Here is a 60,948-nt window from a genome sequence, read left to right on the forward strand (position 1 = left end):
AGGCAAAACTGCACAATTACGAGGAAAGCTGGAGTCAACAAAGGCTGCGGAAAAAGAAAAAAAATTACGACCGTCATCCTTCGAAAAATAGTGTTACCTTGACGCAAACAACAACAAACAAAAAAAAAAAAAACTGATTTTAAGAGTCCAGTATAGTACATCCCTTCTCGAGGTGACTGGTTTCTTGCCGTTGAGAGCTACGTGGCATGTGCTTATTGGGTCAACTGAGTCCCGTTATATTTGAGCCTAATTGGCTTGATGCCATTAATCCATGGGTTGACCCCGTACTTGGTCGATCCCTGCTCAGGCTTCAGAGAATATAGGCCTATAGTGTGGCACAAATTATCCTTAGGTCCAACAAAGGTCCTTGCTAGCTTGTGAGACAATATCGTCCTCAACTAATCAACGCGTGATTAGGTGTGGATTCCTTTCCGGCGTTCGTGCAAGGATATTTTCATCTGATTGCTTCAAATTGTGTCACATTATTGGCCGGAAAAATCTTTCTCCAACGTTATTGGATTAATTAAAAATGCTTTTTTTAAATTGTAAGAATAAATATTGGGTTTTAAATATTCGTTCAAATAGTTCACATACTAATTCGCCTATTCGAACTTTCCCAACAATCTGAGCTAATCGAAGCCACTTATCAAAATGGGTTTTCTGTACTTCTTTAATTTCTGAAAAAATAGAGTGTTATTGATAAAGTCAGAAGCAATTGAATGAATACCCTTTGTTATATATATGGACACGCAGCAGTATGTAATTCCCAATTTGGTGTTTTTTATTTTTATGATTGGATCAGCTGAAGTAAGGGAGTAGTAAGGCAATCAAAGTTACCTTTTATTGGCAATATTGGCCTGTGTGGTCCGGTTGAAGAGTGAGCTAACACAATCTCAAGCTCAAGCAATAGGATTATAAACAGTGCAGATGCTGCTATAGAAAGGAGCTTTGCCATTACTAATGAAAAGGCTTAAGTTATGCATTGGATGACTTCCAGGCATCCTTTATATATCCAGAGGAAGTAAATCTTGACTAGCAAAACTGCAAAGTTTTACAAGGAAAGTAAGAAAAAGGAGGTTGAGTCAAAGAATTAATAACTCCAAAAAACAAACAAGTTAAAATTCTTTTGCACAAATTATTCAAACATTAAGAAGAAACTAGCTTTCGTTGAGGTGGCCAGAAAGAGAGGAGTTCGCTCTTTTCTTTCCCCCCTTTTTCTCTGGACAAGAAACGAGGACTTTTTTAATTCACAAAATAACAAAAAAAATACCCTTGACTTAGAAATAGACACAAATAACAAGTTATTACTTTTATGACGACTACTAATGTCTTTTTATCTTCTATTTTTCTTTTAGGAATCAAATCACTTGCAAAGAGGATTATTCACTCTCCACGAGAGACCTTTTCTTCACACCCAAAATGCCCGGACGCAAAGCCATATTAAAGGGTGAGGATTATTCACTCACGCCTCTTTCTTGACTGAACAAAAAAAAAATTTGTTTTTTGATGTTCCGTGTAATATAAGGCTCTATTTGGATAGAGGGATTTCAAATTTATGAATTTAGATGATATTATAAAGTAAAACTATTTGTTTAGACTATTATAATCCATATACTCCAAGATTTTGACAAATAAGAAAGAGTGTTGTCATTTCCACCCATGTCATATTTTCCCATTCATCTTATTTTCAAAATTTTATAGACAAATTTATCCCTTTGTAAAATGACTTTTAAGGACTTAGGGAAAAAACTAGCGACCAACTAATCACGTCCATTGGATTGATCCAAGGGTTAATAACTTATTATCATTCATACCCATATAAGAAGAAAAAAAAACCCGAAAACCCGTATTAGTTCCATTCCACGTCTAAGAGAACTCCACTATCTTCCCGAACTACCCCTAAATACACACCCAGTAGAAATAAATAAATAAATAAAACTCATCAACCCCACACCCCGCCAGTGGCGGATCCAAAATTTTTTCACGGTAGGTGCAATATTCAGAAGGCTAAAAATTCGCAAAGGACATAGGCAAGATCCTGCATTCAAGTCCTAACATCTATATAGTGTGTTAAAATTTCAAAAAATAATTTAGACAACCAAATGCCCTTAGAATTTAAACAATACTAATGTCATTTATAATTAAAACAAATAAGAGTTTTATGTCTATAACTAATTGATTATCGTCTATATGGAATATCAATTAATATGAACAAAATTCAGTTGAGTTACACAATTAGTTTACCAAAATTCATATCAAATATGAAGAAAATTCATGTCAATTACATAATTAATCTAACAAAAGTCAATACCAATTAATCTAACCAAAAGCACATGTGATTTGGAGGTCACAAGATAAAAGTACACGTGAGTAAAATTTCAGGATAATTTTTGGCACACATATGAGTTTTTAATGAATTCATAAGTTAAGCCGATTAGAAAATGACATGTGTCGGCTTGCTATTGGACTATTTAAAAACGAATCAAAATAAGAAGCGTTGGATTGACGCTGCATCCTTCTTCTTCCTCGAACTGCCTCTACAACTCAACTTAATCAATTCTAAAAAAAACTTTGAAAATTCATAATTTTGGTTGTGGAGCTCTGATTGATGAACCATTTTCTCCTACACGCTCATGAGATCAAGTACAACAATCTAAGTTAAATATTTAAGGCCTTACACAGCAACAAACAAAACAACGTCTTTGAGGCATTTAGTCAACTAAGTTATTTCTTGAACTTGGCCTTGATATTTGGTCAACTTTGGGGCCTTGATATTTTGAATATGGGAAACTTGGGTTAAAATCTTGAAGGTTTTATTTATTTGTTGGTCAAATATCTTATTTATTGTAGTCTACATGGTTGAAGAAGAAATTAAGTGTAGGCTGCTGCCCACACTAGACTCTATGTAGGTCGTCCGCTAATGCATACTCCATGTCACCTAGTTCTCCAATTAAGTTGTTCACGTGCTAGGCTTGAAATTTCTCCACACGTGAGTGGGTGTGTGAGGGTGTGAAGAGTTGTCCCACATCGGAAATTAAGGACTTTGCATGGGCTTATAAGGAGTTGGGCCACTCCCCATTGTCAATTTATTTTTGGTTATCTCAACTTAAAGAGATCAACAAAAGCACATCATTCATCATAAAAGGGGAATGCTAGCAACCTTTTCTCTAACATTCTCTTTTGGACCTTCTCCCTTTTTCCCATGCCATGTGTCACTTTCTTTACACTTAAAACAATATCATTAATGCATATCTTTTGTTTTCCAAAGTTACCCTTAGTGAATGTATTAACTTTCTTTTGAATTACTATTAAAATAAATAAATGTTATTTAAAATAATAATAAAAAATATCTAATTATTTAATACACAAAATTTTGACAATATGAATTTCCGAATCATTAGTGGATAACCCTTTTGTAGTTTGGCAGCATATCAAATTTTGAATGAGGATAAAATACCACAAAGTTCAATTTTAAAAAATCAGTTTTAGGATATTAATAATTAAAACATTGAAAAGGAAATATGAAAACTTTGAAAAAACAACCCAGCCACAAGGGGAGGGAGGAAGATGTTACGTAGTGGTGGCTGGCTGGCAAGAGAAGCAACATATTTTGAGAATGGAGATGGGGCGTATGGCTGGGGCTGGTGGGTAAAACAAAATATTATTTTATTAATACTAGTCCCTTGGCACATGCTCACGTATGTGCCAATTGGTTTTATTTTTTATTTTTTATTTTATTTTTAGAATGAAGAAAAGATAATATGAGTTGTTATGTTCAATTAGCCTCCCTGCACGCGCTTCCGTATTTTTCTAGACGTCCATCTTAACAGTTTCTTTTTGTTCTTTTATAGCGTGTAAACTGCTAAAATAGAGGTCTAGAAAAATACGGGAGATAAAGGAAAACTCTTAAGACGACGATTTATCAGACGCGCGCGATTAAAATATGAAACTGTTGAAACAGACATCTATATAAATATATAATTGTGAAAAAATATTTGTGAAACTATATAAGTCGCGCGTAGCGCGCATGATTAAAAAAAAAAGCATCTTGCACGTGTGAAAGCACGTACAAGAAGGCTAGTCTAATGAACTTTAGGAGCTAAGGGGATTCTTCTATATATATATATATATATAAAGCAAAAGGCAGAGAATGGTGAAACATTCTAAAACTCCAAATATGCCATTTGTTAAACAAAAAATTAAAACAACACCATTTTAATTAAATCAGGGTATAATTGTAAAAGAACAATTACACATAACTTTTAAAAAAATTAAAAATAAAATAAAAAAAGGTACAGACCCTCAAATCAGTTGCTCTTCTTATCAGTTTCTTCATCGTGTTCTAGGAACAGTTCAGTAGCAGTTCCTTTCAGTTTGTCCCCTACTTCCAACCACAACGCTCCTTGCCAGCTTCACCAATTTCCCAGGTTTTCCCTGCTTAATTTGATGCCTTATTTTTTCCCCTTTTTACTGTTGTTTTGGTTTCCTCAGAAAATTTCTCATTTAATTGGGTTCCTTCCCAGCATCTCCAGGAACACAGAATCTCGAAGAATTAAACACCTATGATTTCAACTGAAAGTTTAGAAGGGGGTAAGCCTAACAGATCTTTCTTTCTTATTTGTATTATATTCTTTCTTTGATTGGGTTTTGTGACCTTTCACGTTCATAGAAGGTTTTAGAGGAAAAGGTGTTTGTTGATGATTTTCCATATTTCTCTATCGTGTATGTTGAACGGTTCTCATGGCTTTTGTGTTCATATCAGACCCATGTCCAAATCAAACGGTAAATTACAGCGGGTAAGAGATTTTTGAGAAACTTACTCCTTTTGCTGCATGCTCACCATTTATCGGATTGATTTTTATTTGCTATATGAAATGGTAGGTATGAAATTTAAGATATGAATGAAAGTTTGGTTATTCAACTTATATTTGGATTCTCGATTATTCAAGAACAGTTGCTGACTCTCCAAGAATAGCGTAGGTGTTTACTTGCATGATTAACTCGCAGGGTAGGTGTTTGATAAAATGTATTTGGTTTTGTTCTACATATTCGAATGACATGGTGGAGTTTTTTTTTCGTCACTCTTTTGTAGAGAATACTTTGAAGAGAAAACAGAGAGATGTTGCAACAAGTCTCATATTTGTTTCTTTGGTCGTTCATTTTATGAAATGGTGGGTTTTGTTATTCTTTCATCACGAATTTTGTGTATTTGTTATTATGTTATATTTCTTTACTGTGCGTTGTTTGGTTCTCTTCTCAAGTTATATAAAGAAGCAATCTGTTTATGTTTGCTGCAATGATTGCATTTTTGTAAGAATGAAAAATAGTTTAATCCATATACATTACTGCATTCAGGAAATGCAATCTTCTTTTTGTGTATTGTTGGCTCTTCATATATAATTTAAACTTGCCATAACTTATAGATTGTGTTAAACTGATGACAATGATTACTATTGCTATATTTCTACTATTATTATATATATACATATAAACCCCTGCTCACTTGGTTATGTGGAGCAGTTGGTAGGTGAGAACATCTCTTTTGGCCATGATTGTGATATGAAACCCAACCCAAGTCAGGAAGGTGATCGGGGTGAAAGGGTTCTAAGACGAGGAGGACCGCATGTATACATATGCTATGATTTTTTTCCTTCTATTTTTTTTTTTCCTCCTGGGATTCCTTTGGTAGAGGAAAGCAAAATGAGGATGATAGAGATGAAGGGAGTTCAAGGAGAGGAAAACTACTAAAGGACTTACTGGTCGTGGCTGTGTTTTTTCTCTTTTTAGAGGTTTGTTTGTTTTTATGCTGATATTTGTTTATTTAATAGTTAAATTGGTGACAAAGAAGACAGCAGCTGGAGGCTTTGATGTATAAGCAGAAGTATGCAATTAGACCATGATGTATTGAGATTGGTTTTAAATAAAGACATACGCAATTAGTTTTTGCGTCTGTTTCAAATTTCGTTCAAATGGCTATTTTCAATTACTTTCGTTCCTTAATGTGAATTGTTAACATTGTAGGTTTTCAAGAGGGGTTCAACTTCCCAAAGTGCAGGAGGCTTGCAGAGGAATTGGTGAGCTGCTTTCAACAAAACCGATTACATTAAATAATTGTTTATTCTATGTTTTCATTACACCAATAAAGTGATATATCATCTGTTCGGATGCTTAATCGGGCTTTAGTTAGTTAGTTAGTTTTTTTTTTTGTTTCATGGTTTTATTCCTTCTGAATACAGAATCATATGTTTGGGTTTGGGTTACAAGATATACTTCAAGTTTTCTTTTGCTACTGGCTTCATGAATTATATCGAACCCACGATAATTGTAGTGCAGGAGTTATTGTTCTCTCATCTCATCGTTGCTGTAGGTAGATCGGCTGCACGTGTGGGTCTTCAACTTCTCGAGGTTTATCAGCCTTGAAATTTAGTTATATTCATAAAAAATTATGTGTTGTATTAAATATTTGTTTCCTAACAACAATGAGATCAAAGAATTTGATTGACTATAACAGTTGAAATGATCATTTGTTCTTCTTTGCTGAGAAACAAAAGGAGCCAAATGAAAAAAATAATAAAAGAAAAGAAAGGAGAAATTTTGTTAGCACGGTAAATTTGGTATATTTCCAAATCCAGAGGTTTAACCACCAATACAACACGTAGGCTTCAAATAAGTTCCACGTCAGAGTAATTGCGAATGCCACGACATGGGCCCACACTTGCATAGGAGGAATTCCTGGAGAAATTCAACTTAATCATTATCAAGTCTTCAAATAAATTTTATTGATGAATAAAAAGCACACTATCGCATAAGAGCAATTGCGAATGCCACTACGACAGGCGATGAAAGAAAAAATAGTAATGCCAAGCTTATAACATTCACAATGTGGTATGAAAAATGTGGTAAGCCTAGCATTTTCAAGAAAAAAAACAAACTGTTGAGATGCGCATCTAGAAATTATTTTATTATTAAATTTGGCTTCTTATATAGAAACGAAAGGATTTTTCTTTTGTCTCTTTTGAAAATGACATTATTTTTTGTATAGTTTTCTTCTGATAATTAGAGTAGGCATGTAGCAAAATATAAATTATCAAAATTGAAGGTGAGTATACGTGTTCCTAAATTATGCTAAAATTTGTCAATTACAAATTTAAAAGTATATGTTTAAACATGGTCTCATCTCATGTTATTTATGTATAAATTGACAATGAAAAAGTGAAAGATCAATTAGAGAGGAATGGGTAGCACAAGTGGTCTTGATCGTTGCATGTCTTCCTCCTATGTGCATATTATGTAAATATTTATGTCAAGAATCTAAAACTACGATGTTGTGTAGAATGAAAATATTATGTTACTTGAGATTTTCCTATTAATGTTGGATTTGCTTTGGGTAATATTAACATGTGAGTAATTAATTGAATAAGAATCCCCTTAAAGGAAAAATCCAATTCAAAGTTAATTAAAGTTAGAAACTAAAAGGAAAATGCAATGCACCAATGTTACAAACTCAAGTGTTGGTGGTGGTGAGTAGATTTGAAGGACCCCGTTGTGTTGTTTGAGCACCAATGCTATCTACAAATAAAACAACATAAGTTTAGTACATTTTATTATAAGAAGAAGCATAAATAACATAAGCATAAATAAACTAATTACTTACAAGATAAGTGGTCTTGTTATACAACGGCTACGATTAAACAATAAAATGCAATTTTTATTTTTAAAAAAATAGAGTCGCAGTTTGCGGTAACTGCAAGTTGTGAAAATCAAATACCTCAATTGCAATCGCAAATGCGGTTCGGTTTCCCCTGATTGCGGTTAAATGTCGGTTGGTTTTTGTGATTTTTTAGTTTTTCGGTCTAAAATGTCACCCCTAATATTGGATATCAATTTCTTCTTATTAGTGAATCAACGTCATATATATTAAAATTAGCTTAATAAATTGATAGCTTAAAATTAGCTTATCAATTTCTTCTTGACTATGTTCTATATAGTAAATTGATAGCTTAATAATGTAGGTTCCCAATGCACTCCCATACGTTAGCTTAGCATGGTACGTACAAACAAAACACTAAATATTTATAAACTTAATGTGGTAGATAAACGCACAAACAAAACATATTCAAATAATTAGTGTAGTGTGAAAAGAAGGACAATATATATATATATGAGAAAGAGGGGAAAATATATATTTGAAAAAATGTCTAATCCCAACCATTAAATGTCATGTATAATATATATTTCATTTACATATATATATATATATGAGAAAGAGGGGAAAATATATATTTGAAAAAATGTCTAATCCCAACCATTAAATGTCATGTATAATATGAAATATATATATATATATATATATATATGAGAAAGAGGGGAAAATATATATTTGAAAAAATGTCTAATCCCAACCATTAAATGTCATGTATAATATATATTTAATTTACATATGTATATATATATGAGAAAGAGGGAAAAATATATATTTGAAAAAATGTCTAATCCCAACCATTAAATGTCATGTATAATATATATTTAATTTACATATGTATATATATATATATGAGAAAGAGGGGAAAATATATATTTGAAAAAATGTTTAATCCCAACCATTAAATGTCATGTATGTTGTAAATGCATGAGTTGGTGGATGACCATCATACCTCTTAATATTCCACCGTTGGATTTTATGTAACCTATGCACTAAGTATTTGTAATTAATGCTTGTAACCTATAGGTATATTGTAAATGATGGTATTCAATCTCCTATCTTGTAAGCCTATAAATAGGTAGTTCTACCAAAGATTTAGTAAAGAATAAACAGGGTGAAGCTTTATCTTTAGCATATCACTTCTCTCTACATTTTCTCCCTCTAGTTTTATAACACGTTATCAGCACGACATTGCTCTTGGTATGTTTTCGTTCTCTGAATTTTCTTTCTTCTTATATGAGCTAGAGTCATCACATGGTATAGAGTTTCTTTGTACTCACCATCAGACTTCATCATGCTTGTTTAAGAAAAAAATTCTTATTCTTATTACACATGAATATAATGCCATGTTTTTGTTTTTATTTGTTTGTTTATTTAATTTTAAGTATGATCTTAATTATTATGATGAGTTTGAATTATACAAAAGATCAGGGGCCCGAAGTTCCGTGATCCTCATCATATAACTAGATTAGGATATAGAGTCCTTTTGATTGAATCAGAACCTGAAGTTCTTTGATTCCAAATAATTGAGGGCGTGAAGTTCCGCGAATTTAAAGAGCACATAAGGACATAAAACTCCTCGATTTTGTAATTATCAAAATCAGAATTCTATGAGGCCTACATATGTCAAGAACTTGAACCAGAAGTTTCGAGTGCATATACATCGATTTGAGTATGAAGTTCAAAGCACAACTATTAATTCAATTTATTTAGATCTACATATTCGAACCCGAAGTTTCGAATATAGATTGATATGAACCTGAAGTTCATAGTTTTTCATGGATCTTAATACTATATATGAACTTGAAGTTCATTACTTATTTGTGCCTATATGAACCTGAATTGGTTGGAAATCCAATTCTTAAACTTGTAGTTTTATCTACAATTGAATCCACATTAATATTGGATTATCTTGGAATTTCATAATCTTTAATTGATTTATTTTATTCCTTGTTTATACCACTTTACTTATTTTATTATATTTTATTTTATTTATGTTAGGTTATTAATTAATTTCGTTTTACAATGGTAATGTTTTGTATTACCGCCCCAATATTGATAGCCAGAGGCGTCTATTGGAGAAACTTCCTACTTTCTTTTGTGGGTAGGAAGTTTATGATGTTATGAACCAAAAGTTCTTGAGGCCCCAATATTACACAACTATTATAGTTGAAGATTATGATGTCATGAACTAGAAGTTCATTGACCGAATAACTTTTATGTTGTGACATGCCTATCTTGGCAATCCATGTCCCACAATGATGCATAAGATTTTTATAAATTTGTAAGGACATCGTTTAAAGACTCAAATTATTGTCTTATCCAACAATATCATTACAAAGAACGCTCACAAATAAAAGCTGTCATAAGATCATCTCAGTCAAAAATTGACTTTGAGCCATCTTTCCAGAAATAATTCAAGGGGATATTTGTGAGCCTATACAACATCTAATTATGGATCACTTCACCAGTTTTACTGAATGTGCCTACTAAAATGGTCACATATTTGATAACGACTGTGAGTTTATTTTCCTACATTTTGAGACAATTTTCTCGCCGTTAGGGGGAGAAATGACAATTCCTAAAGAACGTCGTGAAATAGTGTTGAATCAATCCGCTTTTGTCTCATCAAGATAATGCATATATAAGTTGTACATATACTAACATGGATTGATATTCTCGTATCACAATCCATTAACATGGTGACTATATATATAATGCATGCCTGAAGCATGTCAGGAATATAGGTTCTAAAGACTTAACTCCTCAGAAATGGAGATTATTTGAAAAATTCAAGCCCTATAAAAAATAACGCTCTATAGGAGGTTATGATCCACATATTCTAAATAATTCCGGGGCGTGACATGTTTGTCCTATAAGTGACAACATAAGCCCCTGAAGAGGCATTGGTACCCCAAAGCAATGAGATGATTATAAATTATGCATGTGCATGCACATAAGAATTGTGGGATCACAAATTGATGATACATTTGGTTTATTAGTAGCTACTACAATCATCAAGGGCTATGATTATATTAAATCATGTTTCATGAATGTCGACAAGTTAAGTGATTGGCCAAAAATGAAAATAGGCAATTCCATTTATCACTAAATAAGAAGAGTTGGATATGGAACCTATAACTCAAACACCAAATTACAAATGTTCAGTATGAAGGTTACGAATTGGTGTTTGTGAAGTGAAATAAGATCACTAATATGACATAAGGTTTCCTGGGAGAGACATGTGGTTTTAGTCTCCAATCTCATCGTAAATGCATCCACATTTCTATAAGTGCGGTTGTTACTTTAACGCAAAACTTATAGTATGTGTTAAATGCATATTTATTAAGACTATATGGTACATGGAAATCCTCAAAGCTCATGAAATATTTGAGATATATCGGATGAAGCAACCTCTTGAAAGATATAAAGTACCACAATATTCTTAATTAAGAGTTAACACTAAGAGTTTGAGTATTTTGAATTCAAATTTGATATTGTTGTAACATATTCTAACTACTAAATTAGTTGTTGATACTCCTAAAGATTTCAATCATTTGAAAAGTGAAAAGCAGGTTGAATAGTGTGATAGATGATCATGTATGAAGACAATGTTGCTTGTATTGCTCAAATCAGAGAAGGAGAGATATTAATCAGGGGGAGATATCAATAAGGGGGAGCATCCCAATTCTACTACATTCAAGGCAGATGCGCGTTGTACTCTTTTTCCCTTCGACTAGGTTTTTGTCCCACTGGATTTTTCCTAGCAAGGTTTTAACGAGGTAATATAAGCTCATCCATCACCATATCAATGATTCAAAAGAAAGTTTCACTCTTTTTCCCTTCGCTTTGGTTTTGTCCCACTGGGTTTTCCAAGCAAGGTTTTTAATGAGGAAACAATGTCATTGTATGGTGGACATCCAAGAGGGAGTGTTGTAAATGCATGAGTTGGTGGATGACCACCATACCTCTTAATATTCCACCGTTTGATTTTATGTAACCTATGCACTAAGTATTTGTAATTAATGCTTGTAACCTATAGGTATATTGTAAATGATGGTATTCAATCTCCTATCTTGTAAGCCTATAAATAGGTAGTTCTACCAAAGATTTAGTAAAGAATAAACATGGTGAAGCTTTATCTTTAGCATATCACTTCTCTCTACATTTTCTCCCTCTAGTTTTATAACAATGTATAATATATATTTAATTTACTAAGAGCATTTCCAGCAGACTCTCTATCCTCTCATCCTTAGCTATTTTGATTTTTAAAAAAGGGAAAATCCTCCTTTCAGCAGACTCCCTACTTGGCTCTCTATTTTGGAGAACCAACTTTTGGCTCTACATCTAGCAAGGAGGAGAGAGAAATGGAAGCTTGCCAAATTGAAGAGAAAAAGAAAGAGAGAGAAAAAGGGTGAGAGAGAGAGAGAGAGGGAGAGATAGAGACATTTGGGACATTGGTGGGGTTGGGTTTTTACTTTTCTTTTTAATATATTTGAGTTGTAAGAGAAAGCGGGAGAAAGAGAAAGATAAAATAATAATAAAATATTTCAGATTAGTCAAAATAGAGAATATTGCTAGAAGAAACACATTTTAAGTGGTTTGCTATAATAGCTTTCTAGCTATTTTAGCTAAAATTTGATTAAAATTTAGATACTCTCCTGGATGCTCTAACACATACATTTAATGAATTGCTCATCGTAATAGTCCTTAAAACACATGTCCTTATTGGAGATGTAGTCTTTTTGAAGCATTGACTGATAAAGAAAGACTGACAGATGAAGTAGTAGCTAGCTACGAAACACGCTACTCTTATTGAAGCATTGACTAATAAAGAAAGACTTCAAACAATAATTTAAGCATTGATTTCATGATTTCCCTTCTATAAACACTGATGATTAACCACTTACCAGTACTCATCGTCTACCTAAAACTTGCGGTACCTGTAGCTGTAAATCTCTCCTTGTAATTGTGTTTGAGCCTAAATATATTCCATCAAACATAGTGAGTATTCATGGTGGGTTTCTGTCGTGGAAGTAGAAAAACATGAGGCTGGTTGGGTTATTGGTGACTTAACTGAAGGCCATTGGACATAGTCCTTGGAAAAGCCATGAAGAAAAGGAAAAGGCCAAGATGGCCTATTTGGTATTGCATATTGCATGCTAGCTAAAAGCCATATGGATGTATGTTATTATAATAATATTATTCTAAGCTATATCAGTGGAATGGTGTGATTGAAGAGATGATACCTCCAAGCTTCCAAGTTAGGTTGGAAGCCAAGTTCGAGTTCAGATGGAAACCAACCCCACGTCGGGACTTAAATCCCAAATCCAAGTCAGAGTTTACACTCAGAGTCGGGATGAAAACCAAAGTCCAAGTAGTGGTGGTGGCACAACTCCAAGTCCGGATGGAGAGCGAATTACAAATGGCTTTGCAGACTTGTGTTATACACATTAAATTGTAATTAAGTGAAAGTTACGGCCATAAGAGACATGATTCAGTGTGGGCAAGAGCACAAACATCTCGTGCAAATGCATATTCAATAGCCAATATTAAAGGCGAGCTGACGTCATCGATGACATCAACTAGCTGTTAAGATATTTTTTTCTAAATAGCCTTTTAAAATGTTATCAACATATACGTGTCATATATGGAATATTATCTCTAAATAGTAGTTTAATTCAATTAAAAAATATATAGTTGTGAAATATATGAGTGTTGTATCATAGTTTTTCTCAAAATAATAAAATATGAAGGACTTTAAAATATAGCACTGCATGGCTAAAGATAGAAAAATTTAACTCTACACTATTCTTTAAAAAATTAATATTTTGGAGGACTAAATTTATAGCCTATTTAGCCCTATCACTGGAGATTGCCTTATGTCACTCTAACATTGATGGGATTCTCAACCAAGTCAAAAGCACTACTTCCCACTTTTTTGATGTAGTTGCTCCGCTCTTTCTTTCTCAATATTCTGTTAGTGCTCAATCTACTGACCATTGGTAGAAGAAAGAAAAAGTTAGCGGGGTGCTTTCTCTCCTCCCTCCCGGTATCCCCATTAGTTGATATAAGGAATTGGAAATGAATTCCAGATCATTCAGATTGAAGGCGGGATATGGATGGAATTGAGAGGGAAGAAAAAGTTGAAACCAACTGGGATCGGATCTCTCACCAGAAGTTGGATCATACACTTAGAAGTCCAAACCCAACACAAAAAGCTAAGTTCAGAAGTTCCAGCAAAAGTCTCCTTGCAAGTGGTGGAATTCAAAGATGGGAAGACTCGTAGTCAACCTACCAGGACATATTGCATCACAGCTCAAGAGAAGAGTTTCACAATCCCGAATTCCATTTTATTGACCAACCATATGGGTTGGTGGTGGTTGGGAAGTTCTCATTAGATGCTTAGAGCTCCAAAAGACATTAATATTGGAAGGAGTTTCAAGGAAGAGTTAGTTCTAGCCATTTAATGACCAAACCCGTTAGCGGAAGAAAGTTCTAGAAATAGGTCATTAGAAGAAGAAAAGAGGACCTCCAACTCAACACACAAAACCTATCTTTTTATCCTATACCTTTCAATTCCTAGTCTAGGATTTTATCTTTCAAGCACTTTAGATTATCCAAGTTCTTCATTTTCCTAGTGTAAGCTTATTTTCTTGCAATTTACTTTCAGTCGTCATTAAATTTAAGTTTAATTCAAGTCTTTATCATTTTAATCTATTTTATCGCATTTACATTACTGTCATTTCATTCTTGCATTTACATTCATTGCACTTATCACGAAAATCATAAAAATAGTCATACAAAACTCAATCATCATTGACCACGAGGAAGTGAAAGAAACTAGGCTAAGAGGAGATTCCTTACTTGGCCGATCAATCGTTTAATTAGAAGTCAGAAGTGCAAACACGCTCACACCATCTTTCCATCCAAACCATCAAATGGCTTAGTAGTGGCACGCTTACGCATCTCAATAGAAGGACCCAAAAAAATCATCCCTTCGGCATACTTGGCGAAAAAGAGGGAAAGTCTTCATTAATGGTTTTATATTAAGGATCGGTTAAAAATGTCTAATCTCAGCCAAATAATTATTGTAGTGTGAAAAGAAGGACAACCTACGATGTGGAAAAAATTATTTTATTAATATATATGAGAAAGAGGGAAAAATATATATATATATATGTGAAAAAATGTCTAATCGCTACCATTAAATGTCATGTACAGTATATATTTGAAAAAATATATATTTAATTCACTAACACATATATCTAATGAATTGCTCATCTTAATAGCCCTTAAAAGTCAAAACACACGTCTTTATCGGAGAGGGATTATTTTTGCTCATCATTTTAACATCTTATCGTTCCGGAGAAAGAATTATTAAATAATTAAGTGAGTTTGCACGAGGGTGGAAGTCATGTTCCCACAGTAAGTCGTTAATTAGCCCTAACTATGGTGGTGGACTAGGTCTAAACCCCGGTTGCAACTTATAATTCATTATTCATTACAAGGATCAAGACCATAATTTAAATTTTAAAGTCAGTAGTTGTACGATGCTTGATTTTTCTAGTTCACGTGAACATAGAAAATTAAAAGCAGGTGACTTGGGTTGGGTTGGGTTGAAAAGACTGACAGATGAAATAGTGGCTAGCTATACGAAACACGCTACTCTTATTGAAGCATTGACTTATAAAGAAAGACTTCAATTAATAATTTAAGCATTGATTTCATGATTTCCCTTCTATAAACACTGACGATTAACTTACCAGTACTCATCGTCTACCTAAAACTTGCAGTACCTGTAGCTGTAAATCTCTCCTTGTAATTGCTTCTTCATCCAGATACAAATGGGAAAGGGCAGCCTTTTTACCAGCAGCTGGTTTCTTTTGCAGAAGATAACCTGCAGAGTGAGCAGAGCAAGAGGTTTCCATGGAGTATGCGATGGCTCATCATCAAATGGGAGGAAAGCTTCGCTGTCACTGATAGAAGAACTGGAGATGGGCAATAATGTTCCGAAAGAGCGAGATATCTGCATTTACAAGGTTCCGAACGCCATGCGCCAGATGAAGAGAAAGGCGTACGAGCCCAACATTGTCTCCATTGGTCCTTATCACCATGGAGTAGCAAGCTTGCAAGAAATGGAAAAGGTTAAACGAATATATTTTCGGCGCCTCTTTAAACCAAACACCGATGATGATAGCATGCTTTCGGTGAAGGAGACGGCGGATCCGGAGATGATGCAATTACTAGATGATGCGAAGAAGGCAATGCAGGAATTGGAGGAGAAAGCGCGGAGATGCTACTCAGAAGAATCCGAGCTGAGTAGCGAGGAATTTGTGAAGATGATGCTAATTGATGGCTGTTTCATCATAGGGTTTCTAAGAGATGCATCGGAGCAGGGCTTTGAGCATACACCTTCCACCGTTGAAAGGTGGATGTTGCCAATCATCCGACAGGATTTGATCAAACTTGAAAATCAGCTCCCGCTGTTTGTTCTTCGCAGATTATACGATAAGCTGATCATCACAAAAACCTCTAGTAGTGCTTCAGATCATCAGAAACCCAAATCTTCAGACTTGGAAGCGCTTTCGATTCGCTTCTTCAAGCCGCTACTACAAGGAAGTGTAGATCCTGACAAACCTTTACAACATTTTGCACCAAAACATGAGGGACAAGGCAAGCACTTTCTTGATCTTTTCCACCATAATATTTGTCCTGAACATAATGAAAAAGAAGTCGATACTCTCCCACGCAAAGATATGAAACACAATCTAAAGCCACAAGAGAAGCAAACCTTTTGGCACAAAGATCTGAAGCCACAAGGGAAGCAGACCCAGCTAATCCTCTCCATACGGGAGCTGAAAGAAGCTGGAGTTAAGTTCAAGAGGAACAAGAAACCTTGTCGGCCACTAGATATCAGTTTCAGCCGTGGAACCTTCGACATCAGGAGGAAGGTACTTACAATCCCTGCAATACATATTAATGATCATAGAGCCACTTTGTTCCGCAACATGCTTGCATTTGAGAAATGCCACCGGTATTGCCAGCACCAAGATGTTACAACATATTTGTTTTTTCTTGACGGCCTCATCAACTCCGCCAAGGATGTCGGGCTTCTGCACTACCACGGCATCCTCTTCCACTCTCTGGGCAGCAACAGAAGAGTGGCTAAACTTGTCAACAACCTTTGCAAGGAAGTCGTTTCGGACATGTCCCAGTCCTACTTATACGAGGTGGTTCGCGATGTCGATGCTTACTATAATAGTAGATATGCAAAAGTAAGAGCCTTCCTGGTGCACCACCATTTTAGTAGCTGGCTAGTTGGCATCTCAACCCTTGGTGCATGCTTAGCTCTTTACCTCGCCGTCGTCCAGACCGTCTGTACAGTTGCCACTGCGAAAGAACAATTGGGAAGCGACTTCAGTTTAGGATCCTTTCTCATAGATTCTTTACTTCCTAAACATGTATCTGGGGGAACAGATTCTAAGCCTTCTTAGGTTAGATTATTTTACAAGTGACATTTTTTTAATTAATTAATTACGAGAGAATTCGAGATTGAGATGTCTACTAGCATTGAAAAGACAAATACTAGGAATTTCAGCCCACAATCTATTCTCCTCCAGAATGGGAGAGGGCAGCAGGTACAGAATAATAACAAGTCTCAACCCTTATTTATGTTCAATGATGCCAGTACTGATGACATCTTAAATATGTAGATTGAAACGGTTACACATGATCCTTGATTGATGATACTAGGGACGTGGCCCATAAGGTGCTCCATGAGTAGACGGAGTTCCTCTTGGATCATCCTCATCCCGACCGGCACTCAAAATTCGGGAAGATCGCTGCTTATCCCAATGGCACTTGATTTTCCTACACCCATATTCACTGGTAACTGCTACATTCGCTTCCTTGCTTTCTGCACACATTCAAAATCACTGATGAGAAACAATTGACTTCATACTTACCATTGCACATTTTAATATCGAGAGTCCCAAGTTTCATTTTTTACTTGTTGAATAAAATATATAATATGTACGGGTATAATTTTAGAGCATCTCCAACAGCCTCTTCAATAGTATTGAAATTCTAAAATAGGTGAGCCACATCAAAAAAAGTCGCTCCAACAGCGTCTTCAACCTCAGTCATCAAAGCTGCAACCTCTTTCTCTCTCTTCAGGACTGGTAAGTTGACTTTGGCTCTTCAAATATTTAATTTTACTTTGGAAAAACAAAACCTACCTTGAAAATGTTAAAAACATGCATTTTTTTCTTTTCATATAATAAATACAAAGACATTTTTCACATGTTTTCATATTTTTCATTCTTTTCTATGATATTGCATTAATTGAATTGAAAAGTAAGTTGAAGCAAAAATTATTGACGTAGCAAATAAGACTTTTCAAATTGCTACGTAGGTGAACAAACTTCAATTTAAATAGTTTTATTTGCTACTACGGTTGGAGATGCTCTTAGAGCATCACCAATGGGGGGGGTGTAAATTCGGGGGTGTAAAGCCACTTTTACATCCCATTTACACCTCCTGGGGGTGTAAATATGTTTTTTGCTCCACTGGGAAAAGATGTAAATCTAAGATGTATAATTGTTTTGTTTGTCTTAATTCGTTTTTGTGTGAAATTTGTATTTTGTGTTTACTTTATAAAATTAATTTTTTTTTGTATTAGGTTAATTTTAATTTTTCAAATAAATAGACCTAAAAATATTTAAATTCGGAGAAGATATAATTTCATCCAAAAACATTGGAGGGAGCATGAAAACCGCAAATGAGTAAACAACATGCGATTTTTTTTTCTAGAAATTACTGTAGCCGTGGGTCCCACTTTTTATGTTGACTTTTCTTCATTTTTTCTCTCTTTTTCCCAACTGGGTCCCAACTGCAAGAGATGTAAAAATAGATGTACAATTGCATCGATATTTACATCTCATGGTGGTGATGTAATTATACATCCATTTACACACACAACCCCTTCTCCCCCCCCCCCCCCCAAATGTGGGGGAATCCCAACACAAAATGGGTTTATTTAATAAACATCCCCTTATACCCCCCCCCCCCCCCCCCCCCCCAATTGGTGATGCTCTTAGTATATTGGTACTATATATACATTGTTAATGAAGAGTCCCAAGTTAAATTTGGAAGGGCTCACTGTCCTAATCAACTGGCTTAATTAACCCACGTCTGCGAGTCCCAAATAAATTTAAAAGTACTTGTTCCCGCAAAAGTAGTAGCTAATGTGATTATGGTAGTGGTGAAGAAGAGAAGGGTTCTAAAAATGTGTTTAACTTTAATTAGCCCAAATAATGATAAACCGACACTATTGGAAACCGAATTGTCAAAAGACACCACAAAATTAAAGCTACCGAAAATTTACAAAAGCTGAAAAGTACAAATATTGCTCAAAACTACCAAAACTTTTTGTTTGATTTGGTTAGGTACCAATTTAAACTGGCCGAATGGGAAACCTAACCCGACACGTCGAGGCATTGCGTCCATGGTATGATGCATCAATAATTTATATATCATTTTCTTTTCTGATGACTTTCACAGAAATACCACGCAAAACAAACCTCAATCCCCCACGATAAAAAAAGGCGATGCTGATTCAACAAGGTTGCAACAATATTAGTTAAGCAAAGGATACCTGTTCTTAGGGCGTGTGTTTCTGCCTGAGAGTAAGCCAAGCCAAGCACTAGGATGACAAACAGTAATGCAGAGACTGCAACACCAAAGAGCTTTGCCATTGATAATGTAAAAGAAAAAAGAAAAAGCTACGGTTTGTGCATGGGATGGGTTCCTGGCACATTATATAGAGGAAGAGGACCTCTCTCTCTCTCTCCCCCTCTCAACTAACCAGGAAGAGTCTAGGTTGACCATCAATTCCATTAAATAGACTAAATCAAAGGAATAGATTTATTTTGCCGCCAATATAGATTATGATTATTACTTGAATATTTCAACTCTTTATGCAAGAGAGAGAGAGAGAGAGAGAGAGAGGTAGAAAAAGGAAATCGAGTTTTTGGTCAAGCTGCCAGATGCATTATCAAATATATGCATTAATTACAGGTCAACTTTCGGGAAATTTCATTGCGCCTTCGACTTTGACTTTTATGCATTTTTGTTATGATATGTTAATTTGTTAGCAACAGGTTTTTCTCAATGAAAAAGAATCTTAATTGGCAAACTAGTTTAGAATTCATTATTGAACTTGACTGATCTAGCTCGACTCTAAAAGTTCGAGTTTGAACTGGGTTCGGGTTAGGTTGTTAGGGCCTACGCATTTTATGGGCAATCCTTTAGTAAAAGACTGATTACTCTAATAAGTAAATCTTATATCTATGTTGAGAAGTAAGACATCATCTTCGCTTGCCAACAATGAAAAAAAATAAGATATCTGCAAGAAAACACTCTAATTGGTTGTTAGCAAATCAACCCTTAAAATTAGCTAGTCCACCTCTTTAACAATTTATTTCTCCGCTCTTGGATCCATTTACATTTTTCTCTCCTTTCATTTTTATTTCTTATTTTTTGGCGCTGATCCTTTCTCCATTAATTGTTCCTGGAAGGTAAGAAATGCAAATATAAAAAATGCATGTGTAAATATGACTCTGCATGGCCTATATTTGACCACGAATTCAAAGAAATACAAAATGCATGTGTAAATATGACTCTGTAACTAAACACATGGGCACGACCAGAATATTAATCAACTCTGATATCATGCAATCCGCATGTGCCCCATTCGTTTGGCGACTTAGGGTTGTCAAGTTAGTCATTTGTTCTCAAATATAAGTCATCTTATTCTCATTTGTTGATGTAGAACAGATGGCAGATTTTATCGCGGTTGAGCTAGAAAAAGGACGTAGCGGGAATATGCAGTTTTGTCGTCCAAGCTCCGATTAGGACGCAAAATACCTTTTCGGAAAGGGAACGAAGCCACGAGTGTAACTCACTGCTTTGCTGTGACATAAGGTGGATTTTGGCATTCTGAGGTCGTTTGGCCTTCCAAAACTGCAGTTAAAGTTTGGTAGTTAATTTTTCAATAAATTCTGTTTTGGACAGTTTAGGAGTTACGTTATTAAGACTCCAAATTAATCCTGTTTTTTCAGTTTTATGTAATAACTCCCCTAGTAGTTGAAGGGTTGAGGGTTGTTGAGAAATGTGTATTTAGACAGGTTTGTCTAATGTATCTGGAACTCAACTTTTAATCATATTATTCCAAGAGAGCTTCTCTTAATTTTCTGGTGGAATCCAGTTTTATTGTTACTCACGGTTTCGCTTGAAACCTTTGTTGCTTGTGCTGCGTCATTTGTATAAGTCATTTTATTCTTATTTTGTAGGGTGTGCCGTCTGCATTTGGTAAGAGAGAAAACTTCCTCTTTTCTTTGGGTGGAGGTCAACCATTTGAGAGAGCCACCCATAAGCATCTCAGGTGAAGGAAGTACTGTTGGAAATTTTATATTATTTAATAATATTTAATTTCTATAGTGAATGAGGGAAAAAAAAAAAAAAGTGTCGTGTGTCCTAGTATTTGTTTTGCACTTGGTTAATTGTCCTTTAAAGTGCAGTTATTAATAATTATACGATGGGATTCAAATGATGAAGTGGTCTCGTTTGCATAGAGTTGTGTCTGTAACCTGTAACTTTTCAAATGAAAAGCTACTTATGTTTCAACAAGAGGTGTAATGAGTTTTATATACACCAAACACCTTCACCGACTTTAAAAAATAAAAAATAAAAAAAAGAGTTCATACCCGTGAAAAACAAAGAGTATTCCCCAGTACTCTATTGTTAAATTCTTCCTAATTTTGTCTTGAGAGTACAAATATATAATTGGTTTGTCAAAGTCTTAAAATGAAGTATTTCAATTTAGGATTTTCGATTAATGAATAATGAGAGATGGACGCCTATAGAACTGTAAGCACAAGGATAGGAGCGGAATCTATCTTTAGGACATTGCAATTCTTGCATGCCTCAATCGCTAAAGTTGTAAGTATATCTCTATTTGTATTTGTTGATTTACATTAATTTGCATAGGCTAATTCACCTGAATTGGGAGACTGCTTCACGACTAGGAACCTTTGGGATTAGGACAATTTGTGTGGAGTTCAGTGGTTTAGGGATGGCTTGGCCGGTGAAGAAATCAGCATTGAATTCCTGAATATCATTGTGAATAATTCCCCAGTACTTGTGATAAAAGGTCCCATGGAAACCATCTGGTCATGGAGCCTTAGTGGCCCCCATTTAAAAAGCAGCTTCTTTAATCTCTTAGGCAGTAATGGGCCTGATCAGTTCTCTGTTTATCTCTTCAGTCACCACTGGGTCAACCCAATCCAGGATGGAATTCCACTCTCTGCTCCCATTCGATGTTGTAAGCGCTAAAACTAAATAGGTAGTGATAAGACCAACGTACAGGTGATGTCGACGGTCGAGGGACCGGATGTGCCTTCAGTAAGCACGTTCCTCTTCGGTTGGTGATGCAGGATTTGGGCCAAGGAGAGAAAACAACATATGAGACCTAGGGCACCGGTGTGGTACTAGACGAAGGCCCTCCGATGCTAAAGTTAGCTTAAAGGGAGGAGAGCAAACTATCGACAATGCAAGGGCATAAGAGTCAAGCAGAAAGTCTTACCCTGTATCTAGGGTGAGGAACTCTATTTATAGGGAGTTCTAGGTGTTCACTTGGTAATTAGTTTCAATGTGAGACTTGTGGGAGTGCCTTCTGAGGCTGACACTCGTCCCATCAAATATTCTAGCGGGGAACCCAAGAACGTCCTGCAAGATGCCTTCTAAGGCGTGGAACTGGCAAGGCATGCCGAACGCACTTGCTGGCTGTGGGCCGGTCAATGAACAATCGGCGGATGGAGTTGGAGGCGCCTGCAGTTTGTGGGACTAGACCTGCCAGCATGGGTTACAGGGCCATGTTGGGTGTAGAATAGGTCGTGGGTGCCGAAGAGACCTACCTATTTGTACCACCAGGCTTGCCAGCACGGGCCATGGGGCCTTTCTTAGTGTCATACCCCTTCCACGTGTCATGGCATGAAAGGCGGGTAAAATATGGTACAAACAAATGTAAATAGCTTTTTGAAATACGCCTCAAAAACCCTACGAACTCCCTTCTGCTCATGCTCCCAATTGCCAGTCTCACCTTTTATTCTAGTGATCTTGTTTTTACTCCTTCTTTGGATAGTCGCCTTGTGAAAGAAAGAGGTGTGGAGTCCCGATTGTCCAACCATTTGACTCGGGATTGCTGCGACCAGTAGCACCCTTCTTTTCTCCAGAGGTCATTCAACTTGGTCTTGATACGAGAGATATTCTCGCCATTCTCCTCCCAGCGCTATTGCATGAGGTTTAGTTAATCCACTAGGCTATCAATTTTGATCTTGTTACTTTGGAATTTCCTTTTACTTGATTTAGTAAGTTGGGTTCGGCAAGTATGCATATTCTTCAACCATTTCGACACCCATGGACCGTTGAGGCTACTACTCCAGCACCTCTCAATGACTTCTTGTGAAAACCCCTATTTTAAACGGATAAAATAAGATATTTATCTTTTGGATAAACTTAGATGATATTATCTTTTAAAGATATTTATATTTTAGATAAACTTGGATGATTTATCTTGTTAGGATATTTATCTTTTGGATAAACTTGGATGCTCTTATCCTTTTAATATTGAAGTTTATCTTATCCCTATAACCACTATAAATAGGAGCATAACCTTATAGTTTCAAAACATGAGAAATTAGAAAGAAATTTAGAGAGAATAATAATTGCTAAGAAAAAAAGTGAGAGAGTGAGTTTGTGGATGTAGTGGAAAATTGGGAAAACACCTTACATTTCTTGCAAAAGCTTTGGTGTCAAGGTGAGGGTTTCTTGGGGGCCTTTATAGAGATTGATCTAATTAAATTTCATGAGCTCTATATTATGCATGATATTATTATTTGCTTATTATTGATATTGGGTGTTTAAGTGTTGTTAATTATCATTATATTATTTTATTAATATTGATATGATCATATGTTATCGGTGATGGCTGGAATTCTTAGGTTGATAAAGAAAGTATGGAAAAGAGGGTAATGAGAAGGATCTTTTGTGTAGTTGAGTCTAACTCTTTACAGGTACCAGGTCTTAGGGATTCCACAGTGCACATGGTTTGTATTGGGTGATTCATGAGTGGCGACAGGGAGTTAGACAAGATGACTAACAAAAGGGGAATTATGGGATGAGTGTTAGTTCATATAAATGACATTCGGGACCAAGTGGTATAAGCATGGTATGGGACGTGCAGGTTTAGTTGTCCAGTTATATGAATTAACAGGAGCAGATGAAGAGCATTCTTTCATGCATTATTAATAATAATGTGATATTTGGCTGTATGATTGCATGTCACTTAAATTAGTTATATCAATTTACTGTGGTAAGGTCTCATGTCCCTACTGAGCTGTGGTTGCTCATCCATCACAATATTTAATTTTTCAGATGAATTAGTGGGCAAGACAATGACTAAACCAGTTGAGGCTGAATTAGATAAGAGTAATAGAGCTTTATATTTAAGATGTTGGAGCTATTTTTATAAGAAAAGTTTATTTTATGTTTCGACTTTCTTTTTATTTTATTTTATTTTTTATTTTCTCATGCACCGAGCACAGGGTTTCCACCGACCTCCAGGTCCGGGGCGTGACGCTTCTCTACATTCTGGATCATCCACCCATGATGGTTCGAACTTAAATTGCCTTTTAACATATTTACCTTTTTGTGTTGTTGAAATAAAAATAGGGCAATGATCCGAACCAATTACTAGACAATGTAGAACCATGGTGTCTAGCCAACGAGCTTGCCAAGTTGTATTCACCAGTCCCTGGTCGATTCTTTCTTACACAAAGTGGGTGTTCCTCGTGCCTCGTCATGTAAAGCTCGGTCCACTAAACCCCAAATCAATCAGCTCGGACTTCGTAGCAAACTCAAGAAGATATCGGGGTCTTGAGTGGGAAATAGCAGCCCCCCCAGTTTTTTCAAAACACAGGGAGTCGGCACTTTTCTCGCTTGTTTAGTAAAGTCAAATTTTTGCCCTTATCTTGCATGGGACGACGAAGTCGAGTTGGTGGCAGAGACTGCAAAAAGTGGTACTTCCCTTAAAGAAATCATTGAAAACCTTGAGACCAGCCCAATGCGAAACCTATTAAATCAGGCAATAAGGTTAGAGGTTCCACTGCTTTCTCTTTTCTGTAGATTGAACCGACTAGCTTCGCTCGGACAGCCTACTCGTTCGACTTGCTTGTCTTTCCTTCTTATGAAGTATCGTTCGACTCCTTTCAAGGGGAGTCTCACTCTCTTTTAGGTTCTTTATCAAGCAAGGGGAGCAAGGATCCCTCAGTGGCAGCAAGATAAGGGGGAATTCTAAAACTAGTGTCCATAGGGGGTATGTAGCTGGTGTTTTTTTTCTTTAGTTGATGAATTTACCCTTGTGACTTGAATTTTTGCATAACAGTCAAATAATATGCATGATGTGAGTGTGACAAAGGGGACGTTTGTGGATCTCTCCTGCTCTAGGATAGTTAGAGGAAGTAGCGAGATTCAGATTCCTTCGTAGGTAAACAGGTTTAGTTGAGGCAGAAACTCTGGTTTCTTTGAGCTCCCTCATTGGGATCAAACCGACCAGCAGAGAGCAAACATCCTACTTTACGTAGTTGTATTGCTGGTCACTTGTAGCACGAATTGCTCTCTATAGGGCATGCCATAAATCCATGACGCTCTGAAGCAAGAACCATCACTTAGAATTTGCATCTTTGTATCAATCAAGTTTTTGGAACTAAAGACAACGTCAACATTTACCGACTCATCCCATCAAAGGCTTAGCCCACCTGCTAATCCATTCGATAACATTGTAACCATTTTGGAAGCCCATTTTGTGCCTAACACGATCAATTCTGCTGCTTTGCATTTTTTTTTTTCCTTTCAAAACACAGCAGAGGGTTTGTACTCTTTTATAAACCCATGAAGGGCTCGAACTGTCTAGTCAGATCCTTGGCCTTGACAATTCCAAATGAGGTAAATCATGGCTCCCATGCAGCTGTTTCAGGCCAATCGCCACCTCCCTAGGAGTCTCCTCTCACTTCATCAGTTGCTTGTTGTCTTACCTTCCTACAGTCTTCAGTTTTCGTCACCTTTACCTCCTGCAGACTATCCTCCGAAAAGAGATTTCTTCTCAAGGCTTGACCCCTCCTATGATTTGGACTTCCATAAGACTTGACTTTCCTTTCTTTTGACGACCCCGAGTATTCTTCACGTTGGGAACACTTTGCCTTCTTATCAGGAGATTTGAAGTTGCGAACCTCTTCTATCTCAGCACTTCTTTTGAGTCTCATGCTAGTAAACATTCTGTTTATCTAGCCCACCAATATGGGGGAGTTATGCTTCGGCCGAGGTCCAAATGGATTTTCGAACTAAGGCTCCAACTAGAGATCTCGTCCAATAGGCCCATCATCAATTCTGTCTTTTCTGTGGCGTGGGCCTGGTCTGGTCCAGACAGTTATAAAATAGGCTCCTTTTGTTATTTGGGCCTTCAGCAGTTCCATTCTCTCTTCTTCTGAAATGGGCACAGTTCTGCCTGCAGGCCAAACAAATTTGGAAGGCAAATTAATTTCCTCTAGGATTATCCTGTTGTCCCAAGATCTAGTTTGTTTCTCCTTGATTCTGGACTGCCATTAGTGCTTGGCTCGAGGCATTTACTAAGTTGCTCGAAACTAGCTATTGTGTCGTGTCTCCTTTGAACTAAAGTTACATCGTCAGTCTCATCTGCTAGCAACGGCTAGATTCTTGGGTCGCATGCCATGAGAGGAGTGTTCATCTCGTTGGTTTGACCTCTTTTTTCAGATACGATCTCCTCATTTGGCTCACGCATTTGGTGCAAGCGTCGTCTACTTCCATTGGTTCTTCTCTGGTTTCGCGTTGTCGCTACCCTTCTCCCACCTTGTGGCGCCAATATTGGTTTGGGTTGTTCATACAGCTCTCTAATAACCCTGGCTCTCGTCCAGGTACCATATGCCGCAGCTCCTTCCTCCGCTTTCTCATGTGGGCACTCGTTGTTGCTGTGTCCAAGTCTTCCACAATTATAACAGAGATCAAAGAGACGTTCGTACTACAGTTCTGCCAAGTTTTTGAGTCGTCGACATTGGGGACCAGAAACCAACTAGAAAGGGCTAGATGGTGTCTATTTCTACTCGGAGGCGCAGGAAGCCTTTGGCTTGGTTGGGGTTCTCATACTCAATCAGATGGCTTAGCAAGAGTTCAGAGAAGCAAAAATCACCTGGATAAGAGAGAACCTGTTTGCAATTACTGTCCAGGATGAGGACATGTCTGGGAATATTTTGCAGCGAGGCCCATGGTCTGTCATGCGTCAATGCTTCTCTGTTAAAATTTGGCCATTGGCGTTAGTGGTGGAAGAAATTGATACCCGTCTTGTTCCTTTTTGGGTACAAGTTCGAGGAATTCCCTTTAATCTATGCACGGAGGATAATTTTGTTTGGTTGCTTAATATTGTGAAGTTAGTCCTTTATTTCTGTATATTCGGCTAAAATATTAATTTTTTAAAGAATAGTGTAGTGTTAAATTTTTTTCATCTCCAGTCATGTAGGACTATATTTTAGGGCCCTTTATATTATTTTGAGAAAAACTATAGTACAACACTCATACATTCCACAATTATGTACTGTTTAATTTAAGTAAACTACTATTTAAAGATAATATTCCATATTGACACGTGTACGTTGATAAACATTTAACAAGATTGCTGATAAGATTTTGTGTCCACGTAATATGTCTTATCCTGAAGGAATCTTAATAATTTTTAAGATATGATTTTCAAGTGACACATGACGATTCGAGAGCAACTATACAAATTTTTGATTAAATTTTTGTCGATGTGACATCTCTTATCTTCATATTCAAATATCAATAAATGGAGTGTTTACGATTCAATATCTCACAACTGCATCTCCTTCTTTGTAAATGGAAGGATTGATGATGCCTTTGTGTATTTTTGTGAGAAGTGTTCCCAAAGCCCAGTGCTTTGTTGGTTAGTACCCACAACGCTATCTTCGGAGACTTTTATGAAAGCCTTGCAAAGAAGTTCATCTTCCACTCGTGACCAATTTTGTCCCTTCAAAGTCTGGGGCATTTTTCAAACAATATACATAACAAAATAAGTAAAGAAAATAAAATTGTAGGAAATGTTTGGAAGAAATGAGCGTGGAAAATATTTAACAGAAAGAAAGAGTGTGGAAAGTTGTGAATAAGTAGAGAATGTAATAGAATTTGTAAGAAATGTAGAATGAAATGAGTGGAAAAAATTTTGAAGAAATTTTGAGGTATTTATAGACATATTTTAGGTTTTAAAATTTTAAATAATAATAATAATAAAGCTAACAAAGGCAACTTAAAAATATAAAAAATAAAAAAAAGCTACGTTTCAATGGTTCTGACCTCCAATGGTCATAACCAATTTTTTATATATATTTTTTAAACAAAATGAATTAAAAACATTTTAAAAGGTTTAAATTTTTTTTTAAAAGTAATTTTTCAATCAATGGTTCTGACCTCGAATAATCAGAAATCAATTATATATATATATTAAAAAGTTATTAAAAAAAACCTAACGGTTAGTTGACGTCAGCACATTTTTAATATTGGTTATTGGATCTACATTTATACAAGTTGTTTCGTGCTCTTACCCATGCGTAATACTTTTTCTTCTTAAAAAGCACATGCACTGGGCCCACAAAAAATTTAGCCTAGACCAAAGCTGGACTACAAGTGGCTTAGTTGGAGGGCTAAACGGCCAAATGTGGCCATCCAAATTGGCTAAATTTTTATTTTGCCCATAACTGGAAATGAATTTTACATTGTTTTAAGGCTATATTAAGGCCATCTTATTCTTGTGTGCGCGGTGACAAAATTGGAGAAATAGAGCTGCAGACAAGGAACCATGACTCCTCATGCCACTTTTATTTTGGCCACAGTATTCCATTCTGATAGAACCTCACAAATTCTGACAAAAGAAAAAAAAAAGCCTCACACATTTACGGCTTTTCGGTCTTGTCTCTATTTTGTCATTCTGATATAGCCTCACACATTAACGGCTTTTGATTTTTATTTTATTTCTTCTTTGTTTTCCGAATTGACATTTACAGCATTTTTTCAGCAGTAGATTAAAAGGGAAATTCTAGCCTACATTATTATCATGGACGCAAAGTTTTTATTTTTTTAAAAAAAACACACAAAGATTAAAAGGGAAAATTTGAAAAATATCCAAACCCATAATTACCACTATAATAAGAACCTCATGAACAACAGAAAAATGATCAAAAATTAAAATTAAAAAAAAAATTTGTTGGGTTGCTAATTAAGTAGCAGAAGAAGAGTTCTGGCTATCTCGTGGAGAATGGAGGGGAAACAGAGGCAATAGCTCAGGAGGCTCAGAGCCTCTGGGTGTACTTAGCGGAGGACTTGGGTGCAAATAGAACCCCTTCTCAGCAATGGCCCTATCTTCATCTTCACACGGTGACGCGGGCGTCCTCGGGCTCCCACGTGCGAGAAAATCCAATGTCGAAACGGGCGAAACCATTACCATCTCGTGATGGCTCCCAAAACCTACAAACCCTCTGGGCCTACCGTGAGGCCCACATGAGGCGGATGGGCTCGCCGTGTTGAGGTTGAGCTCTAGCTTCTTGGTGGCTTGCCTGCGCTCGTGGAGCTTGAAAGCGGGTCTCCGGGGCCCCATTTCGGTGGCGGTGGTGGGTTTTGGGTTGGAATAGCGGGCTGGGAGGGTGAGAGGGAGCTTTTGGGCTGATGGGTCTTCCGGTGCTCCGGTCAGCTTCTGGACCACGGCCCTGAAAGTTGCCGGGTCGGCTTGGACGTATGTGGTGTTGGGTGAAACCGGGTCGGGTCCGCAAGTGGGCGTGTTCATGGTTGTAGAGCCAAAGAGATTTTCTTCTTAGAGAAAAGATGAGAAACAAAGCGGGAAGAGTAATGTGGGGTTTTTATTCTTGTCGAGAGAGAGAGAGATGGGTTTTTTTTCTTTTTGGGTTTGCCTTTGAATTATTTTGCACTGTATGAGATTTTTTTTCTGGTTTTTTTCCCCTGTGTGTTGTTTGCTTTATGGGGTGATGTGAGGTGGAAATGTCAGAAATACGGCGAAAGGCAGAGTCAGAATCCAAAATATAAGTTTATTTATTTCTTATGAAGTAGGCAGAGAGAGAGAGAGAGAGAGAGAGAGAGAGAGAGAGAGGCCATTGTTTATTTTCTATCTATTTTCCAGCATTCCGCGTTTTCACTTTATGGGCTCAAGGGAAAGTCAAGCACTTTGTGTACGTTTTTGAAACTTCAACTAAACTTTCCCATTAAGTGAAGCAGAAGCATAACATACATAACCCTGATGTGATCAATTCATAATTAGCACGAAGAAAACTTGACTTCGCAATAATTAAGAGCAATAATAACTGTATGGTCTGGTAAATCACTGTTTAAAAAAGTTAAAAAGTGCTTTTGGACTTTTGAAAATGGGAGGAGGAGAAAAGATGGTAAATAATAATCATGGTGTAGCTGGCATTGAATGATGAGTCATGGGGGTCAGCGGGGCATTGAAACAAGCAACGAGGAGGCGAGACGACTTAACAGTCTGACTCTGCAGAAAAGCTTTTTCCAATTTTTCTTGGATTTTAATTGGATTCTGTGGATATTATTGACCTATTTGTAAATTTTGCTTTCTGTTTTGGTCTCTGAGATTTCTTGGTTGTTTGCGTGAGGGTATTGCACTTTGACAAAGTTGGCAGTGAAAGTTTCCTTCAGCTTTCTGCTCTCTCATTTTAAGGTCTATCTCCTTTTGGCTTGGCTTGGGTTGGTTTCGTCGTAATTTCTTTACTTCACTCTTCTTCTTCTTATTCATCTTCTTCTCCCCTATGTGGTGGGTTGCTTTGCTTTGCTGTGATGGTTTTGTTTTGTGTGCTTTTTGACATTTGTAGTTTCGTGCTTCATTGGAAGTCTTCCCTTTTTCCTTTCTCACCCACCTCCTCATTGGAGCTATTCCTCTCCTCAATTTTATTTTTTGTTTTTTTATATCAAGTATGAAATTGTCAGGAACAAAACCGAAGACCGATTGAAATGTAAAACAGGATATAGTTCAGAGACTATTGCTATAATTTAATCTATATATTATTAGTTAGTGTCATACACGTCATGATTCCTATGAAACTTTGTTATTGTTAAAATTATAAGCTCACATGCTTTTAATGTGTAACATATTTTGTGAGCAAATTTACTGAACAAATTGGATGAAGGTAGCACCAATATTGTATCATAGTGATGACTTTTCTATTTTGTATGATTACAAAAACAATTACTCAGTATATGATGATGACCATGATCATTATTACTTAAAGTGAGAATTTGCCTCATAGTAAATCTGCTAAAATTCAGACTGTTCTTTTCTTTTAGAATAAAAACTCAATATAACACGCCAGATATCCCAATGTAAACACGCTAAACAGTAAACTTAGTGCATTGGCTATAACTAACTTTGAGCTCTTCTAACACCATTGATATTGTAATGAACTTTTTTTTAGTAACAATATTTAGCATCCATGTAACAATGGAGTGCTAACTACATCTCCTTATCATCCTGTAATGTGGTCAAATGATCGAGTCGTCCATTTGTTAGGTCATTCATCAAGCATAATGCTTGAAAAGTAAATCAATCGTATTGAAAATTGTTTAGTCATTTGATTAACATTGTCAAAACTCTAGTATTGAAACATCATATTCGTCTATTTGTCTAATAATAGTTAGATGGCTAAACCATTTTTGATTTGGTTGACTTTTATTGTAGATCTTTAAAAGACAGCCTTAAAAATAAATGATTCAATCATCAAACAACATTGCAGGATGAGAAAGAGAATGGAGAAAATGGAAGAGTAATGTAGCATTCCGCAATAAAATGGCACTAAAAACGAATAATATATGTGCATAAGTTAGTGCAAGTGTGACTTTAAAGTAGTTCATTTGTGATTGTGGGTTACAGTGATTAATCTCAGAATTATTAATAACTATTAATTAGAGAAAAATAAGAAATAGCATTTTAGCTTTCGTAAGTTCATTTGACAACCAAAAAATGTGCTGATTCTCCGCCTTTAAGCATCCATTCTTTCTTTAGAATCTAGCTACTAATTTAAGCTATATGCCTATGATGTCAAGGGATTGGATTGGCATTTCATTGTTTATAACCCCTCTATCTCTCAATTCAATTCATATTTTTTTTTAGGTAAAGCACAAAAAGAAAAGAAGAAAAATTGGGGAGGGATAGTGGCATCTCATGATTAGAGTAGGATGGATACCATAAATTACTTTAGCTAAATCTAATTAAACCAAAGATTCAATTCAAATGAAAACAAGATGTCTTGTGTTTCCTAAAATGTCCCCACCCACCATTCATTTGCTAAAGTTACCTATTGTCTTAAAAACAACCGGCCACGTGTCTAGATTGTGGCCGTCGATGAATTGATCGAACGGTGGAGATTTGATGAGGGGACTTTGAGTTTGATACTCCTCAATTTCCAAAGAACAATATACATATACATAATACATTATGCTTTTACATTAGTTAAAAAGTCACTAATCATATGTCATGTGTTTGGATTCCCAGAAAGCATGGTGGATGCTTGCCAGGGGAACAATTTAATCATATGAGCCATGTGTAAATTGTAATTGATGGGTTGAAAACAATATCATTGCAGAGTGGACTGTGTACTAAGAAATGTTGAGTGGGTTGGTAACTAACCAAAGGTAATTTATTTATTGGTTTGGTCTTGCCAAGCAACCCACTTGATTAAAGTGATTATTCTAAACATACATACATAATAATTAAATCAGTGGTTGTTACACAAGAAAAATAAAGGGTTTGTTTGGGATTGTTTTTGTAATATTTAAAATGCGATTATGACAAGATTGGCATAAATGTGTTTTTTTGAGAAGCGCCGGCTAGGTGCTAAGCACTTTCAATAAAAATTTCAATGTGCTTCCGATAAAAGCATTTCTAGCAAAAACATTTATGAGCATAAGTGATTTCAACAAAAACAGTCCCAAAGTCATGAAGTAACTAAAATTGGACTAGAATTCATTTTCAACAGTGGATTATTATGAATCAGTGCATTGAGGATAAGGCAACATCAGGGTGCAAGAATTCTATAGTGAGGGCCTTATCTAAGGTCATCAGATGAGGCTCTATGTCTTAACTGTTTGATCAAATTAGTTAGTTTGATCCAACGAATAAGAGAGAGTTCTTCATCTAAAGGCCTTAGTCCAAGAACTGTTTATATGCTTAGACAGATATTCATTCTGAGGTTTCCAACTTAACACTGAATCTAACTCACTTGTCTAACAATTTGGAATCAGATAATTGAGAATGTTCACAAGCAAGACCAATTGCCAATCTAAAAAGGAGAGCATGAGAAATGGATGTTGGCAATGTCAAGATTGAAGTGCCTCTTTTTTGGGGTGTAAATTTTCTGTATATATCACAGCACTGTAGTAATTCTCTAATAGGAAACACTAAAAGCAGTTCACCAATTTGATACCAAACAATCAAGATCTTCAGTTGAGCAACTATCACATTATTTCTTTGAAGCCAAACTATGGCATTATTACTATACTAGTAGGAAGCATCAGATGGCTTTGAGCAAATCAAATCGCCGCAAGCGCCAACTAATAGGGACTTGCAGAAACATATCAATAGATGAACTATGCATTGACAAGTGCAGAAGGTGAGGAGCAAGACATTCCAACTTTTGGTCCTTTTGTGCTGGTGCCAACAAAGATTTGGTCCTCGTGCCAACAACAGTCAGAGTTAGCGATTATTTTGCTCCTGTATATTCTATGAAAATCTGCACGAGGGAGAAAACATCATCCCAGAACTAAACAACACAGGAAGAGAAAAAGAAAAACTTAAAGGATAAAAAAGAAGTCAGGAGAGTACATCAAAGTGAAAGATCAGCTAAGTCGAAAGTTCTTGAAATAGCCTTGAACCATGAATCCAACTTCTTCTTCCTCAACTCTTCATCTAATTTTGGATGGAAGGTGGTGGCAACCTTAGCCCTTTCTTCACCAGCAAAAATCTCCTTTTCGGTCCAAATGCCAACAGCTAATCCAGCAGCATAGGCTGCTCCAAGAGCTGTTGTCTCAATGTCAGCTGGTCTTAGCACTGGGCTCCCCAACAGATCCGCCTACAGAACAACAATAACAAGAGAACAGCATAGAGTTATAACAACAGAAATGGTCTTCTACAAAATTGTTAAAAAGAAAAGGTAAGGTGTGAAAAAATAAATAAATAATCTGCAATCAAATTGAGTGGAAGACACTTTACTAAAGGCTATCCATTTCTAATACGAAAGAAAATGGAACACTTCCTGTAAGAAACTTGCAGTACTGCATGTTTGCAGGGCAAGTAGTACTAATATCTATATATAGTTCTTTGAGGAAAGCTGAGGATGGTTTGTCGTTGTTACAGGAATAAAGGGAAGGGATTGATAATGTGCCTCATATCGATAATACCATAATACAAAAACATGGTAGATTGTTTATTGATAGTTTCAAATTCCATCCCAAATAGTCTCCTTCAAGGACCCAGTTTTTAGTTGAGACATGCAAAGCTAGAAGATGCATAAGCAAATAGTTCATTAGATAAAACCTCCACAATCTGGCCAGTTTTCACATACTGGAGAAAATGTCAAACATATATTTTCCTGGTTGGTTGTTAGACTACACAACTGACGCTCCCTTTGACACGTGAACAACATACCTAAGAGGATGCCATGGAAAGCACAGCTGTAAATCATAGAAAGTTACAAAAACAATATCACTATGGATGACTCAAAAACTAAAGAGAGAACTCAGAGAAGACTTATAGATTATGAACAGAAAAACATAAATGAAAAGGAGGTAAAGTTGATAAAAACTGAGCCACATAGTGCAAATTAGAGCAACAAAAGAAAAAGAACAATGCCCAAACCTGAATCTGCATTAGAAGGGTATTAACAGTAGCACCACCATCCACTCTGAGCAGGAACTCCCCCTTCTCATTCTTAACCTCTCCCTTCTCTCCAGCATCTTTGTGCATTGAATCCAACACATCTTTCACCTGGAAGGCCATACTCTCAAGCACTGCTCTACAAATGTGAGCCTTGTTTGTAAACCTTGTAATACCAATGCAAACCCCACGAGCATCATCACGCCACCACGGAGCAAATAATCCATTAAAGGCAGGCACAAAATAAACCCCACCAGTGGACTCAACCTGCAATGCCAAATCCTCGATCTCTTTTGCGCTCTTAATAATCCCAAGACTGTCTCTAAGCCACTGAACTGCAGCTCCAGCAATAGCAATTGATCCCTCTATGGCATAGTTTGTAGGAGCTTTGGGGCCAAGTTTGAATGCCACAGTGCTTAGAAGCCCATGCGTTGACCGAATTATCTCCTCACCCGTGTTGAGAAGTATGAAAGCACCCGTCCCATATGTGCTTTTGGCCTCTCCTCTCCTGCAAGCTTGCCCTAACATTGCTGCATGTTGATCACCAAGACATCCAGAAATTGGGACTCCAGTAATTGGCCATCCCGTGGAAATTTTTCCAATAATCTCAGAGTTACTGACAATTTTGGGAAGAAATTCAGCTGGAATTCCTAAGGTTTTCAATGTAGGATTATCCCACTCAAGGGTCTTCAGGTTCATAAGCATTGTCCGTGATGCATTTGAGACATCAGTAACATGTATCCCTCCCTTGACACCACCAGTTAAATTCCAGATTAACCAAGTGTCTATAGTTCCAAAGAGAGCATCCCCTGATTTCACAGCCTCTTTCACTTTATCCACATTTTCCAGCAACCAGAGCAACTTCAAAGCACTGAAGTAGGTGCTTATGGGCAACCCACATGTTTCCAAAAAATGAGTTCTTCCCCCAGATAATTCTTTCTCCAATTTTCTGTTAGAAAATAACCAGAAAATTTACAATCATAACACAACTCCAAAATCGCACATGATGATAATAACAGGCAAATAGAAATTTGAAAAAAACAAAACATGGTAACAATCCCGATATGAAAACCCAGTTTACCATAAATACTCCATCAAATGGGCATTGATCAAAATTCGAAAACAAAGGAAATCCAGCTACCATTCAAATCATCCAAGAAGGGGTATTGATAAAATAAATAAATAAAACACAAAAACAAATCGTTAGCAGGAAAATCAGTGCAGAATTACATATCTTAATAATCAATATTCCTACCTTGACCAAAAACACTATCAATCATATTCATCCAAATCCAAAAATAACAAAATCCCAATTCAGGATCAACAAAATTCAATCTATGAATATGTATGAGAAATCACAAACTGAGCAATTGAAGATCCTGATTTCAAATATACAAAATCCTAAACATGAACAAACAATGAAACAGTACCTGCAAATAGAGCTAGTACGTACATCCATCCAAACAATAGCATTGTAAAGAGGACAGCCGGTGGATTTGCTCCAAATCAGAGTCGTCTCTCTCTGATTAGTCAACCCAATAGCCTTCAGCCCACTGTCCACGTTGTGCCCATCAGCCGTGGCTTTGTCCAGCGCCTTAGCCATGCACACTCTTACACTCTCCAGTATCTCCATTGCATCATGCTCAACCCATCTAACCACAACACACAAAAACAACAGAGACAACAACAAAAATCAAAATTAGAGGAAAAAAAAAACGAGAAAGAAAAAAAAAAAAAAAAAGGTGGAGTTTTTGATTGATTGCTTACCCTGCTTCAGGGTAAAACTGAGTGAACTCGACCTGGTGAGAGCCAACTGGGCGCGCCGAACGATCATAGATTATGAATCTGGTGCTGGTGGTTCCTTGGTCAATCGACCCAACGAAAACATCATCTGTTTTCTTTGAGGCTTCTGGTTTCTTCGACATTTTTGTTTCTTGTCTTGAAGATCCAAACTTTTTGTTCTGGTTTCTGAAGAGAGAGAGAGAGGAGAGAGAGAGAGAGAGAGAAACAGAGGAAGAGAATAGCAAAATGGTATAAGTAGGAGAGTGGTTCTTGGGATTGTGGACAGTGTTTATCCAATCACCAAAATAGAAATGCAAACAAAATACCAAATTGGTCAAACTCATAAATTTCAAAGGCCAAATTTAATCCAATACCAAAATGTTTTAAGGATTAGTTATATATTTTTAATTTCAATCATTTTATTATATTTATTATATGTGTTGATAGATTTAATATGTATATACATTCAATTTAACTCAACAGTTGATATTAAAAATATGTAATTAATTCTTAACATAATATTTATTGAAAAATCTCATTTTTATTGGATAAGATTGACAATTAATCCAAATATTTGAATTTTTTTCTGAATTTGGTTAATGGGGTTTTATGTCACACTTTTTAAATTATTTTTTTTAGGGACATAATTTTGTTGGTTTTTGGTTGGGATTTAGTACAAAGACCTTGGTTGGCGGAGAGAGTGAGGTTTTTGGGGCCTTGTGCTTTAAGTTTGTGATGTAATTTCTCCGGAGTTCTTGGTTCGCTGAACAACTTTGGGCGCCATTTATTGCCACGTGGCAACTTTTTATGAAGCACTCTCTCTCCGTTTGACTTGGTGCACTGCCTCCTCGTGCATATTCTCACGGGGGACATGCTGATGATACAACTTTAAATTCAACGGTCGCTACATGCTGGTACTGAAATTACTTTATTGGCCCTCACTCACGAAATGATTTACTAACATAGGCTGTCTTGCTACGAGTCGAGGATTGACAGTGGTTGGTGTAAGTGAGATGAAATGAAAATGTTTTTGATGTATTTAATACACCGTTGTGACATGTTAATTTAGCATATTAATTATTAGTTTGAATAGTACCATACGTACAACAAACATATGACCCAACTAATGTAATAATATTTCATTATTATTGTTATTATACGAGTTCATTAAGGACTTCATTTATTCACATCAAACAAACAAAATTGTTATATAATATCACTTTTTTTTAATTATAGATCCATTTTTGCATATATTTAATATAAAACGTCATCACAATTAGATATCAAATTCATTAAAAATATATAGCGTTCTCGCATCCACGTGAGTTAAACCAAAAACCTCCAACTAAGTATACACAACTATTAGTAGATTAAAGACGAATGATTTGAAAGTCACCCAACTGACTGCACTATTATTTGTGAATAAAGTCAAAGAAAAACATATATGATGATCAAATGATGTTGAACTTTGACTTGACATTATGTGATCCATTCCAATTGATGGAAAACTACTTTTTGAGAGGCATTTAAGATGGTGATTCAAATCAAATACAAGTTGGCCAACGACCAAATACTAGAAAATTAGGAATGAGCAGCTTAGCAACATTCCCATAAAATTTGATGGTCTTACCTGTGCTGCCAACAATGTCTTTTTATGAGTTGTTTAGTTCTGTCTAATATGATCCTCTTTTCTTTTGTGAAAACCTCTTTTTCAGTTGAAGGAAGACATGTCATTAGATGTTGACAGAGTTTTCAGAAGAAAATAAGAGAGAGGGAATTAAAGGGGCCTCCAAAGTAGTTGTCGATTCTATTTCAATATGCACATCTCTTCATTTATCGTATTTTTTATTTCTCAATTTTTAAATAAGTAGAATTACGTTGGATTCATCTATACCTTAGCTTCAGAGTATAATATCAATAGATGTACACGCGTTATAATATGAGTGAATCTGAATAATTTGCAGTTTGTCTTACATTGCACCCACTTATACTGTTCTCCACGTGTACTCTCTCTCTCTCTCTCTTCCAAGGTAAATCAATAACATTGGACTAAAAAGGGAGATACAAAAACACCAAGGAGATCACAAGTCACTGGTAAGCATATTCTCCTTAAGCTTCCCCGACAAATATTAAACCAAGAAACAAGCACAAAGTTATTTGAAGTTAAAGCAATAAAAAAATGAAATTGTTATCTTCACCATAATCACTATCACTAAGCAAATCCTAATTAATATCACCACTCCATAAAATAAGAGAGAGACTCCAAATGATTTATATTTCTCTGCAGCTACTTTGTAATTACATGCCAACTTGAGTAGCACACAATAGTTGTCTTTCATGGAAAAAAGATGCCGATTGCCGAAAATATATATAAATTTTTATTGTTGCGTAGGACATAATTTCATGTCCATATCATGCATCAGAACCATTTTGTTACATAAAATTGCAACGTATGATATAGCTGTCAAGGAATTGTTGGCATTTTATGTTGGGGCTTATCTTCCTTTGTTTTTTGTGTGATTAACTTTTCCCCCAAGAGGCGTCAAGTCATGGTGATTGATAATAGAAACGTCTGACAACAAAGGAATAAAAAAGAAGTGAAGTTGGAAAGGGTTTTGGGTTTTTTCTTTTGTCATTGTATTGCTTTGGGTCAAGCCCAATGTTTTGTAATAGGCCCAACATATACAACATTTTTAACATTCAAAACTTTAATCTAATTTAAATTACGTGGAAAGAAAATTCGAACTCGGGCGTGCAGAGTGGGGAGCACATTCACTTTAACTAATTTGGCTAAACTACAAGAAGAGGGGGTTTCTCACACATACACTACCAAGGTACCTTCGGGATTCGAACCTAAGACCACTGATCTACAAATTAAGGTCATTTTTCAATGAGCTAGACCCTATTAGCTCCATAATTGGGGTTTAATGCAGGTTTTTAGGGTTTTATTTTTCCTAGATGTACTAAAATCTAAGTGCATAAAATACCAAAGGAAAACACATACATGTATCCGCACTAGTCTATAATTTCTTCTAGAGCATAGGTGATCAAGATTATGACCTTGTTCTTCCAACAAGTCGAAACATCAATTATAAGATAATATTAGTTTTGTGAGAATTTGAACTTTGAGAATCCATATATGACATTTCTTTTCGATGTTTGGTATGAACACTTAGAAATGAGCTAGCTTTTACATGAAAATTGAGAATGAAAACCCCAAGAGCCCTTTTGGGTTTGTCATCCATCTATATTCCAAGAAGTTTTATAAATAATGAATCTTCAGCATTTTCGAACAGGGAAATGAGAATTGCTCATTTCTGGATTAATATTCTAGAATATGTAAAGTTTCTTGTTTAGCTTGACGTAAATTAATATTCTAGAATTTGTAAAGTTTCTTATTTGGGTGACGGATTTAAAACACGGAATTTAACCTTTATTTGTAAAGTTATCTTTTTTAAAAACTCAATCTCTCTTGGGATTTTAGAAATTACGACTTTTAGATAAAATTTAAAGTTGGGATTTATGACCTCCAAATTTCATGTTTTTTCCCATGCGGAATTTCTAAATTTCTATGTTTTTTTTAATCCAAACACAAGAATTGGTTCATGTCAGTTTAGAAATTTTGAGTTTTGTCAAAATCCCAAGTTTATTTCCCGCATCCAAACACACTGTAAAAGAATGAAAATGACATTGCCAAAACAAAACGTTTTTTGCGAAACAAATATTTGCCTAAAATTGAACTGTTTGAAAGCATTCTTAGGATGAACATCCTCCATAGGAAAAGCAAAATATCTTCCATGAGAAAGTGATAGAGTTGATGTGAGATTTGATTTTTTTCCTTCAAGTTTGTTTGAATTTTTTAAATCTAGTCCACTAATACACGTGCTATGCACTCTTATTAAAATTTTATGATTCTCAGGAAATTTTCAATTTGATAATTTATTGCTCAGAGGAATTCTTAGGAAATTTTGTTTCTTTCGTGCCTGGATAAGCCTTCCCTAGTAAGTACACAACCTTTGCCAGATTTGGATAATTATGTGATCAAAATCTGAAAGTTTAATTATTGTTATTTTTAACTTCCATGTTACAAGCGTAATGCATAGATGTGTTCATTTCTCTTCTCACATGATTATATCACATGATTAGAAAGATAGAGATAAAAATATAATTCCCCATAGTATTACTTATTAATAGCTTCAGCCTCACAAAGTCCCACTTAGCTCGCTATATGGGAAGAAAAAAATTTCTTTTATTTAATTTAGTCCACAATCCACCATGCCCTTATGTAGACAAAATTTTGAGTCTGCCACAGACGAGGGAGTTTACCTGAGATGTGTTTGGAGAAACTTTCCCTAGACTACAATCAATATTGTATAAGAGCATTTCTACCCATTTGCCATGGCAAATGGTAAGGGTAAGGCAATGACTGTTACTATTCATGTGAATAGTGGCAGCCCTTGCAAAAGGCTTGTGATGTTTCCATCCATTGCCATGGCAATCTAAGAGCAATTACTATTCACATGAGATATAAGGAGAGGAATTTGTATAGAGTTTGGTGTGAGAAGTGAAGAATATGACAAAGTATTTATTTAAAAAATTCTGAAATTTTTTAGTTTTTTTTTTCAATTTTTTTGTTGTTGCTGACGTCAGCAAACCCATGATGTTCTTGCCTTCGAACCTGCCCAAGCTTGTGGAGCCCACCAGCTGTCCGGGCAGTTGAAGTCAGCTAAAACATCAAACTGGGGCTTGGGCCCCCTGTTGCCCGGGCTGGGGGGGCACAGCTGAAAGTGCTCTAATGGGTCTCTCATGATCATGACTCTTTATTATGAGAGACTAGCTAGATCAAGAGTTGAGGAGGGAACATCACTTTCTTTGTACATTGAATTTGGGTACTATAAGAGGTTTGAAATTTTGAACAATCAAAGGTAAGTTTTTTGTGGGTCCTGAGAAAGAAAGAGTTCGGGACGTGGGGTGGATTTTGAGATGAGAATCAAAAGGCATATACCAAAATTTGTATTTGGCTTAACACTACAACACACTTTCCATAGCACATGAAAAACTTCGTTCACAAAAGAGGGAGGAAGGGAGAAAAAAAAAGGTGCATGCGAGGAGAGTGTGAAGAGAGAAAGAGCGGAAGGAAATATAAAGTTAGGTTGTAAAGCAAATGAATGTGTTTTGCTCTATTTTTACTTGTGCTAAAGTGGATTAGATTTGGTTAATAATCATGCTATATTTAAATTACCCAATTCAACCTCTGTAAAAGCTACAACAAAAAATCTAAAAGAGTTTGTTTGTAAACCATTAATCTTCAGAAAGTTTGCAATTCAATTAGTAGATCGCAGTTGGATTGTAAATCATAGTCCAATCCAATCTAGTTTTGGACTTAATTCAATAAAAACTAATTGAAATTCAATTTGATGATTTGAATACATATGATTCCAAATCATTTGATAAGAGAACATGCTAGTATCAGATCAAAAATTATTTGAAACTTATGTGAGATTATTCTTATCACGTGACAGTACGTACATAATGGTGGAACATTTCAATTCAACGGAATTATTCTATGACTATTCACTTTCTCGTAACAAAAACAACCCCACGTAAGTTTTTCCAACATTGCCATATTAGTGTAAGTAGTGGTCGCTTTCCTTGCTAGGTGGGTTTTGTTTATAAGTAGGGTACAGTGTCCTCAAGTGTTGAGGCTTCAACCCCAACTAGCTAGGTGAAGTACATGGATGGTGGCCCGTCCGGGTTAGGTTAAAGGTTAAATTACAGCCAAACAACAGCAAGGCCAACTTGGAATATTATTGGACACGAGTAGAATCATAAACCAATCAAATTATCGCAAACCAGCAAAACAGTACCCATTTCTGGGACCAGAGAGGCCATCAATTATCTCCTCAGCGGGTAGAGGGTCTTTGAACTCACTTTTACTTTGTACGGACCACACGCTTTTCAAAATTTTCACTTCTTCATGAAGCAAAAACAAAGACAATAATAATAACATGACTTCCTTCCTCCCCAACCCCGCACCCCACTACTTGTTTGTCTGTTTGTTTCGTTGGGTTTGTATGCTTACAAAAAGGTCACAAAAGCCTTCTTGCCATGCCCATTGCGTGCCTTTCCACTTTTGCTCATGCCACTCCCCACTTTATTGGTCTTCTTTTGCATTATCAGGGTTTGGCTTCGTGTGAATTATGATAGCTTCTAATCATTATTTTAATGTTTATTTATAGTAAGATTCAATTGAGTTAAAAATAGTATTGACTTGCATACGAGTGGTCTCTGATTTGAACCCCCATAACACATTAGTCTCCTTTTTCTTTGTAATTAAGACTATCGCTTGTATTAAAAAAATATTTGAGTTGAGTACAATTTGCATGGAGTAAGGTTGAATCAATTTTGTTCGCAATTTTAATTACCTTTTGGTTAGATGTCTATATCCTAAATTATTATACCATTTAAATCTTTTAAGTTTAGAGTGTGATGTATATTCAGGATGGAACAACTTACTTAAGTACTAATAATATAAGAAATATGAGTTGGAAAATTTCTAGTTGGTACGTTCACTAAGAAACCTTTAACTTGAAAACTTAAAAACTTTACTTTATTTATTAGTTGAAGAATAAATAATTAGATCTAAGTTTCAAATAATGAGACATCATGACGTCTAATTATCATCGACTATTTTGTTATGAAGTCCATACCATTAAAAAGTGTTTCGTAACATATCAACAAATATTATGTCCCCACATAAGGTGCGCACTCAATTATACTAGATTAAATTACAACGACATAACGAGTTAACGTATCAATTGTGGAATTTTGTAACTCCACTGGTTTAGAATATTTCCTTACATCAAACTATCATCAGTAAATGTAGTACAAATAGTATCGTCCAAATAAAAATATCTAAACATCTTATCCAAAGAAACAAACACGAGATATTTGGATAATTTATCTTGTAATGCGTCAGTTGTTATTCCAAACCGCTATATTGTTGGAGTGTAATGTTTTGTGTGGATAAAAAGAAGGAAAGGATGGAAAATTAGAATTATCCGATAGGATGCTTTGCACGCCATTCAACACACGCTACGTCAGGAGTTTCTGCAACCGTTCGAAAACCCACCCCACAATATCCTCAACCTACTTAAATGCAGCTGGGATGGGCATTGATCTTCTGCTTCGCTCCCCAACAAAACAACTTAATGACAGATCAGCACATCGCATTTCACATGCGGGATGGCAAATTTCCCGATTCGGTGTAGCATACTCCAATTGACAAACAAAGAAAAATAATCTATCATCAGTTTAGGAACGGGCCCACTTCATTCCACTGTGGGGGTGGGGACCACAATTGCAGGCACTCTCCACCTATGAGTTTATGGAGAATGAATGCACCACCTACTAAAAATCACATGTACATTTTAGATCTTGTAGCATCTAAATCTTTAGGTTTTTAAATGACCATTTTGATCTAGGGCATTTAGTCGTTATTTTGTTACATTTACTCGATTTATTTGTGCGACAAAGATAAATTTTTTTTGTAATAGAACATAAACATATAATTATTCAGAGAAAACAATCTTTTTTATCGAAGTATATAGCAATATAAGATTAATTATAAATATGGTAAGATAACATTATTTGAACTGTCTTTTTCGTGCGCGTAATGTTAATCTCACACTAAAACAAATTTGATGAGATATGATCGTATCACAAGGGTAAATCTCATTTGGATGCATCATGAGGCATAAAGTTGCAAAGTAGGGCATACCTTCCCAAAGAGATGCAAACAACAACTCATCACTTGAAAAGAATTGAGTAAAATAAAAGTGATTCCGACATCTATGCGTCGAAAATATGCGATACGCTTTTTTTATCTACCGTTCTCGCTTTCTCATCCACCGTTGATCCCACATTCCTCAATCCACACCGTCCAATCAAACAATAAAATTTTAAGCAACGGTCCAGATTCCTGACGCTACATAATACCACGCAACCGCGACATTATGTTATCAATGCCCATATGCTCCTCGAATTTTTGATCTTTCACATTTCTCCGAATATAAAATCCACCTGAGCCTTCGCGAAAGGCTCTCCATCTTCTTATCTCACTCACTCTCCGAAGCTCATCAGCTCGAAGAGTCTCTCTGTTTCTGAGTTCTGAATTCTCCGGCGTACGGTCACCGGCGAGGATGGCGGTTCTGCTTTCTACCCTCGCGACGGAGATTGTGATCCCCGTCGCCGCCGTCATCGGGATCGTGTTCTCGCTTGTCCAGTGGTTCATCGTATCGCGCGTGAAGGTCACGCCAGAGCGTCACGCGCCGCCGCCTGGGCCCAACAGTAACAAGAACGGCTTCAACGACTACCTCATTGAGGAGGAGGAAGGCCTCCATGACCAAAACGTCGTCGCTAAGTGCGCTGAGATACAGAACGCTATCTCTGAAGGTAGAGCTTAGTTCTCTGTGTTTTTTTAGATCTTTTGAGCTTTTTGTTAGATCTGGTGGTTCTCTTGAAATTTTCACTCTTTGAACTCCAACAGTGTTGGAGCTTTAGACTGTTTTTGTTTGTTTGCTCAGAAAACAGAGGAAATGAAAGGAAAGTTCAAGGCTTTTCAGTTTAGCTCTCGTTTGGTTGCTGAGAAAACGGAGAAATTGGATGGAAACTCTATCATGGTTCAATCAAATGGTTATATTAAACTTAGTTTGAGCGGTGTCTAATAGTAGAAGTTCAATTTTTCCTTGCAATTTCTCAGCAGCCAATCGAAGTCTAAGGTTGGGAGAAAGACCTAGAAAACTCTGATTTTTCTTTCCTCCTGTCTTTGTGTATTTTGACGTGCATCTGGTTAAAGAGAATGCCTTTTCATGGAATTCTAAGTTTTATGTTAGCTCAAGCTTGAGCTTTCGATTGCATATCTGAGTTGGGTCATGTTCAAGATCTGCTTTTGCGTTTATTTAACATATATTTATACTTTTTTCTTCATTTAGATTTTTTAGATCTCGTTTAATATTGGGAAGAATAGAGTAATAATACACCTTATCCTCTCGTTCTTGTTGTTATTGTTATAAATCGCAGTTAATTATTTTGTCCTGTATCAATAGAGTCATTTGGCTTCTGGGGTATTATCAGTATCCTTATTATTACTGGTGTGCACCGCATGTGTCTTGCACGTGCGTGATATATCATGTGTCATGTGGTAGGGCATCTTTGATTATAAATTAAGGTTATTTTTATATTTTTGTTGTATTGGTATACTGTGTGGTTGTCGGGAGCATGATTTAATTTTTTTGTCGTATCTAAATTAAAGTTTGATTTATTTTTTATTAATCGAATTACTGTGCTAGTTACTTTGAATTGATTCTGTCTTATATAGCGAGTTACTTTCTACTTCCACTAGCAGCAAAATGCCAGTGTAACTGCTGGTATTGCATATGCTAATGCAGTTGAGCACATTCTGACTATTTAAAGTGGGAAATGCTAGCAACCTTCTCTTTAACGTTCTCTTTTGGACATTCTCCCTTCTCATTACATATGTCACTTTGTTTACACATAAAACAATGTCATTAATGCATCATACAAGCTAATTTTTATTTTCCAAGTTTATCCCTATTAAATGCATTGTTGTCCCTGTGTATTGCTTTATTTATTTTTTCAAAATCCTGTGTTTTTTTATAGACAGTTGTGTCCTTTTTTTTTTGGTGGTTAAATTACTGTTTAAAAATTAATAAATGTTATTTAAATTAATAAAAAAATATTTAATCATTTAAGCACAAAATTTCAATTTTTTTATTTATTTTATAAACAGATCAGTTTTAAGAAATTGAAATTAAAACATTAAGAGGAGAGAGAATGCTGTGGTGGGCTATGTTGGTTGGGGTTGTGACTTTGGGTGGTGGTGGTGACTTGAGAGATGGAGAGGGCGTATTGATGGGGATGGTGGGTCAAAAAAATTATTTTATTGATGTTTAGTCCTATTTTTCTTCTGCCCAAAAAAAAAAGTCTAATTTTTCTTTTTGTAATAGGGATAAACTTGAAAACAAAAATTAGTTTGTCTAATGCATTAATAACATTGTTTTAAGAGTAAGCAAAGTGACACGTGTTATGAGGAGAAGGGAGAGGGTTGTTAGCATTCCCCATTTAAAGTATATTGTACGAACCAAAAATATATTATGGAAAAGGACATGAATGATGGTACTGACTTGTTAGAAAATTTAACCGGACATACATTGTTTGAGTCAACATGACGTCAGTTTGATTAGTAACTTGAGAGTTACACTTAACATGGGATGATGGTATCCTAATTTTACTTATCCAGTACTGATAGATTAAGACAATATGATGTTGCGTTTGCACTTTCTATACAAGTTTTGGTAACGGTTTCATTTGTTTTCGTATTCGTATTCGTATCACATGACTATCGTATTTTCCTTTGTACTTTCTATGACCAACAAGGTTTGATAATGGTTGCATTCATTTTCATATTTATATCACATCACTTTTTATGAGTCTCCATTTTATTAAAAAGCGGTATGCATGGTTGTACAGGTGCAACATCCTTTCTTTTCACCGAGTATCAGTATGTTGGGGTCTTCATGGTTGTTTTTGCAATCTTGATCTTCCTCTTCCTTGGGTCTGTGGAGGGTTTCAGCACAAAGAGCCAACCCTGCACTTATGATGCGCAAAGGACCTGCAAGCCAGCACTTGCAACTGCAATTTTCAGCACTGTAGCTTTCGTACTTGGTGGTGTTACCTCGATCCTTTCTGGTTTTCTTGGGATGAAAATTGCCACTTATGCGAATGCTAGGACAACATTGGAGGCAAGAAAAGGTGTTGGGAAGGCCTTTATTGTTGCATTTAGGTCTGGTGCAGTAATGGGATTTCTCCTTGCTGCAAACGGTCTTTTGGTACTTTATATTACTATCAATGTCTTTAAGGTGTACTATGGTGATGACTGGGAAGGCCTTTTCGAGTCAATTACTGGCTATGGTCTTGGTGGATCAGCCATGGCTCTCTTTGGAAGAGTTGGTGGTGGTATCTATACCAAGGCTGCTGATGTTGGTGCTGACCTGGTAGGAAAGGTTGAAAGAAATATTCCTGAAGATGACCCAAGAAATCCAGCTGTAAGCAATCTCAAAATTTCTTAAACTTGGTTGTTAAGATATATATGGTGTTTTGACATACAGGAATTTGGTTTGAATTTAGGTGATTGCTGACAATGTTGGTGATAATGTTGGGGACATTGCTGGGATGGGATCTGATCTTTTTGGCTCATATGCTGAATCATCTTGTGCTGCCCTAGTCGTTGCTTCCATTTCCTCATTTGGAATCAACCATGAGTTCACCTCTATGTTGTATCCTCTCCTCATCAGTTCTATGGGCATCCTTATTTGTTTAATCACAACCCTATTTGCCACTGATTTCTTTGAGATCAAGGCTGTCAAGGAAATTGAACCAGCTTTGAAAAAGCAGCTTATCATCTCCACTGTTCTCATGACTGTTGGAATTGCAATTATTAGCTGGATTGCTCTGCCGTCATCCTTCACAATTTATAACTTTGGGGTTCAGAAAGTTGTAAAGAACTGGTAAGATCTGTGTAAAACTCTTTTACCAAAATAGTGATCTTGTGCAGTCAAGTGTTTCCTTTAAATTGTTAAGCCACAAAATAAGGTATTTTAGTGTTATAATTTCTGCTAACTTGTAGAGGAAAAATGTTTTCTTTTTCATTTTCTTCCCTTTCAAAATTATAGTAGACTTGATTTCTGATATGCATCAATCTTCATATGTGTTCTCTCTTGCATTAATCTCCATTTGTACTCTCTCTCTCTCTCTCTCTCTCTCTCTCTGTGTCACACACACACACAGAGACACACAGAGACACACACACACATATCTTGCATTCAGTTGACCATTGCAAACAGTCCAAGGTTCATGTTCTTGCATGGTATTGGTTATGTGAAAGTTTTTTGGCTTGAGTACCTTTTTGCCATGTTGGTCTATCATCCTATTCTGAATTTGATGTTGTGAATTTGATGTGGACTTTATTTTCTATGTGAATTTGTCAATTTCATAACAAAATTAGACTACATAAGACCTTTTACTTAGAGATGGTTACTTAGAGATGGTACACCATTTGATCTTTCAAGTTGTAACTACTTGTGAATTGTGAGGATACCTGGATGTGCATCAATTTCGCTGGCTGTTCCATAATTGATATGGCACATTATTTTAGTATGTCATTGATGCGATTAACTTTGCAGGCAATTGTTCTTGTGTGTGGCTGTTGGTCTTTGGGCTGGACTTATTATTGGGTTCGTCACTGAGTATTATACTAGCAATGCATACAGGTACCACTTATACATCACAAAAATGTTCCTCTTTTACTATTTTCACTTCCTGTCCTGACCTGTCCATTTCTTCTGTTGTTCCCAGCCCTGTGCAAGATGTTGCTGATTCCTGCAGGACCGGTGCTGCCACCAATGTTATCTTTGGGCTTGCTCTGGGATACAAATCAGTCATCATTCCAATTTTTGCCATTGCAGTCAGCATTTTTGTTAGTTTTAGCTTTGCTGCAATGTATGGCATTGCAGTGGCTGCACTTGGGATGCTGAGCACCATCGCTACAGGTTTGGCCATTGATGCTTACGGGCCCATTAGTGACAATGCTGGAGGCATTGCTGAAATGGCAGGCATGAGCCATAGAATCCGTGAGAGAACTGATGCTCTTGATGCTGCCGGCAATACCACTGCTGCCATTGGGAAGGTAATTGACGTTCTTTCAGAATGTGCCTATCCTTTTATTTTGATGTCGCTTGTCGTCTATTTGAGTTGTGCAGAGTCAGCATAAATAAATCATGTGCGGTATCGTAGTTGAAAACCATTCATCAGTTCACCTGTCTTGTTATATTTGATCTGTTTCTATATTTTTATTTTCTTTTTTGAGAAGTAATAATGGTGTGCCACCATAAATTGCTTTTTGTCTATTGATGGTTGGGCACATATTCTTTACCTGCTTCATGTTCTGGTTGCCTTGGCTCAGCATTATTGAGCCTAGTGTTTCAGCGCTAGTAGAGTGCTTGGCTAACTCGAAGTGCACCCTATAAGAGTTTATTGTGCTTAGTTGTTTCTGTTTTACTTTTCTTGGCTTCACATGTGCAAAGGTCCTTTTGACTTATCAATGAATTATTGGGTTCTAGGGATTTGCCATCGGATCTGCTGCTCTGGTGTCTTTGGCCCTGTTTGGTGCCTTTGTCAGCCGCGCAGCAATTTCAACAGTTGATGTCTTAACCCCAAAGGTCTTTATTGGACTGATTGTCGGTGCAATGCTTCCTTACTGGTTCTCTGCCATGACCATGAAGAGTGTGGGAAGTGCAGCACTAAAAATGGTTGAGGAAGTCCGCAGGCAGTTCAATACCATTCCAGGTCTCATGGAGGGTACCGCTAAGCCCGACTATGCTACTTGTGTCAAGATCTCCACTGATGCATCCATCAAGGAGATGATTCCACCGGGTGCCCTTGTCATTCTTACCCCTCTCATTGTTGGAACATTATTTGGCGTGGAGACCCTATCTGGTGTTCTTGCTGGTTCACTCGTTTCCGGTGTGCAGGTAATGTTGAACATAGAATACAGTGGAACACTAGTGGATATTCCAACTTGGTTTTGAACAAATGGGAATTTTGATTTGCTGAATATGTGTTGATCTCCAATTACTGATTTTCTGTACGTATGTTTTTGTCTATCAGGTAGCAATATCTGCTTCCAACACAGGTGGTGCATGGGACAATGCTAAGAAGTACATTGAGGTAAAACATTTTATTCTTTCTAATTAAGCCAGGTTCTCTTTGTTTTTTTTTTCTTTTAATTCTTATTTTTTGGGGGCAAATAGGTTATCTGTTTATTTAAATTATCTTGGTGTACGGTTTTCAGGCTGGTGCTTCAGAGCATGCAAGGACCCTTGGGCCAAAGGGATCTGACCCACACAAGGCAGCAGTGATTGGTGACACCATTGGGGACCCACTGAAGGACACCTCTGGCCCATCACTCAACATCCTCATCAAGCTCATGGCAGTGGAGTCCCTTGTGTTTGCTCCCTTCTTTGCCACTCATGGTGGCCTACTTTTCAAGATCTTCTGAGGAGTTGGAGTTGGGGGGAGAGTGTGTTTTCTGCCATGGCCATTGTATCAGGGGAAAATGGCCTTATAATATCGTTTGGTTCTATTTTTGGTCTGGCGGGCTGAGGTTTTATTATTAACTTTTCCTTTTCTTGTACCAGTATCTCTCTTCCCTCTTCCCTCTTCCCCCCACCCTCTTTTAGTTAGTGTTTCTGTTAATTTGTCAACTCTGAGAATTTTAATGACGAAAATTAGATGTACCAATTGAAACGTTTTTATGAAAAATGGGTTCTAACTTGGACTCAAAATTTCATTTTCCCCCCAATTATGGAGCCTCCTTTTGAAATCCTAGTTTGGTTCATAAAAATTTATGAAGAGCAGCTTCATCTGATGAATTATACACAATTTATATTTAGCACAGACCTGAGCTAAGTTTACCATTTGATTTTTGCAAGGATGAATTTAACAAATGAAACATTTAAAAAAAAAAAAATCTCATAAACAATAGTTGTTAAATAAATATAGAGTTAATTGATGATTTGTTCCATGAACTTGTATCTAGGTTTTAATTTAACTTATATCCTTTTTGTAAAGAAAATTAAGGACCCGAACTAATTTTTTTTCTTCATCAATTTGCCTCCGAACGTCAAAATCTATCACTTTCCATCCATCATGTCGTCAAGTTGGAGGTTATTTTTGTCATTTCGCGTCTCCACCTGGATGGAAAGTGGCAGATTTTGACGTCGAGGGGCAAATTGGCGAAACAAATTAGTTCGGGTACTTAATTTTCTTTTGAAAAAAAGGATAAGGGGTAAAACAAAATTTAGGTACAAGTTCAGGGGGCAAATTACTAGTTAAGCCAATAAATAAATAAAAAATTATAAAGGCCATGTCCAGTTAGAAATGTGCCATTTTTACCTAATTTTGTGGTGCATTGGCTGTACTGGTATAGCCACATATCCAAGGGCTGAGTTTGCATGTTAAAAATGGATGGTTGAGATTCAATGACTTAGTAACCTGTTGAGCCCTTTGTTATTCAACACGTGAGTCGCATGTGACTCTGAGAAAGGCAGGTTTGGAGGATGAAGACGACATGCGCACTCCTCTTTGGTTGCCCAAATCGAAAATCCTAAGCACCTCTAGGAACTCTTTTCTCTGCTTGCCGACGAACTCTTCTCTCTGCTTGCCGACGAACTCTTCTCTCTACTTCGCCAGGAACTCTTCTCTCTCACTTATCCAAATCCATCCTAAGTGCGTCCAACTCTTGTCTGTGCTTGGCCAAAAATATGCAAGAAGCTAATGATCACTGAATTGAGGTTGTCCATGAGAAAACCCAAGCCAAAGCTGGCGACTCTACCTAAGCCAGTTCCTCCACTCTTCTCTCTGCTTGCCCAAAACTCATCTGCAGGTACCAAATTGATGGTGGGTTCAACCTCCATGATGTAATGGTCACCAAATTGGAGGTATTTATTTTAGTTTGTTATGTTGGAATTGTCTGATACAGAACTTCAATGTCGCACATTGAAGGGTGTGACCGGCTTGATATGAGATCGCCCATTTCTTTATGTGTTTAGGAGCTTTAAAGCCCATTCCAGCGGGTACTACATTCAATCGATATACGAGGTGGGTGGGCGAAGAGCTTGACCGTTGACGACATCAATGGAATGGATTTGTAATCACAACGTGGTTGTAAAGATTTCGAAGATCCTTGGCTGTTAACGACGACATTTGAGTTGGTGTCGAAAGGAAGTGTAAGGAGGAGGCGTTGAAAGTTTGAAAACATCAAGTAAAAGTTCAAAGAACCCTCTTTTTCTGGTTTAGGAGTTGAATGTATTTTGGGTAATGAGTTGACGCAATTGCATATTTTTGGTTGCAAAACAGCTATATGTGGGGCAATTGTTGACTTGACTATGTGCAATTGCATGAGATTATTAATTTGTGTGTTTTGAAGAGAAAGTATGTTAGCACATAGATTATAATGTAATTTTAGTTTGAATTTATGTTTCTCAGGCATGGAGGAGTCTGCTAAGATGGACAGGGGTGTAGAGACATCAAAGGGTGGTTGTAGTGATTCAGGGTATCTGGGTAGTTGTGAAAGGTCGAGTCATGGGGCACCGGCAACAGAGGGTGGGCATATGTTGATCGTACATCTGGTTAGTCAAAGTAGTGATAATAATGGTGTTGACATTATTGTACCGAGGAAAGATGTTATGGGGAAAGAGTTTAAAACGATAGAATAAGCAGAGGAATATTATATAAGTTATGTAAAGGGCATTGGATTTAGCGTGAGAAAAGACAAATTGGTTCGTAATTTGGAAGGGAAAGTATATAGGGTCTCAGTGATGTTGTTTTAAAGAAGGTTTGAGAAATGAGAAGTTTAATGATCGACAAGATAGAATTTGGCAACCGAAACCAATTACAAGAGAGAATTGTCCTGCCCATTTTTGGGTGGGTTATGAGAAGAAACGTGATGCTTACGTCGTCAAGAATTTCGAACCACATCACAATCATGAACAAGTTACTCCACTTGAATCGCCATATCTCCTATGTCACCATGTTGTTTGAAATTCTGATTTAGCTCAAGCAGTGGGAAGGTGAAGAGTATTGGTTAGAACATGTCATACATATGAGTATATGGTCGACCAATGTGGCGGGTATTTAAATGTTGGTTTTCAAATAAAGGATCTATACAATAAGTTGGATGCATCATGTATGGAAATTTTGCTCAATGGTGACACAGAAGCCACACTCTCGTACTTGAAAGCGAAAGGAGTAATGGATCTAGAATTCTTTTGTAAGTTTAGTGTTGATGAGAAAAATAAGCTTGGTAATTTGTTTTGGAGGGACTCCACTTCACTTTTGGATTACATTGCCTATGACGACGTCCTCATATTCGACAGCACATACAAAACAAATATGTATGACAAGCCCCTAGTGTTGTTTGTCAGTTACAACAACTACCGTTCTATTGTAATGTTTGGTTGCGCATTATTGCATGACGAGACAATTGAAACTTACAAGTGGTTATTGGAAACTTTCATGGCATCCATGAAAGATAAGAAGCCAATATCAATATTGACGGATGGCGATGAGGCGATGCATAAAGCCATTGATGATGTGATTCCCATGTCTAACCATCGGTTGTGCTCATGACATGTGTCAAGGAATGCACAGAATAACTTGAAGGATGATGAATTGCTAAGAAATTTTCAGGCATGTATTTGGGAACCATTTACGTTGGACGAGTTTGAGAAGAAATGAGAGGTTTTGAGGGAAAGAGCAAGTACTCCGAAACAAAAAGAATGGTTGGAAATAATGTATGCAAAAAGAGACTCATGGGCTAAATCATGTCTTAGAGGAAAGTTTTTTGGTGGTATGTGCACCACTCAATGCGTGGAGTCCATGAATAAGTATGCAAAGGATTACTTGAGGAAAGGCATGAAGTTGTTTGAATGTATTCTAGCAATTGATAGGGCTATGTTACGTCTTAGGAATACCACGGCGAAGGATGGTTTCAACACAAAGTACTCAACACCAGTCCTTAAAACCACATTGACAAAACTCGAGCAACAAGCTTCTTTGATTTACACGCATAGGTGCTTTGTATAGGTACGTCATGAGATCAAATCTTGTTCAACACTCACCCATGATAAGGTGATGTATAATTTTGGAGGTCGTGTATACATATTGTCAAAATACGGTGAACCGCATAATAATTGGACTTGTGTTTACCACGGTGGGGAAAATATGCGGATAGAGTGTGGATGCCAGAAATATGAAAGTGAAGGGATCCCGTGTTGCCACCTGTTTTATGTAATGAAGTGTGAGCACCTTACGGAAATTCCTCCATCACTCATAATGAAGAGATGGAGAAAGAATGCCCAAAGTGATAAATGTAGCGAATTTTTCGGCAAAGGCGAAGACATTACCAACGAAGTTGTAGAAATGGCAAGGTATGAAAGTTTAAGCGCTATGTCAAACAAAGTATGTTTTTATGCATCGAAGAGTGCAGATGGTTATGCCATGTTGACGAATGAGTTTAGTAGATGGGAGAGAATTTGTGAAGGCTTAAGGCAAAAGGAAGAGAGACAAGTCTGAAATTGGATAGTGCTGGGCAATGTCCTCCAAATATTGTCAAAGATCCAAAGATCGTTAGGACAAAAGGCACTCAAGCAGGCCAGGGTGGAATGCGCAAGTGTCGACAATGTCATTTGTCTCGCGGATATGGACATACAAAGCGTAATTGCTCTCAAAGAAACTTGCATCCAAGTAGAAATGCAGGTGTGAATATCCCTTCAGCTATCAGTATAGTAACGAGAAAGGGTCGTCCTCGGACATTAGCTACAGTTATACTAGTCAAACGGTTTCTCAATGCAGAGGCAACTATATGGTTGATTTGTCTGGTTCTGATAGTTTTTCTACTGCAAACCCAACCGGTTCTACCCCCAACAGTGATGATGGTTTCTCATTCGACAATGGTGAACCTATTTCCCTATCTATTGGTTCAACCCAAAACAATTGTAGTTTTGGAACTTGGTTTACATGTAACAATTAAGATTAAATGTAGATTTAGTGATGGACAAGATGCTTTCATATGATTGATATATTATTGTTTTATATATGTATTGTTGAGAAACGGTTTTATGACTTCTATGGGGTGCTTGGATGAAAGTTTTACGTAGGCGGGGGTCATCCGAAATACATAGCATCAGAAAGGGTAAGGGGCAATTATTTGAACATATTAGAATCGGTAAAGACTAATTATGTGAAAATACTTGGTATTAGAAAATTGTTGGCCCCAAAGTGCGAATTACATTACAAAATATACCCAATTTCGTAAATCATAATTGGTTAATCCTATTTTTTTTAATCATATCCATAGGCTCATAATGAAATGGTTACTTGCTTTCGTTTGTCTTTGCTATATACATTCATTAGCTTCGCGTTTACGGTCTTAACGGTTTTGCGCACAACCGGTCGGCATTTGCATTGCAAACATGCAATTGCATGACGGTGATGCAATGCAAGAGTGACTGTGTGCAAAAGGAAATAAGAAAAATAGATCATATTGTATTGTACATGCATAATTAGACGTATTTTTTTACTATAAATTGAAGGGCGAAATTAACCAAAATACAGAGCATGAGAAAAGGTAAGGGGCAATAATCTGAACATATTATATTACAAAACGACCAATTATATGAAATTACCTAGTAATAGAAATTGTCATGTAATGCGAAGCACATTCCAAAATATCCCGAATTTCATAAACCAAAATATGATTAACCCTAATATTTAATAATAGACATAGGGTCATAATAAGCAGTTGCTTGCTTTTCTTTGTCTTCGCGCTACACATTAATTAAGTTTGCGTTTTAGGGTGAAATTGGAGTTTGCTCACAGTCGGGTAGTATTTGCATAACGCACATGCAATTGCACTACGGTGATATAATGCAAAAGTGACTGTGTGCAAATGAAAATAAGGACAAATGGATCATATTTTATTGTACACGCATAATTAGACTACCTTCTAGTATCAATCCAAGGGCGCTATTATCCGACATACAGAGCATGAGAAACGGTAAGGGACAATAAACTGAACATATTATATTACAAAACTGAGCAATGATCTGAAAAATTTAAACGTATCCATAATTTAATTGGTTTTCTTTCTCTTTGGGGTACTTGAATGAACACTTTTATCACCTTTGCGTTTTTGGTCTATGGAGTGTTGTTCTGCATTCACATTACCCTTAGCTGCGGCCCCGTACTCATCCTCATCCTCATCCCCAACCTCTTGCTCTTCGATCCAAGCTTCGTCCTCATCTTCCCGTTCTTCTTCCTCTTCTTGTTCGTCTTCTTCCTCTTGTTCATCTTCTTCATGCTCTTCTGGTACCACAATTTTGGTCTTTCCTTTTCTAACTATGTTATGTTTAAATTTTGGGCGAAACTCCTACATACAGGGAAACATTGACATATATAAATAATCAATTTTGTTTAAAATTACAGAATGTAACATATTATTAAATCGAATGGGGCAATGAAGGTAACAAACTTACATGTACTGCATCATCAGCTAAGACGTCTTGACCAATATCTTCACTTGCAATGGTTGTCCCCTTAGTGTTCTTCAATATCTCCTGTTACGATATAACATCGTTCATGTTCATTGTTGGTCTCAATATAACATCGGTGATGTTTGTTAATTTTATGAAATCACAATGAAATAAAGTTGAATTGACTCACAATCTCTTGCTGTAGGCGCCTAATCTCTATGCTTGCTTCTAATGAAGTTGAAAATAGTAGGGCATTCAACCCAACATTGAGCTCTAAAATCTTGGTTGCAGATTCAGCAGTTACCTACATTTAGACACATGCAATTGCAATAATCACCATTGGAAGCCATGAACTAGGAATAAATTATGCAATGGAAACTACTTACATGCGTTACACCATCAGGTAATGGTAGATCATCGCTATCTTGTCCATGGGGTATCCGCATAAGTTTACTTCCATTATCGGAGACCCAGCTTGGTATTCGCACTGACCATGCCTGAGGCGAGATGTTTCCAACCCTTATATTGGCACTTTCGGGAGTTCTATGTTGTCCTTCCTATGGATTAAGATAGCATGTTAGTTTGTAGAAAAAAAAAATCAATTTAATGCAGGAAAAGGAATTCACATATTACATATTGGAAAAAAACAATAATTAAGCATTTTACAACTATGTAAATAAATGCATACTTAATAAATGTAAACGATAACAAGACACTCGATCTTCAAACTCCTAATCGCTTATCATACCTCGGGTTCAATGAAACTCTGTCCATCCGGTAATGGTGTCGAAGGATTGTTCACATCAACTGCAACTTTGTCATTTAATTTGCTACATTCTTCATCCTTCTTCGTCACAACATTCTCACCACCTTCATCGGGTATTTTTAGTGCCTCGTCCTCTTTAGTTTGATTTACATATCCATGTCCCGGAAGAAGATGTTGTCTTACGTCTTTCATGACGGAGCTTACTTCACTTATTACCTTCTCAATGAGTTCCAACATTGAGCGCTGGACCTCGGCTTGTATTATTGGCCCCAAAGTGATAGCAAGTCCTTCAACATAGTGCTTCACCTCGGCCTGTATTAATGGGACCAAACTGATAGCAATTTCTTGACTAATTCTTTCAAGGTTTACTCCGGACACTTCATTCGTTGTACTGTGCTTTGAAACAACCTGAACGATAGGACTATCAAACCCACCTTGCTTTCTAACCCATTTAATCAATTTCCACGCCGAGTTGTTGTCCCAAGACACAATGGGATCCAAAGATTTATCAACATATACTCCATAATGGACAATTGAATCGAAATAGAATAGTTGGAGAAAAAGCAATGACCCATTTACATATGCAACTTTCTTCGCTTTGAACGACCTAACACCTTCACGTAAGAAGTTGAATCCATGGTCGGCCCAGTTCTTGCTCTCTATCTTCCCTGGGATCGTCAAGAAAGTTAAATAGTTCCCGGTCACTGATGGTAAAGATGTGGGGCAAAGTACGGTGCCAAGTGCAAACATCACAAATCGAACTTTAAAGACCTCATCCACATTTTCGCACTTTTCCAACTGTTCAGCTAAACTCCTTACTAATTTCTTTTACCATTTCCACCGAAACTCTTCACTAATTGTTTCACCTTTTCATTTTTTACCGGACAACCAAGTTCAACATCCTCACCGGTGTTCTTAAGACCCATAACACGCCCGAAGTCAACGACACTTATTCCAAACACATTGCCGTGCAGTTCTATAGAAGACGTATCAGGATTGAACCTTTGAATCAAAAATTGGCATAGTTGGTGGTGTAAACGAGTGCAGGACAAAGATGACACGTTACCGATTTCAATAGCATTAATTGCTAACCGCTTCTCATTCGACAATTTTTCCACCGTACGATGGAATCGGTCCGGTCTACATCTAGTGATAAAACCCATCTCATTCACTGAGTCGTTTACTTGCCCACTCGAACCTTCGAAGGCAGAACCATATGTTGCCTTCTCTTTAAGGTTCAATTTCCTCCACTTATTAACAATCTCTTTTTGTACCTGAAAAAATAAATTCTCATTAAAAGAGCCTTTTTAATAAAATAATTAATAAACTGACCCAATCCATTGCCATCTCTCACCTTACTGTCCAGCTTTGCATTTGCCACTTTCTCCATTTCATGTTGTTCTTTTTTCCTGTAAATAATTTATTTTTAATAAAAAAACCATCATAATATTAAGCAACCACATTTCCAATTTTTAGATGTACATGTAACTTACATGAAATTAAAAAATGCATCTCGGCCAACTCTTGATTGTTGCACATTAATCTCGGCCTTGCGCTTTCCATTCGCTTCTCCCATTTTTTGAGCTTCCATAACCTGCACAAATCAAGTACACAACACTATCATGCAATTGTCTCTAGCGCCGAGAATTTGAATACTAATACAAAGCCTAATACACCCTAAACGCCCTAAACACCACAACATCACATTGCCTAATTACAAAAATACGGGGACCTGGATTTTCACACAGTCGCTTAGTAATTGCATATACTGATATGCAATTGCACGACACTACTTGTAAGTGCATTAGCCCTCGATTATAACATTGCACAAATAATGCACACAACCCACCCATGCATTTCTCTCTTGGTCCGGGATTCTCAATCCTTTCAAATCCCAATCCAAATCTTAACCAATCCTAACATTACACTTCCGGAACACTTTACACTCTATAACAAAATATTCAAAAACACAGTCAAACCTACCTACCTACCACGAAGTCACCTCATTTGCATAATTTAAAAACAAAACTATATACACTAATTGCAGTGACTTGGATTTGCATACATGCAATTAGTAATTGCATATAGATATATGCAATTGCATGACAACATTTAAAATTGCGTGAACATTACAACCATGAATGTGAGATACCCAAATCACCTCACCACACTTTGAGAATGAGAAACCCACTTCATCTCATGAATGTCAGAAACCTACTTCACCTCTTACCCCAAATTATCACCACATAATTTCAATTAACAATAACATAAAACATAGTGTTAACTTACTTTCAGAAGGAGCAAATACCAAATGCTTTCACAAGGGCTCGATTGCAGATGAGAGGAGTGCCAACAACCCACCAATGACTAGAAAAACTGAATTCCAATTCCTATTATCAACCCCAAATGCTAACCCCTAAAATTATCACCAAAATCCAAACCCTAAAATAGGGGGTTTTTGACAATGATGACAAAGAAGAGAAAGATGTTGCAGAGAGGTGGAAGAAACTTTCTACAAAAGAAGAGTTGAAGAAGATGACTTTGAAGACTACGAAGAAATCAGTTTGAAGTTGAGCTAGATGAGTTTAAGGAAGAAGACGACGTCGACTGTAATGCTCGCGTGAAATCATTTCACCTGTTGATCTTAGTAGCAGGTTTCCAATTTTTTTTTTTTTTTTTAAAAGGCATGTGCCTCTCATGTGATCGGCTCCACAGAATTACTTCATCGGGTCTAATCTGTGCACACAAACGTTTAAAGTCAAGATGATGGGTCTAATCCATATTATTGTACTATCAAAAAGATCAATGAATAATTTCGTGATACCAACCATAAACAACTAATAATCTTTGGAATATCATTCCACATCAGGTTTTGCACTACAAAATTGGATTCAAACCCCATATGTTTCTCAATTATATTTTTGTGGTTGGTTTTATATTCAAAGGCTCAAGAAAAATGATTTATGATTATTTCTATAATGTTGATTACAAATTATACCGTGTGTCAAAAATGTGTGTTTCTTCTTTGGGAGCTTCTATTTAGACACACTTTTCCTTAAGTTAACTCTATTTTTATTTTTTGTTGTCAACGGGGTCTAGTCCAGTGAAAAATGACATTGACTTGCAAATTATAAGTCCCAGATTCGAATCCTCATGACATCATATATAGTTGTGTGTGTGAGAGAAATTCCACTCTCTTGTAGTTTACACTATCTCACCGTGAGATTTCCTTGTCCACGGAACCCAAGCATCCATCTCCACTGCCAACCACCAAAACTGTGAGATTGAGACCCGAAAAAGGTATAGCATCCCCCTACCAAAGAATGAGCATTTGGACTGAAAATTTGGGTCATATCAATGATGTAACGGTCCACCATAGTTGGTTGAACCTCTACTTGAGCATTCGGTGGTGTGATGTTGTTAAGTAAAGTATCGT

At 36.6% G+C, this 60,948-nt stretch overlaps 4 protein-coding genes across 4 annotated transcripts; 2 read left to right on the forward strand and 2 right to left on the reverse strand.

Moving 5' to 3' along the window:
- LOC18783477 (UPF0481 protein At3g47200) lies at window positions 15,334-17,435 on the forward strand. The gene has a single exon (XM_007216404.2). The coding sequence runs from the start codon at window positions 15,550-15,552 to the stop codon at window positions 17,197-17,199; it is 1,650 nt and encodes a 549-aa protein (XP_007216466.2). The 5' UTR covers window positions 15,334-15,549; the 3' UTR covers window positions 17,200-17,435.
- LOC18783113 (VQ motif-containing protein 11) lies at window positions 29,002-29,981 on the reverse strand. The gene has a single exon (XM_007214976.2). It carries the CDS (start codon window positions 29,682-29,684, stop codon window positions 29,121-29,123), a length of 564 nt encoding a protein of 187 aa, XP_007215038.1. The 5' UTR covers window positions 29,685-29,981; the 3' UTR covers window positions 29,002-29,120.
- On the reverse strand, window positions 33,230-36,926 carry LOC18781759 (glycerol kinase). Its single transcript, XM_007215751.2, has 5 exons — window positions 36,561-36,926; window positions 36,224-36,445; window positions 34,776-35,742; window positions 33,744-33,990; window positions 33,230-33,651 (listed from the first exon to the last, which is right to left on the reverse strand). The coding sequence occupies exons 1-4, from the start codon at window positions 36,917-36,919 to the stop codon at window positions 33,745-33,747; spliced, it is 1,794 nt and encodes a 597-aa protein (XP_007215813.2). The 5' UTR covers window positions 36,920-36,926; the 3' UTR covers window positions 33,230-33,651; window position 33,744.
- Window positions 44,614-51,015, forward strand: LOC18782476 (pyrophosphate-energized vacuolar membrane proton pump). The gene is made up of 8 exons (XM_007217097.2): window positions 44,614-45,029; window positions 47,127-47,701; window positions 47,784-48,163; window positions 48,839-48,925; window positions 49,011-49,341; window positions 49,775-50,185; window positions 50,322-50,381; window positions 50,506-51,015. The coding sequence occupies exons 1-8, from the start codon at window positions 44,777-44,779 to the stop codon at window positions 50,710-50,712; spliced, it is 2,304 nt and encodes a 767-aa protein (XP_007217159.1). The 5' UTR covers window positions 44,614-44,776; the 3' UTR covers window positions 50,713-51,015.

The sequence above is a fragment of the Prunus persica genome, chromosome G3, assembly GCF_000346465.2.
Source record: "Prunus persica cultivar Lovell chromosome G3, Prunus_persica_NCBIv2, whole genome shotgun sequence".
In the NCBI taxonomy this organism is placed as follows: Eukaryota; Viridiplantae; Streptophyta; class Magnoliopsida; order Rosales; family Rosaceae; genus Prunus; species Prunus persica.

Excerpts from the sequence above, each read along its gene's own strand:
- LOC18783477 (XM_007216404.2), top strand. The coding sequence starts at position 15,550 with ATGGGAAAGGGCAGCCTTTTTACCAGCAGCTGGTTTCTTTTGCAGAAG.
- LOC18783113 (XM_007214976.2), bottom strand. The coding sequence starts at position 29,684 with ATGAACACGCCCACTTGCGGACCCGACCCGGTTTCACCCAACACCACA.
- LOC18781759 (XM_007215751.2), bottom strand. The coding sequence starts at position 36,919 with ATGAGTTTGACCAATTTGGTATTTTGTTTGCATTTCTATTTTGGTGAT. Across the intron at positions 36,446-36,560 it reads CAGTTTTACCCTGAAGCAGG|ATGGGTTGAGCATGATGCAA; the intron begins GTAAGCAATCAA and ends TGTTGTGGTTAG. Across the intron at positions 35,743-36,223 it reads CGTACTAGCTCTATTTGCAG|AAAATTGGAGAAAGAATTAT; the intron begins GTACTGTTTCAT and ends ATTTTCTAACAG.
- LOC18782476 (XM_007217097.2), top strand. The coding sequence starts at position 44,777 with ATGGCGGTTCTGCTTTCTACCCTCGCGACGGAGATTGTGATCCCCGTC. Across the intron at positions 45,030-47,126 it reads ACAGAACGCTATCTCTGAAG|GTGCAACATCCTTTCTTTTC; the intron begins GTAGAGCTTAGT and ends ATGGTTGTACAG. Across the intron at positions 48,164-48,838 it reads CAGAAAGTTGTAAAGAACTG|GCAATTGTTCTTGTGTGTGG; the intron begins GTAAGATCTGTG and ends TTAACTTTGCAG.